Genomic DNA, 72,089 nt, shown 5'->3' on the forward strand with positions numbered 1-72,089 from the left:
TGCAGGGGCACGTCTCTGCTGGACGTGCACATGCCAGACAGAGCACCCTAAGCTCTGTTGGCCATGGAGGCAGAAATTTGAAGCCTCAGAAGCCAAGAGCATAGTCCTCTGGCAGAACCAAAGTCCGACTAAAGAGAGAGGTGCAGCATAAAGAAGTAATCAAAGTTACCAAGCTCGCTTGTCAGCACAGCAGAGAGAAAGAGATAAAGCAGAGTTGAGTTTGCCTGCCAGTTCATGCTAAAGGTTGCCTGCCAGAACCAAGACAAAGCTTAAAAACAGTTTGGAGAAATGTTTATTTAAGAAAAGCTGCCATTGAACTTCATCTCAAGGTCTGGACTCAAGTTATTCTTTCAAATCCCTCAATTATTCCCCATTTTTATTGCTTTGGAGCCAAATCCTGGGGTCCAGCAGTATCCAGGTAGGAGCACCGTGACACACTTAAAGAGACATTTAGGCTGCACTACACCACTCGGCATTTCTACTATACCAAGAGATCGCGATATAGGGGCCCGGGGGGGTGCACGTTGCAATTGGCGTCGCTAACAGGATTTACTTTTGTGCCTTTATGCTACAGGCCTACAGAATTGACAGAAACCGCAATGAAAAATGACTTTGCTACATTTATTCTGGATAACCGGGTGCTGGATGGTTCACTCCAGCTACCGAGGGGTTAATCAGCCATCTTTAGCAGTGGTGGCGTATGTTCTTTTTGCCCATCAAGAGCAGGAAAACAGGGAACCGCCCAGCCCAAGAGTGCGAAACAGTGACTCTGCCCAGTCCAAGGGCAGGAAGTGAAGACTCCGCCCTCAAGGACCCGCCCCCCCCCCCCCCCCCCCCCCCCCCACCAGGTTGTTCCAGCCAGCCAGGGGAAGACAAAATTGCGCTCAGGCCGAACCGGGGAGAGATGGTATGGGGCGATGAGCCCGAAGTGAAAGCCGCCGTGAAAGAAGTACAAGTCTATCAAGTGCAGCTGAACCCGGAGAGAAAGCCCGGAGCGTCCACTCCGCCGCCCAGAAATATCCATCCATCTGCTTGCTTCAACCCGATGGTCCTACTGGGGGTCGTGGCCCACACTCAGACGACGTGGGATTATAAAAAAGCCATAGAGGAATGTATAATCCAAGTATTGGACCACCCGCGGCCAGGGGATCCGCAGCTGGAGAGATGCATGGGGACTATCCTGTGGTTTTCCATTGAACGTGGCAGTGGCTTCCTGGCAGACGACGAAAGTGATGAGGAACTCTTTGTGGGTCATCGTTCTGTGAAATGCCCCTAACACCCTCAGGCCTGCCATAGCTTATATGCAGGGGACCTCGTAGAGTAAACCCCTATGGGATCCACTATGGCACACTTTGCCACTGGGGTAATTCTTCTGAACAAGCCCCTTGACCTTACTCTGGAACCTGAGCGCTGGCAGGAGGATCTGGCAGCCGCCTCCCATGTGAGCTGCCTCCCAGAGACCATGGAGGGAGTCCTCCGCTTCTAAGAAAAGCCGCAGCCCCAGCCCGAGCCACTGATCCTGGGACTGCCGCCATCTCCAACCTTACTGATGGGATAGCAGGCCACGACAACCTTGTCATATAACCCCATGGTAGTCAACTACCAGCCTCCCTGGAAGATGGCGTCAGCAGCAGCCAAAGGTCCTCGATTTCCTTCTCTACCAGCTGAGACCCAGCTACCACAGCCCCTGCAGTCGGAGATCCTGAGTTCCCCTGCCCCGGCGGGAGGTTCGGGTGACCTAAAGCAACAAGTGGCGGCAGCCATTGCTAATTTGACCACCCGGTCATTACCTGTTATCTCCACAAGAGAGCAGTGGAGTACCACAACAACAACGTGGCTCACTGACAAAGGACAGGAGCGACCCCTAATGTCCTTCAGCAGCTCAAGCAGCGAGGAGGATTTCAAGTTCCTCCTCTAAGGAGCTGCCTTTTAGTCAAGATACAGAAAGAAAAGTTATAGACTGTGGGAGCCACAACATGGACTGGACTTGTAGAGTGAGAACTTGTTGGCCCATTTTCTGTTTTTGTTGCCCTGTTTGGTCCTCACTCATATGGACATGATTTGTTAGGACTCCCCACATTTGCAAAATACCTCCAAGTTGCGCTCAAGAGAGCCAATTCCCCTTTTTCCCCGATTAAGTGGGATCCCCACCTGTCTTAAAGGGTTATCATTAAAATTGCTGCTATTTGATACCATACCTTATGTGGATTACAAATTACTTTTATCTTTCTGCACTATTTTTGCATTAATGTTTTTACAGGTTCTGCAACGTTTAAGCACTTTTAGCCCATTGTATGGACTCTTTTATGGGTACAACAATGTGACCTCTTATGCATTTTTTGAATGGACTTTGGATTTTATGTTGTTAGACAGATAGTTAGCATCCTTGCTTCATCTCTCATATGGACTGCCTCTGAGGACTCAAAAGTACTAATGGTTCCACTTTGCCTTGTGTTAGTTCAGAAAGCCTAGGTATTGTACCGTATTTGTATATTCCCTTAACATTTTTCTCTCCACAGAATTGGGAGGGGAAGGAGCCAGTATGTCCTGTGTCTTTGGATTCATGTGCTGTTGCTACACAGGGAGGACCAACTGGTAAAGTCACAAGCAGTCTTAAAATATTTAAAGGGTAACCCTGCTGCTATATTTATGATTCTAAGTGAAAAGCTACCAGTTTAGTCATCAAGGTCACAAAGCGTAAAGCAGGCATCCTCAAACTGCGGTCCTCCAGCTGTTGCAAAACTACAACTCCCAGCATGCCCGAACAGCCTACAGGTATCAGCCTACAGCAGGGCATTGTGGGAGTTATAGTTTTACAACAGCTGAAGGGCCGCAGTTTGAGTATGCCTGGCGTAAAGCATGATTAAACCTTGGTGCTGGAAAGGATTACAGGATGAAGCCACCCTTCTATTGCACGCTTCCGGTGGTACTAGAGCTTAATAGTCACACAAAATGGGAGTATTTGAGCGCTTGGTGCAGGCTTTTTGGTTCTCTGGTTATACCGAGAGGGAGAACAGTGAATAGACACCCTACTCATATGGGCAGAGACCTAGTGGTAGCTGTTGTTATATTAGTCTACGTATGTCATAATAATAAATAGTCTCATGCAGCACTTTACCTTTTCCTTGGGTACCATTAGAGCACACCCTAAGCACAAGCCGAGGGTGGCTTGGTTTTAAGTAAGGTGGTATGTAACACCCCAGAGTGGTGTTACCACTCCTGCACCCTGCTACTGTCTTTGATGATCTAACTGTCTAACACAATGTCATCCCATGTATTTTTGTCTAGGTCCTCCACAATGTGCATTCCTAATTTTGTTATGCAACTGTTCATAACAGCAGGTGGCAGGAAAACTGGCAGAGCTATAGTTAGAGAGAATGGAACTTGCCATTCCATTCTAGCCCCTCTCTGGAGAGAAGTGTGCTAGCCCTACTTCCTGAAGGAAATGTGGGGACTAGTTAGAGTTAGTCTAGTTTGATGTAAGCCTAGATGTTGCACCCTTACCATGTGTACTAGGATATTTTGAGATCTTGCCGGGCATGGCGAAAAAGAAGCTGGCTATTGGACGGATCCTATATCAAGCTAGGAAAACGATTGTATTCCACTGGATAGACACACCACCACCGACGATACATGAGCTGGTGGCTAGGGTACATAATCTGGTTCAAATGGAGAAATATGTTTATCACAAGAAAGGTTCCATAAAAAAATTTGAGACAGTCTGGTTTTCCTGGATGCAGCATTACAGAGATATATATAGCCCCTAGGCCAAACACAATGTGTTGTTTTACTATTGCTAGAGCTGGCGCGCTTGAAAGATATGTATGTAGAGTGATTGGATGTCATGTGTTACCGGGATGAGTGTGTTTGTGAGACAGACATATGGGATGTGAATTGGGATATAGGGCACAATGTGCGTATGTTAGTACATGTTGATCTACTGCCGGACTCATTACTGGATCCATGGACTTTGGACTTTATTGGTCACGGGACTTTGGGATTGGGAGGGGGGGGAGTTGGGAGGTGGGGGGGGGTTCACCCTTGTTCTTAATATATTATTGGAAAAAAATATATATATATCTGAAAAAGAGTTAGTCTAGTTTACCCCCAGCAAGGGGAAGGGTGTGCAGGGGCACGTCTCTGCTGGACGTGCCCATGACAGCCAGAGCACCCTAAGCTCTGCTGGCCATGGGGGCAGAAGATTGAAGCCTTAGAAGCCAAGAGCATAGTCCTCTGGCAGAACCAAAGTCCGACTAAGGAGAGAGGTGCAACATACAGAAGGAATCAAAGTTACTACTTTCACACTAGCGTTCGGGGTTCCGCTTGTGAGTTCCGTTTGAAGGCTCTCACAAGCGGCCCCGAACGGATCCGTAGAGCCCCAATGCATTCTGAGTGGATGCGGATCTGCTCAGAATGCATCGGGATGGCTCCGCTTGGCCTCCGTTCCGCTCAGCAGGCGGACATCCGAACGCAGCTTGCAGCGTTCGGGTGTCCGCCTGGCCGTGCGGAGCCAAACGGATCCGTCCAGACTTACAATGTAAGTCAATGGGGACGGATCCGTTTGAAGTTGACACAATATGGTGCAATTTCAAACGGATCCGTCCCCCATTGACTTTCAATGTAAAGTCTGGACAGATCCGTCTGAATAACTTTCACACTTAGAAATTTTTCTGAACTATAATGCAGACGGATCCGTTCTGAACGGATCTCAACGTCTGCATTATAGGAGCGGATCCGTCTGTGCAGACACCAGACGGATCCGCTCTGAACGCAAGTGTGAAAGTTGCCTTCTAGCTAGTCAGCATGGCAGAGAGAAAGAGATAAAGCAGGGTTGAGTTTGCCTGCCAGTTCATGATAAAGCCTTCCAGAACCAAGACAAAGCTTAAAAACTGTTTGGAGAAACGTTTATTCAAATAAAGCTGCCATCGAACTTCATCTCAAGGTCTGGACTCAAGTTATTCTTTCAAATCCCTCAATTATTCCCCATTTGTATTGCTTCAGAGCCAAAGCCTGGGGTCCATCGGTATCCTTTTAGGAGCAACGGGACACAGATAGACATTTAGATAAAGAGACATTTAGGCCGCACTATACCACTCGTCGTTCCTACTATACCAAGAGATTGCGATATAGGGGCCCTGGGGGGAGGCGCACGTTGCACAATTCCCACCTCTCCCCTGCGGGAACAGCATCAAACTCCACTGGGCCTGGCTTTTTTATCATTCTCTGGAGGCTTTCCCTCTCCGAGCTTCTTCCCTAACTAATGGTTAAAAGGATTGTTAAAAGATCCAAACATTTTTTGGTTATGGCTGGGAAAGTGACAGGAAAAAGGGCACTCACCTATTCACTGCCACTTTCTTTCCAGTGCCGAAGCTCCAGCCCACGCTCCTTCTGGTCCCCAGTGATCTGGCAGTGTGACTTCCTGCCCATGGTCACATGCACCTCTGCAACCATTCACTGGCCTCAGTGGTGACGTGCCCCCTCAGCGGTCACATGCCATTTGAGGACATGTCAGCACTGAGGCAGACAAATGGCTGCAGAGGTGCATGTAACCATTGATGATACTTCACATTTCTAGTCCACTGGGGACCGGAAGAATCAGGAACAGAAACCTCGGAGTCCCCTTTTGCAATGTTATTGCACGTAGGGAATGTAAACTGCAATAAAATTTGTTACAATTTGGCACAATTTACAGCATATAGTTTTATATCAATCTCTGAGCTTGAAAAAGGGGCGTTTTAGTGAGAAGGGGGGTGGTCTAAAATGTGACATTTTGCACCACAATTCCGGCATAAAATTCTGTCAGAAAGTAAGCCAACCATTATTTGCTATAAAGTTAGACAAGAGTGTCTAGCCCTGAGACAGATTTATCATCCACCAGGAGCCACTGTGATATATTTTGTGCAGGTCTAGACAGTCTGTTTTTACACAGTCTACAGGATTAGTACCGTATTTTTCGCCCTATAAGACGCACCGGCCCATAAGAAGCACCTAGGTTTTTGATGAGGAAAATAAGAAAAATATTTTGAACCAAAAGATGTGCTTTTGGTGGGTTTTGAACTAATGGTGGTCTGTGGATGACACTATTATGGGGGATCTGTTGAGGACACTGTTATGGGGGATCTGTGGGTGACACTGTTATGGGGGATCTGTGGGTGACACTGTTATGGGGGATCTGTGGGTGACACTGTTATGGGGGATCTGTGGGTGACACTGTTATGGGGGATCTCTGGATGGCTCTTATTGGGGTCGCTGGATGGCACTGTTATAGGGGATCTGTGGATGACACTGTTATGGGGATCTCTGGATGGCTCTTATTGGGGTCTCTGGATGGCACTGTTATGGGGATCTGTGGATGACACTGTTATGGGGGGGATCTGTGGATGACACATATATAGCATCTTATGCTATGTGTCATCCACAGATCCCCCCCATAATAGTGTCCCTGCGGTGTGAATGACTCCCAATACAGGGTTGCATCTGGTTTTATAATGATAGCGGGGCCCGTGCAGTGACTGTATTCTACTACACGGGCCCCGCTCACAGTATATAATCTTATCTATAATTGTAGGCATTGTTAATATATAAAAGTTCAGGGTAATCAGCGCCTGTATACCATACTTACAAGAGCTCGTAGCAGAGAGGAGGGCGGAGGCAGGCCGGGAGGACGGGCGCTGGCAGCATGAGTCACTACGTCATGCGTCCACGCCGCCTGCTTCATTCATAAAGTAGGTGGTGCAGGCGCGTGATGTAGTGACTCATGGTGCCAGCGCCCGTCCTCCCGGCCTGCCTCCTCCCTCTTCTCTGCTACGAACGCTTGTAAGTATGGTATACAGGCGCTGATTACCCTGAACTTTTATATATTAACAATGCCTACAATTATAGATAAGATGATATACAGTGAGCGGGGCCCGTGTAGTAGAATACAGTCACTGCAAGGGCCCCACTGTCATTATAAAAGCAGATGCCGGCCCCCAGCCCCTCCTCCCTCTCAGCTTATACACCCGCCTCGCGGCGCGGCGTATCATTGAAAATTCTGAAAAATGCAGCATTCGCCCCATAAGATGCACTGCTATTTTCCCCCCACTTTTAGGGGAAAAAGTGCGTCTTATAGGGCGAAAAATACGGTAAATATTCCCCATAGTTACACAGACAGTAAGTGCTCCATTACAGTCATTTCCCTCCTCAGCCCAGCACATAGAGGATCTGACTGGTATTATTGCAGGCAGTTATTGATCAATTAAATTACAGATAGCTTTTGTTATAGTAGGGGCTCCCGACTCCATAGTGCGGCAGGCACCAGAGCTCCCTCCACAACAGTGATATCCTTATCTGCATACATCAGATGTTGGAAGGAACTGCAACGCAACCTCTTCTTTTGCCAATGATGTCACTTCCATTGGTCACATGACCTTTGTGCATTTAGTTGCAATAGCCAGCACAACAACTATACAATACTTCGAGCTGGCCTATGTATACTGTGATGCACATGACTATATAAAGTAGGACCCCATAGAAAACTTTTGAATGCCCACCACCACCATGTAGCATAAATGTTGTGTCGTTATTTAAGTGATCATGGTGAAACCAAATAGTTTATTATGTGTTAAAAGTTTTTTCTATGTTTTACAACTTTTGTACAAAAATAGCACAAAGCATGGAAAAAGGACAAGATAGGAGCAGATCTAATTTCCAACTGGGTTACTATTTCTGGCTGTATGGTGGCTAACACGGTGATCACAGTTGTTTGAAACTTATAGTGTTAGCTTAAAAACAAAATATAGCTCATATCTCTAGCTGCTATGCAGACTGAGATAGATCAGGTTAAAGAAGCCCCCCTTTAGTAAGCTTTGGTGTCAGCTAATGTAAGGAAAATTACTGTCTGGATGCCCCCTTGATATTGCAGTCCCTCTAGCAGGTAATATGGCCGCTACAGTGGTAGTTCCACCGCTGGGCATTGAGATCCTTTCAAATAGTTGATCGGCTGGGGTTCTGGATGTGGGTCTCCACTAATCAGATATTGATGATCTATACTGAAGATAGGTAATTAATATTTATTTCCTGGAAAACCCCCATTATGTAACAATATTGTCAGGCAGATCTGTGGTGTAGAAATATGAACTGCAATGACGGAAGATCAGGAGATTTCACACTGAATCACAGCACACAGAAAAGAAGACACAGACACGGTGAATTAAAGTAAAATAATAATTTTATTCCTATCTGTTATTAAATTTGGACTAATTAACCATCCAGTACTCTTTATAGAATTTACTGCGTAAGAAGATATGAACCAGAGGAAGGCAAAACATAACCCCCTGTGGGGGAAAAAATTCCTTCCTGACCCCATCAACTGGTGATCGGCTACTCCCTGGTTCTCTGCAGTGTCAGCACTGGATGGGGCCCTGTCACCCCTTATATGTAATATTATTCTAAACCTAATATATATTTCTATCTTATCTCTATATTTATCTTAGTTACGGCTTATTTCTAACTAATACTTATCTTATATCTTACAATATCTATTTAAGGCTACTTTCACATCAGTGTTTTTGCTGGATCCGTCATGGGTTCAGCAAAAACACACCCGGTATATAATACAACCATCTGCATCCGTTCAGAACGGATCTGGTTGTATTATATCCCAAATGAACAAGACAGATCCGTCACTGAATCCATTGTAAGTCAGAAAAAACTGATCCGTCACTAAATCCATTGTAAGTCAATGAGCGCTGGATCTGTTTTTTTCGTGTCAGAAAAAACGGATCCGTCACCATTGACTTACATTGTGTTTTATGACGGATCCGTCTTGATCAGGATCCCATGACGCACTCTAAAACGCTGCTTGCAGAGCTTCTGTGTGCGTCATGGGAACGCAACGGAACAGAATGCATTCTGGTGCACACCGTTCAGTTCAGTTTTGTCCCCATTGACAATGAATGGGGACAAAAGTGAAGCGTTTTCCTCCGCTTTTGAGATCCTATGATCTAAATAGTGAAAAGAAAAAGTGCAGATGTGAAAGTAGCCTAATAGATAGTTTATACATCCCTAAATCTTACCTTTTACAACCCCTTATAGCTAAATTACTCTTTAACGGGTCATAGACATAAAAAGCAACTGATGGGCGACTGATGGATGACTTATTAGTTACTCACTCATGTTATTGGGCCGATAACATTATAAACCCAAATAACCCGGCACAGACGAGGAATATCAGATATCATTATAACCCCCCTGTGCTCTTCTGTAAGGTCTGATCGGCCCCTATAAGCCTGACAACATCAATGATAGGTTATATCCAACACATGAAGAAGCATGGCGGATCATGTTGTCATGTTGACTGAATGTCAGCAGTGGAGGGAATGTTAGATTGTAAAACATTCAGAATCCTGTGTTTAGGTGACAACTTATGTCTATGGCCATTTTTACCTATTGCTTAACTTATATCTTATCTCTAACTTATTTTCTATTATACTTATCTTATATCTTACATAACTGATCTCTATATTATATATCAGGTCCTGTCACACTGGCAGATATTCTGTCCGGTAAAGATCGGTTACACCATGTTGTTTGGCGCTCATTACCTACATTTATGTGCAGCAATGATCATTAGTATGGGGATAAATGATCGGTAATAGGATCATTCATCCCCATACAGTGTTCATTTGTCGGCAGCATATGCCGTTTACACAGGGTGATGTGCTGCCAACAAACGAGCATTTCTAATGCCACATAAACGATCTGATCACCGATGAGCGAGGATTTTGTACACACAACAATGATCATGAGCAGGAACAGCGGAGCTAACGCTTGTTCTTTATCATCCGTCTGTGGAACAGGACCTGATTATGGCTCCCCTTTATCTAATCTCTAATATATCTTCTATCTTTCTTATCTTTCTACCTTATCATTAAGTGACAATTCCTATCTTAAACATTTATGGCATACCTACAGCCTGATATGTGCTGTTCTCACCTCTGAGAATCTCATCTATGGAGAGAATGAGGGTCCCTTGTCCCATTAGGAGTCAATGAAGAGGTTTGGAAATACCATAAATGTATAAGGTGGGAATACCCCTTTACTTTATACTTATACCCATCTGATAACTATGGCTACTTTCACATCTGAGCTTTCCCTTTCCTCTATTGAGATCCGTCATAGGATCTCAATAGCGGGGGGAAAACGCTTCCGTTTTGTCCCCATTCATTGTCAATGGGGACAAAACTGAACTGAACGAAACGGAGTGCACCAGAATGCATTCCTTTCCGTTTGGTTGCGTCGCCATCGCGGACAGAATTACGCTACAAGCAGCATTTTTCCGTCCGTGATTTGGTTTGGAGCAAGACGGATCCATCATGACTCAGAATGTAAGTCAATGGGGACGGATCAGTTTTCTCGGACACAATAGAAAACGGATCCGTCCCCCATTGACTTTCAATGGTGTTCATGATGGATCCGTCATGGCAATTTTAAAGATAATACAACCGGATCCGTTCATAACGGATGAAGATGGTTGTATTATCATGACAGAAGTTTTTTTTCTGATCCATGTCGGATTCAGCAAAAATGCTGGTGTGAAAGTAGCCTAAGTTATATTAAACCTACACTTATCAGTTTCCTATCTCATATGTAAGTTACTACTCTCTTATATCTGCTAACTTATTCTTATCCTATCCCTATCCTATAATTGTGCTATATTTTGTATTTTTATTTTTTTTTTTTGCACTTATTATATGTATCTAATGACCATTTTGTCTTAAAAAATAAATGCACTTTTTCAGAACTTTTAATGTGTCACAGTTTCATATCAAAGGTTTTGATCATGGGGGTCTGAGTGCTGAGATCCTCCACTGATGGTTAAAACGAGGAGTTAGCGCTATTTCTCCTCACTGCTGTACACGGAAATCAAGATGGCGTCAGTAGAAATTCAATGAGGCCGTCTTCATTTCTGTCCTCAGCAGTGAGGAGAAACAATGATAACTACTCGTCCTAGTGATCGGTGGGGGTCTCAGCACTCAGACCCCAGCGATCACTATGTCACTATGACATATCAAAAGTTTTGAAAACCTGCAGGTACACATTATATCTAACTTATTCATCTAATATCTATCTAATGTCTAACCCATGTTTATATGTAGGCTGTTCAGACCTCCTTTATCTACCTTCTCTCTGTCTTGTGCAGTATGGCGCCAAATTATCAAAGTCTAAAATATTGTTAAGTGTAATATTCATTCAATTAGATTTTTCAACTACACTTAGTCTAAATCATAATAAAAAACTATAATACTCTATATTTTTTTGTTTTTTTGGTTTTTTTCAATTCTATTAACTATAAATATTTCTAAACTATACTTACCTATACTTACCTTACTTACCATAACTTATGTGATTATATTAAGGAGGCGATCCTTGTCTTTGTTCTTCTTTCTTCTGGAATGTGGGGCCAGACGCAGCAAGGTGCTTCATTCTCCTCCTCTTCATTCCTGCAGGACTTGCTTGTAGATCACTGCAGTGGTGTCCAGTCTTCTCTTCACTTGATCTTCCTCTTCCAGAGGCTCAGGAGGGCAGCTTGCTCTGATGACTATGGAGCTGGTGTTTCATCAAGGGTTTCCAAGTTGACAAAAAGAAAATCCCTCGAACAAGGCCTGGTCCGCTGCTGAAATAGGTGTTCTGACCTCTGCTGCCTCCAGTTTGTCCAGATGGAATGGTTTAGGACGATGATGAGGTTCAGTTGGCTATAACAAGACAGAATTATAATATTAGGATTATGTCTTTCGATAACAGTCCTCTTTTAAAAATTAGGGCAGAATTATCATTGTCTTTTGCCTTTTTATGGTGTAAAAATGGAGCAAATAATGAGGCACCTTTTGCACCACTTATTTTCTCTATAAAATGCAACTTTCTACACTAAACTGGTGTATGAGTAGGCATAGGTTTGATTTTTCTGTCACACAAATTTTGAGTTTATGAAAAGTTAAGAAATGTTTTAAAAAATAAAAAACAACTGCACTTCATCTACTTTACCTGACTACTATGCCACAAAAAAGTGGAACATGTACTTCATAAAAATGGTGCTCTTTTTAAACAAAATGGAGAGAATTTATTAGACCCTGCACTCCAAAATTCGAGCTTGCAATTTTTTGGGGCTTTTGTGAACATAAATTGTGGCTTTTTGCGTCTTTACACTGCTCACTCCAGTTTTGAAAAGGGGTTAGGACAGTGGTTAGTTATGTGGAATAGTTTTACTCCATACTTTGAACTTTAGAAAGTCGCAAAAGTAATCTCAAACTCACACCTATAGCAGGGTGGCGTATAAAATCGGGAGCAGCATTTCTGCACAACAGTGTTAGGTTTAAAAACTTACCAAATTTATCAAACAATATGTGACATTTGACTTATTTGGCGAAAAATATGCTAGTGTAGACTCAAGGTAAACTGACTTCAAATATTAGCCTCATGATCAATGATCTCCTTCCTCTCTTCACATGGTACATGATAAAAGTGGATGCCTGCAGCAACAGAAACTGTAAAAAATCTATTTTAACCCCTTAGTGGTAACTGCAGGGAAATGCAGTGGTTTTATGTTGGCAGCAAAAGAGCCCCCCACTACTAGTCCTATAGCACTGGTGTGGTCTGCCTCCATGTAGAGTACACCTTGGGTGGGACAGCAGCTCTAGATGTTATTATCTTTCCAGTATTAGTGCCACCAGTAATACTCAACAACTTCAAGATTACAATGAATATCCTCTTCCTATCAGTGCTTCTCTTATAAAGAATCAGTTCTGTAACCTGTAATAGAAGAGGTGCTGGAACAACATTTGGTTATGTACTTACCTCAGGTGTGTATGGTGGAGGCAACTCTAGGGCTTCCACAGAGACCCAGTCCATACGCTGAAAGAATCGGTGCTTTCTGATGTTACCATTCACTCCTAAGCGTCTGGCAGGATCTTTCCGAAGGAGCTAAAAATGATCAAATAAAAACCCGTAAATAGAAGAGATACAGCCAATAAACCATGCTCACAGCCATCACTGTATAAACCGTAGTACTAATACCTTGTATGACTACTGACCTTTCTAATGATGTTCTTAATGCCGGAGGATGCATCATCGATTGTCTGATGGTACGCACAATCACTGGTAACCATTTCTTTCAAGATGACACCGAAAGAATACCAGTCTACTCCGGCGTTATACTCCTTCCTAGCCAGCATCTATCAGGAGGAAGAGAGTAGATACTGAATTGGTCAACATGTTCTACAACTGACGTCACCATACTGAGTTATCACTATAATAATCTGGGTGATTATGTAATACACTGAGATTTGATGATCTCTAGTTATGGCTGCATGCAGCCTAAATTTGAGATGATGTTAAGCTTTACATATCTTTATGACCTATAACGGGTGAGGGTCTCTACCCTGTGACTACCACCAATCCCTCTCTGAGACTGTGTTTCTTTGTTTCTGACTCTTGGATCTCTAACTCTGTTGTCAGAATGTCTCATTCCCTGAAGAAGAACTGTAATGGGCATATGTCGGGCCATGTGTAGGATCCATGATGACTTATACAATTACAATATGGAAAGTCTCTATTCTGCTCACCTCAGGAGCTATGTAGCCGATTGTTCCAGCGTATGAAGTGGCTGTTCGGTCTCCATGCATGTTGACAAGTGCAAGACCAAAATCAGTGATCTTTACATGGCCCGTTTCAGCCACCAAGATGTTCTCGGGCTTCAGGTCTCTGTTTAATATAAAAAAAAATATTTGTTGGAGAGTTGATCCTACAATTTGATATATTTGATAAAAAATGGCTGATTAGACTTTACGGTGAACCCTGGAACAGACAATTAAAGTGTAATTACCTGTGGATGACGCCCTTTGAGTGCAGGAATTGGATTCCACAGACGAGTTCAGCGGCATAGAATCTGACAGAAAGACAATGAACGAGTGTAACATCCTGGGATAACATAAGAAGTGCTAAGATATTTCTTCTGCTCCATAGATGATTGTCCACAGAACACACAACAAATCCTGTCAGACCCCAGTGACCAATAATGGGTCAGTCAGGCTTCTGATGAGGTTCTGGTGACTAGAATATGGCCGCAGTCTACACTATTGTTACCACAGAAAATACTAGAACCCTAAATGCACATAAAACAGCACAGATATAAAGAGAGCCGATCTTATATCTCATATACAGTTCTGATCAGATTTGTAGTTAATAGAAACCTTTACCTTGCACTGGGGATGTCAAGCTGGTCCTTCATCAGTAGGTAGGTGTAAAAGTCCCCGCAGCTCATGTACTCCAGGCCGAGCAGAACATGCAGCTGTTACACAGAACAGACATACAGGTATATTGCTATACATGGTACTATAGGGCAGTATAACTGTACTCTTTTTATTAGTTAAGTTCTAGTTGGTGACCATACGAGACATTGGACTTGAAAGCGATGCCCTTCTGTATGATCATTTACATATATGATTACATATAACACTTAACCACATAAATATGTATATATAAATATAACTTCACATACTGATGTCAAAACTGACCATTATACAGAGATCAGTGGAGCTCTATAGTCACCACATATATCTTCCTATAGAAGTCTCCTGCCATAAGTTATTTTTGCAGGAAGTATAAGGCTACATTCACACAACCATATGTATTTTGTGGTTTGCAAATTGTAGATCCACAAAATATAAATAGTGTCCGTGTTGCTGTTCACATTTTTTCACAGACTCATTGACCCATTTTTCCATGCACCATGTTTTATTAATACAAAGAAACAAATTGATCTTTGCCCTCACTTCAGAAATAAGGGAAGCGGTTCTTCATAAATACGGTGCTCATTCTGAATACCATATTTCTCAAGTATCGTGACATAAATACAGTGATCTTCTTTACCCCAAACTGTTCTGTCCAGTTTCCCTTCATACAGTGAATATAATTCAAAACTGTAATCTTGCAACCACCACTAGGGGGAGCTCATTGCTGCATAGGAATTTCTACAGTTCATGCACTTTCTGGTAGTTTTATAATGTTGATACTGAATTCCTGTTTTAAAATGTTTTTATAGTCCTAGAATCAAAGCCCGATGTTATTCACCAAAGTCTCACGCAACTTTGGACTTAACCATCTTTGCCTCATCAAATCACATACATTTTTATGCTGTACGGAGACAGGTCCCGGTACAGCATTAAAACGAAGTGGATCCAAAGCTTGATTCACTCACCCCTAACTGACACCACAAATTCTTCAACTTCTTTTCAAAAGGGGTTACTTGGTGTGAAAAGGTTGAGAACCACTGCTATAGGTGGCAAGGCCAATTTTTGTATTAGACATTTTGGTAAAAGAGGACCAATGTGGCCCCGACTATATTAATAATATCAGTAGTCACTTTAGGCCATGGCACACCTTAGGTGACTGGTAATATTTTTTTACAGTAGGGGTACATTATCCCATTTACATGACATGTACGTAATAGACTGAGGTACCCGTATGATATGTTGTCAGAAGATGAGATCAGTGGGGCCCATGAGGCTGTGAAGGTTGTGATAAATATAATGGCATTTCCTAATATCCTGTAGTCCATACTCTACCTTGGTCTGAAATGCAAAGTCTGCGTGGACAAGGAAGGGACTCCCAGATGCCAGCTGGAAAACTCGTCGCTCCACCATCACAGACTCATCATAACTTTCAGCAAGCAGGGCTCTTTTGCTGATGATCTTAACAGCAAAGTTTTTGCGGGTAGATGGATCTTCCGCCAGCAGGACCGTTCCAAAACTTCCCCGGCCGAGCACATGATGGAATAATAATCTCCTTTTGATGTTATCGGAGACTGTGCTGCTGGAGCTGGTTGGCCGAACACCGCTGCTTCCTAGGAGGAGAATAAATAGAGGAATTACACGGGGCAGATTTACTAATCCTGGCTCTAATGTGGACAGATTAAGGCAATCTGAAGATGCGCCAAATTAATCACAGTGATTCAGACTGGATGATATCTCAGTTGCATGGCTAGACACCTTGGTCTCATTTTAAACCACCTATTAGTTGGCTTACTTGAGGCATTGGTGTCATATTGCTAGGGTATGCCCCTAATGTCTGATAGGTGCAGATCTCAACTATGGGACCTGTATCTATCTCTAGAATGGGGCCCCTAAAGTGAACAAGAGCCACTGCACATGCACGGTGTGCTCTGCATTGTCCGGTGTGTTTTCCATAAAACCGCGCTCTGCTTTTTTCGGATCCCCATAGAAGGGAATGGGGGGTGTCCTCTAGTGATGAGCGGCAGGGGTCATATTCGAATTCGCAATATTTCACGAATATTCGTTAGGAGTAGTGTTGATTGCGAATTTTCGTAATGCAACTTTTTATAATAAGAATATTCGTAATGCGAATTTTCCGAATGAGAATCAGTGAGATCGTGAAAACTCAGATCTGATAGTATATTCTAACCCCCAGGCATTCCCTTGGTGACGGGGACGCTTGTCGGGGAGGAGTATGCCAAAGTGGAACAACTGTACAGATTTAAAAAAAAAAAAAAAGAATATTCTAAAAAACAAATACTGTATATAAGTTTCTTAGAATATTCGTAATATTCTAAAACAAGTATATATAGCAATATAGCGAATATTCGTAAAAAAAATATGAATGTAGAACAATTTAGCTAATATAGTGCTATAATCTTTTTTTTTTTAATAGTTGTAATTTTTTTCCAATCTGAACTTCAGATGAGAAAAAAATTACAACTATTAGACAAAGAAGATTATAGCACTATATTAGCTAAATTGCTCTATATTTGTTTTTTTTTTTTCGAATATTCGCTATATTGCTATATATTCATTTTTAGAATATTCGTAATATTGTAAAACAAGAACATATAGCAATATAGCGATTATTAAAATTCGCATTACGAAAATTCGCAAATGAACACTACTCCTAAAGTCAAAGATATTGCAGCCTTCTCATTGGCCCACAAGCTAGAAGCAGGGAGGGATCATGTGTACTGATTTAAAAAAAATCTCGAATATTTGCTATTTTGCTATATGTTCTTGTTTTAGAATATTACGAATATTCTAAAAATTGAATATATCCGTTTTTTAGAATATTCGTCTTTTTTTCCATCTGAAGTCATGATTCCTCCCTGCTTAACTTAAGCAGGGAGGAATCATGAGTGATGAAAAAAAAAGATAAATATTCTAAAAAATATTCTAAAAAACGAATATATTCGATATAGTGCTATATATTAGTTTTTTAGAATATTAGTAATATTCTAAAACAAGAATATATAGCAATCCACTGAGCTGCTATGAGCCCTTCCATCAATACAGATGCTCATTGCTGTCATTTCACTTACGCAGTACCCCTTTGATGGGCCCTCTGAGTCACATGAGGCCTGCTGCTGCAGAGACTCAGACACACCCCTTCAACACAGGACATGCTGCCTGAGGAGAGAGACCGGCAGGGCTGGAGCAGAAGTGTGAACACATGTTGTCACTGAGTCTGCACTGTGAAGGGCTGGAGCAGAAGTGTGAACACAGGTTATCAGTGAGTCTGCACTGTGAAGGGCTGGAGCAAGAGTGTGAACACAGGTTGTCAGTGAGTCTGCACTGTGACTGTCTCTTCTCTGTGGGACAGGAGGAGAGGGGGAGGAAGGGGGGGACTCTTCGATCTGCTGCTGGATGCTGCTTCATTCTATTTAGTTGTTTTACTGTTTCATTAAGCAGTTTGCCTCCATGACACCTGCCCCCCCCCCATATCCTGTCCTATCACATCCTCATGGAGCCCCTGCTGTCTCCTTTCCTCCCTCATGTATCCAGAGCTCCTGTTCCACCCTCCTATCTCCTATTGCTGCCCTGCACAGACCTCCTGCCACTACTTGTTGTATGAATCCCCCTCAGAGCCTTTTCCAACCTACTTGCTGTGTCCACCCCTCCTGTCCATCCAGGGCCCCGGGCCCCTGTCTCACTCCTCTGCCTCTCATTATGGTGGCATCTGAACCCCATTCATCATAAGAACCTTCTAACGTCACAGGGTCATGTAACTGTGCCGCCACCCTGTACTGTGCCCCCACCCAGTACTGTGGCCCTCACCCCGTACTGTGCCCCTTTATACCCTGCACTGTGCCCTCTTACCACACCCTGTGCAGTGCCCCTAGTCTTTCCCTGTACTGTGCCCTCTTATACCCTTTTATCTGGTCACTGTATGGTGGTTTTATCATTGTATGGCGGTGTTATCACTGTATGGCGGTGGTATCCAAAAACTGGCTGGCAATATCTGCAGGATACAAAAAAGGGGACTGCTGCACATTTGTATACATCAAACTGGTAGGAAAAACGTCATGTGAACCCACTGGGGGGTTGGGTACTAAAATTTGCTGTGGGGCCCAGTCAGTTCTAGCTAGATCCCTGCACATCTCCTTCTCTCCTCCATTCCTGGGCCAGGGGTGACGTGGGGGGGGGTACTAAAATTTGCTGTGGGGCCCAGTCAGTTCTAGCTACATCCCTGCACATCTCCTTCTCTCCTCCAGGCCTGGGCCAGGGGTGACGTCATGACGTGTGCGCAGGGAGCTGTGGTTAGTGAATGACAGGACCGCCAGCTCCCCTGCGCTCCAGCAATGATGGGTATGTGAGGGGGCCACTGGGGGGTCATTACACTGTGAGGACCCCTTACACAATATAATGACCCCTAGTGGGCCCCATTTAGTATAATGATCCCCATTGACCCTCCGTTTAGTATAATGAACACCAGAGCACCCATTCAATATAATGACCCCCAGTGCCCCCTCCATACAGTATAACCCCCAGTGTGGGGGCTACTGGGGGTCATTATTCTGAATGGGGGATGACTGGGGGTTATTCTTCTGAACGGAGAGCCACTGTGAGGTCATTATACTGTGTGTGGGGCCACTGAGCCACAGGGTGACATGTAAATGTAAAAATGCCTCAAGGGGGCCCACTGGGATTTATCACCCAAGGGCCCACATGAACCTGGAGCCGGCCCTGGGTAAGACCTACACCTATCTGACATTGGTGGTATATACTAGTGATATGCCACCAGTGTCTCAGATGACACAACCCCTTTAAGTAGATTGGAGATGGAGATTGACTGTGAAGTGCTCTCTGCATTAAGCCATTTTATAGCCCCTCCCCTCTGTTCTGAATGACAGCTGTAGCATCCAACCAGGAGACTACTACAGCTATTACTCAGAGAGGCTGTGAAGCAGCTAAATGCAGGGTGCACTTCATAGTTAGGCTTCGCCTCCAGTGCACTCTGCCTCCAGTGCTCATATTAACACTACTCCTGATGATAAAAGCTCCACAAAAGTTATGTTTATCCTGCTGTCCCCAGTGCTTTTTATTTATCTCGGTTAGGCTACTTTCACACTTGCGTTCGGAGCGGATCCGTCTGGTGTCTGTACAGATGGATCCGCTTCTATAATGCAAACGCTTGCATCCGTTCAGAACGGATCTGTTTGCATAACTGTTTTTTTCAGATCTGATTTTTCACTTCGTGAAAACTCAGATCCGACAGTATATTCTAACACAGAGGTGTTCCCATGGTGATGGGGACGCTTCAAGTTAGAATATACTAAAAGAACTGTGTACATGACTGCTGCCTGGCAGGTGCTGCCAGGCAGCAGAAGGCAGACCCCCCCTCCCTCCCCTACATTTAACTCAATGGTGGCCAGTGCGGCCGGACCCCCTTCCCCCCCTGTTTTTAACTCATTGGTGGCCAGTGTGGCCGGCCCCCCTCCCTCCCCCCTGTTTTTAACTCATTGGTGGCCAGTGCGGCCGGCCCCCCCTCCCCCCCTGTTTTTAACTCATTGGTGGCCAGTGCGGCCAGCCCCCCTCCCTCCCTCCCCCTGTTTTTAACTCATTGGTGGCCAGTGCGGCCGGCCCCCCCTCCCCCCCTAATTAAAATCGCTGGGACTCCGATCGGTAACCATGGCAACCAGGACGCTACTGCAGTCCTGGTTGCCATGGTTACTTAGAAATTTTAGAAGCATTATACTTACCTGTGATGTCTGGGACTCCTGACTTTACATTGAAAGTCAATGGGGGACGGATCCGTTTGAAATTGCACCATATTGTGTCAACGTCAAACGGATCCGTCCCCATTGATTTGCATTGTAAGTCTGGACGGATCCGTTTGGCTCCGCATGGCCAGGCGGACACCAAAGCGCTGCAAGTTTTGTTCGGGTGTCCGCCTGCTGAGCAGAATGGAGGCCAAACGGTGCCAAACTGATGCATTCTGAGCGGATCCGCATCCACTCAGAATGCATTGGGGCAGTACGGATCCGTTCGGGGACGCTTGTGAGAGCCTTCAAACGGAACTCACAAGCGGAACCCCGAACGCAAGTGTGAAAGTAGCCTTAACAGTTTAGCGTGGTGAAAACAGACTTAACAAATTCATATGGTGTTTCTTATTTTTGTAATAATGTTTTTTCACCCATTTTTTTGGGTTCAAAGACGTCTTTTTAACATTTTAGCATGCTCTGGGTCTCACGATTTTACTCCCAAAGACCTATACAAATAAATACAAAATAACTACTACTTGTTATTCCATCTGTTACTATATCTTACACTTCTCTCTAGATATACTTTATAATAACCACCACACAAAGAAAGAAAATCCTTTATTGTACGAGATCCAAAAACATACAATTTGTATTATATGTGACAAACTTACTTAATGTTTGTTACCCTAAAATATGAAAATACTCAATAAAAATTTACTATGAAAAAATTGGTGCAAAGGAAAACTGACTTGGTTGTCCATAGCAACCAATCAGTTTCCACTTTTCATTTTGCAGAGCCCCTTGTGAAAATGAAAGGATCAATCTGACTGGTTGCTATGGACAACTAAGACCATTGTCATTTGTACCAGTTTTGAAAAGTCTCCCTAAAGTGTGTTTGCAGGTAATGCAGCTGTAAAAACACATTGGGGAAGATTTATCAAATCTGGTGTAAAGGAAAACTGGCTTAGTTGCCCATAGCAACCAATCAGATTCCATCTTTCATTTTGCAGAGCTCCTTTGGAAAATGAAAGTTGGAATCTGATTAGTTGCTATTGGCAGCAAAGCCAGTTTTCCTTTACACCAGTTTGATAAATCTCCCCCATTCAGTTTTTCCAATATGCTTAAAAACACATGACTCCCGCCCCCCACCCCTGTGTATCCCCAGCTTTTTACAGGACAACATAAGAGGAGAAGACGTCATTTCCATCAGTGTTCGGCCATTTCCCATGATACAATCATTCCAGGTGACAGAGCAGCATTAGACATGAGCTGTGTGTCCAGTGGGTACCATTGTATGGCTCCCCATACTGATCACATGTACATTATCTACCTGAGCCTCCCTGCTCGTCCTCTGCATCTTCTTTCTTCTGGCCTTCTTCACCTTTCTTGTACTTCTTGGCCCCACTTCCTGAGCTGAAGATGGCTGCTCTCTTCTTGGCTCCCATCTTCTGGATCTCCTCTTCTTTCTTCTGGACCGGTCCTTTGGTCCTCTTGATTGAAGACTTCCTCCCATCAGCCGATGAGTCCATGGTCAGTCTTCTTCTCTTCACTCCCTTCTCTTCCTCCGCATCCATTTTGTCGCTCTGCTTACGTCCAGCAGACATATCCTCCTCCGTCGTCGGTCACTTTCAACTGTCACTTCTAACTGTCACTCACTGACATTCACATGTAATCATCACAATTGCCCTGGTCATGTGACCAGCAACTGACCAATCACATTCAAGAGAAAACTTTCATTTTGCCAAGATATAACACACAGACATTTACAATTCTGTCCAATATTGTTTAAAGGGCTTCTGTCACCCCACTAAAGTGTTTTTTTTTTTTTGGGCTAGTTAAATTAGTTATATTGCGATATATGAAAATATAATGGTGTTACTTACTTTGATCCAGCAGTTTCTTCCAAAAAAGAAGTTTTATAATATGTAAATTCGGTCTCTACCAGCAAGTAGGGCGGCTACTTGCTGGTAGCAGCTGCAGAAAACCGCCCCCTCGTCGTGTTGATTGACAGGGCCAGCCGGGATCTCCTCCTCCGGCCAGCCCTGTCGGCATTTCAAAAATCGCGCGCCTGTGTTCATTCAGCGCAGGCGCTCTGAGATGAGGAGGCTCGTCTCCTCAGAACTCCCTCAGTGCGCCTGCGCCGATGACATTACCGAAATAGAAGACTTCATCGGCGCAGGCGCACTGAGGGAGTTCTGAGGAGACGAGCCTCCTCATCTCAGAGCGCCTGCGCCGAATGAACACAGGCGCGCGATTTTTGAAATGCCGACAGGGCTGGCCGGAGGAGGAGATCCCGGCTGGCCCTGTCAATCAACACGACGAGGGGGCGGTTTTCTGCAGCTGCTACCAGCAAGTAGCCGCCCTACTTGCTGGTAGAGACCGAATTTACATATTATAAAACTTTGTTTTTGGAAGAAACTGCTGGATCAAAGTAAGTAACACCATTATATTTTCATATATCGCAATATAACTAATTTAACTAGCCCAAAAAAAAAAAATCACTTTAGTGGGGTGACAGAAGCCCTTTAAGATAAAAAGAGCAGTTTCTGCTTCTACAGAGCATCTTATGAGTGTGATTCAAGTAATCTCAGTGGCAGCGGTGTCCATATATGTGAGAGGGCCTCATGGCAAGGATGAACATTGGGCTCCTTCTGGTGGTGTATAACTCTGCCACACCCCATGGATGTACATAAAGATTATAAGGTCCCATGACAAAACTTAGTATATCTGTCCCTACCCGCAGTGGTCCAACAAAATAACACCCCTTTATGGGGAGCTCTGTTAATACTGACTCAGCATGCATGCGGAGTGCCGCTATCTCCTCCCTGCAGTGTATAACACCCTGGGGATGAATCTGGCTTAGACTTAGATGCAAGGTCAGAAAGCAGAGCTCTGTGCCTCACTGAAGCCTCACCCACACTGACGTCATAAATATGGCGCTTAGTTTGAACACCTTACTTTTTAATGCATTTACACCAGAAAACTGGTTTATAATTCTCATCTATACAATTTTAATCTCATTTCCCTTTATATTGTAGATGACAAAACTGGCCGCCTGCAGCCACCACTAGAGGGAGCTCAGTGCATAGGAATGCATATGGGTATCATTGAACCCAATCTCTATGCACTGACCTTCTCCAAGGAGTGGGACTTCATTGTCCTCTTTGATTGTGCGTCCTATAGTAGTGGTGTTATCTACCTTCGTGGTGACTATGACACTGCAAGACCCTTAGCCACCACCTTTCCATGATCCTTGACCCTTGTAGAGAAAAGAATCCTGCGCAGGTTCTCACCCATTACACTAAAACTGTGCTCACACCTTGCTTGTGAACCAAGTTCAGGGGTCTTGTGAGCATATGCCAGGCCAGTAAGTGTCAGCATATCTGTTTTTCCACTAAATCCTGACAGAATCCACGGTGTATGAACTTGGCCTTAGGATACATTCAGACAGCCATATTTTTTTCAGTCCACAAACCGCAGATCTGCAAAACATGGATACTGGCAGTGTGCAAGTTGCATCACGGTGCAGACCCATTGAATTCAATGCGTTTATTGTCTGCATGTTGCAGCAAAGTATAGGATATGTCCTACAGTATCTTTTGCAGCATGGCCGCATGGATTAAAAAAGCACAAGAAAGAGCTTATGTGTGCCCAAGACTGAATAACCTCAGCAGGTCCTGATGACGGCGTCTTCTTGGATGTACACATTTTTCTACTGCAAAACTGTGGACCACTAAAAAGGGGCTGCCTGTAAAAATTAAATAAAGAATTTAAAATGAAAAAATACACCACTTTTTAATAACAGTGTATTACAATGTGCCCAGGGTTGGACTGGCCCACCAGAGTATCAGAGGATACTCTGGTGGGCCCAACTTCCCAAGCTCTGACAATAATGGACCCCTAATAAAACAAGGCCCTTAAGCTCCTATATACAGTGGTCCCTCAAGTTACAATATTAATTGGTTCCAAGACGAGCATTGTAAGTTGAAACCACTGTAAGTTGAGTAATCGGTTCCAAAATACCAAAATGTCATCCAAGATAAGAGAAAATGAAGATTTAAGAAAAATAAGCAGATAACTAAGACAGATAAAACGAGTCCTTACATATAACAGTCAGGAATAGCTGCCAACTAGCAACTAATACAGCTATTTTACCAGAGAAGTGGCCTTGATTGGTTGGAGTCTGGGGCATTGTATGTGGAGTCTAGTTTCAACTTACCATGGGTCAGAAAAGACTATTGTATGTTGAAAATATTGTATCCTGAGGCCATTGTATCTTGAGGGATCAATGTACACAGAGAGTGGGCCCTCAGAATCGTTTCATATGCTGGGCCCAAGGGACTACAGTCCGATGCTGAGTCTGCCTGCACTTTTAACAAACTTTGACTGATTTGTCATGATATATCAAAAGTTTTGATCAGCACTCAGACCCCCACTAATCAACATCCTTGTTATGTCATTAATACATAAGTTTGTTAATAGAACACCACACTGTAAAGTGGTTTTCCCATGACAGCCACAGGATAGGGGACAAGTGGTCAGACCCCCGGTTTTTAGACAGTTATGTAGTGTTAATCGAGCACCAAAGTGCTCGGGTGCTCTGGTGCTCGAGTAGAACCCTTTGGGATGCTCGGGTGCTATACAAAGCACCAGAGCACAGTGGAAGTTAATAGGAGAACCAGAGCATTAAACCAGGCACCCCCTGCTCTGAAGAGGGGAGGGTGTCCGGTTCACAGGAAAAGGTCAGAAATTGATGGAAACACCACTGAAATGGTTCGGGAACAGCATGGGGAGGATGTCTGGATGCATCTTGGACTCCCAGGTCGCTGCTGGAAACTATGTTATCCGAGTAGTACGCCACTTTTACAGACTGACAATAATACGCACAAAACCGAAGATAAAATCGGAAATTTCTTTAGGAAACATTCTTTCCTGTACATTTACTTGTATATAAAGTGCAAGTGCTGCCAAAAATTACAAGGAAGAGGCACTCCGATACAACCTGTATATCACATAAAGGAGGGCCTCATTCACATTGTGGTACAATTGTTCAGGTAGTGGGACTCCTACACTCATAAAGCCTATGCACTAAGTGAAAGGGCTGCCAAAAATTACAAGGAATAAGCACTACAATACACTCTTTATTACACATAAAGGAGGGCATCATACACACCCTTGAAAAATTATGATGGGTGGCCTGCTGGTGACCCTCAAAAACTATTAAAGCAAGGGCCTGCTGATCTGACCCTCTAAAACATTAGGGGCGAGTGCCTGCTGCTGATCTGACCTTCTAAAACATTAGGGGCGACGGCCTGCTGCTGATGTGACCGGGGGCGTAGCGTGGGGGGGGCGGGGGGGCCGTTGCCCCGGGCGCCACACTGCAGGGGGGACGCTGTCCGCTGCAACAACAAAATCTTAAATGGCTGATGCTGTGTTTTTTTCTTCACACAGCACAGCAGAGCAGAGTGAGGAGGCGGGGCGCAGTACGATCACACTGATAGGCTCCGCCCACCTTCCAGGCAGGAAAGACAGTGCGGAGCCAGGAGCCAGAGGAAGAAGATAGAAGCAGAAGATGGCTGCCGCACTGTCCCTGCTTCAGTACTTGTAGCGGTCAGGTCAGAGAGTCTATCCAGAGTCCAGACAGGCAGCCTGAAAGCAACCCTGACAGAGTACGTGACACTGCAGTCAGTGTCATTCCCAGTCCCACCCTGAGTGAATTAGGTCAGTCACAGTGTGCATGTTGGCATGGGCGGAGGGTAGGCGTTAGGGGTAATATATGAGTGAACTAGTGAAGTGCCACTGTGCCAGTGCCATGAGAGCCAGGCCAAGGCTGCCAAGTAGATGGCATCATGGCAGTCAGGGTGCTGGTGAAGGATGACCAGCCCAGGGACACTGACTGAGAGAGACAGTATGCCTCTCTGGGATGCCATCTGCAGTTTCTGCCCATCTCTGCTGCCCATATACCAGGCCTACCCTGGTATATGGAGTGGACAGCAGAGATGGGCAGATGGCATCCCAGAGACAGTACTGTCTCTGGTCATCCTTCACCAGCACCGCCTGACTGCCATGGTCCTGCTTGGACTGGCTCTCATGGCACTTCAGCTTCCTCTTGGTCTTTTATATCCTGCTTTGGAATCAGGTTTTGATCTGGGTCCCTGGAAGCTTCAGGGCTGCAGCCAGGTCTGCCCTCCTCTCAGTCTCAGGTCCAGACAAGTATCTCTGCAGAGTCCAGACAGTCACTGACCAAGTTTAAGTCCCTCTGAGGCTCAGCCTAAGGGTCCATTCACACGTCTGCAACGTGTTTTGCGGATCCACATTGCCGACACTAATAGAATATGCCATGTTCCTAACGGAATTGCGGACCCGGAAATTAATGGGTCCGCAATTCCAATCCCGCAAAATGCGGAACAAAATTGCGACGTGTGAATGGACCCCAAGGCTACTTTCACACTAGCGGCAGGACGGATCCGACAGGCTGTTCACCCTGTCGGATATGTCCTGCCGCTATTTCGCCGGACCACCACTCCGTGCCCATTGAGCTCCGGCACAGCACGGCGAAAGGCCGCCGGACTGAAAGTACTGCATGTCTGACCTTTTAGTGCTGCGCCGGCGCTCCTCCCCCGTCCCCATATGGTCAATGGGGACGGAGCGGCGGCACTGCGAAATAGCGGCAGGATGGATCTGACAGGGTGAACAGCCTGTCGGATCCGTCCTGCCGCTAGTGTGAAAGTAGCCTTAGACCAGGGATGGTGAACCTTTTACAGGCCGAGTGCCCAAACTGCAACCCAAAACCCACTTATTTGTCGCAAAGTGCCAACACTGCAATTTATCCTGAATACTACAGTCCAATATAGTATATCATCCATGTACTTTATCATTTAGCTATAATAGCCTGCCTGAATTTAATGCGCTGCCTGTGCCATATATACCAGTGCTCCAGACAAAAAAAAATTACCAGGAGCCATTGGCTCCTAAACTAAAAAATTTAGGAGCCAAATTAAATTTTTTAGTCGCCAAATTTAAAATGCATATAATTTTAAAAAAAGGACTTTGAGAAGATGAGACGCAGGTGACAGTAGTGAGCCAGCACTACATATAGGAAAAAACAGCACCACATGCCTCTCACATCCAGGGACATCTTCTGGGGGACAAGGTGACTAATAATGGCGAATTGCGTGGTTTAGAGGTTTTTTTTCTGTTACGGCCTTCACCGAGCGGGAATATTTTTTAATATTTTAATAGCTCACATTTTTTGGGACATGGCGATATGTAATATGTTTATTCTTTATTGTTTGTAAATTTTATATGTAAAACTGGGAAGGGGGCCATTTAAACTTTTAGTATTTGTGTTTTTTTTTTTGTTTTTTTTACATTTTATTTAATAACCATTTCTTCCCTTAGGGACTAGAACCTGGATCTTTTCAGCCCTTGTGCTATTCACCCTGATAGAGCTCTATCAGGGTGAATAGGATCTCGCACATCTCCCTGCTGCCCTGTGCTCTGTGCACACAGCAGCAGGGAGCTGAACATGGCAGCCAGGGCTTCAGTAGCGTCCTGGCTGCCATGGTAACGATCTGAGCCCCAGCAGTGTAATCTGCCACTGCCACCACTGGAGGGGATGGGACCCTGTGGCCACCATATAACAATGGGGGGGGGATGACTTGTGGCAAGTGATAATGGGGGTGGGGGGGGGGAGCACTGCGCCACCAATGAATGGAATTAAAAAGAGGACCTTTCGTGGGTCCAAAGAATATGAACTTAGTAGCAGGCTGCATAGAGCGGCGCTCAGGTATCTAAGTGCACTTACTATTATTCCTGGGCGCCGCTCCATTCGCCCGCTGTGGCCCCCGGTATTTTCAGCATTTAGAGGAAGGAGGAGGAGACGCCAGTGTCTCTCCTTCTCCCTGACAGCAGCGCTGTCCAATCAGAGCGCAGAGCTCAGAGCCAGGGAGGTTTTTTTTCTCCCCGCTCCTACTATGGCAACCAGGACTTTAATAGCGTCCTGGGTGCCATAGTAACACTGAACGCATTTTGAAGACGGATCCGTCTTCAAATGCTTTCAGTTCACTTGCGTTTTTCCGGATCCGGCGTGTAATTCCGGCAAAAGGAGTACACGCCGGATCCGGACAACGCAAGTGTGAAAGAGCCCTTACTTGGAAGTGCCAAGCAGAGGGCCCACTAGAAACTGTAACCACCAACCTGTGTAACCATTAAAGACTGCAACCACCAAGCCATGTTCTCATCAAAGAATGCAACTGCAAAGCTGTGTGCCTAAGAGAAACTGTAATAGCCACATTTTGTGCCAATACTTGCAACCGTCAAACTGTGTGCCAAATTGTGTCTGTAACCGGCAAGGTCCAGGCCACTGTTCATTACCATGATACATGTTGCCCCAATCAGAGTAAAGTTCTGTCGCTCTGTAGTCTCATTTGTTGTGGCATTCTCAAGTGTCAAGTCAGGGTCAAAGGCCACACACATAAATTGACTCTTTTACATGTGCGTAAAGGTCACCTAAGACCAACCTTCACAACATCGATATAGTATTGATCTCATTGGGGTCCCACATCTGTATGTAACCCTTCTTTTATAGTCTACTAGCTTTAGGTGACTGCTCCTTTATATTCACTACCATTTTGCAGTGATTTACTCACTGGTCACCTATATATCATCCAGGACAAACAAATTCTTGTTAGCAGTATGGTTTTATTAAGATGAGCAGATTTTTATATTTTTTTATATGGATTTTAACAAGATGATGCCCTATTAACAGGCAACTGCAGCAACTTAGAAACCCACCATATTGGCTGCCCAAAAAGCTTAAAGGGAACCTGTTACCCCTAAAACCTCCACCAGCCTGTTATCTGTTATGGTGGCAGGCACATGCACAGTAAAGAAAGGTGTACCGGGCTCACCTTCAACTGCATATGCACCAAATGCCACTTTAGGAGGCCTGTGGGATGGGGATCGGCCACTATGACTCCTTGGGAGAGCGGCTCCTCCCCCATGACTCCTTACTGATATCTGAAAACATCCGTTAACATTAGTTTACATATACACATAGATGAAGACAATCTGATATATGAAACATGTTGGCTGGATCTGTAAACTATCTGTAACAGAATAAAATCATGGAAGCAATGTGTCCTTAACAAAAGGATGGAAATGTTATCTAGATGAAGCAGCCAGAGGTTTTATCTGTGTGAATTCACCCCAAAAAGTCAAGTTAGTTTTGCTTTGAAACATCGGTTTAATCGTAGAATCTTGTCCTCACAATCTCCCATGGGGTTTAAGTCTTTATCGTACGGATGTCCATTACTGAATTCTAGATTACTGGTCCTTCACTCTCTTCTGGCTGGTTGATTTAATCCATATTTGAAGGGAACCAATAAAGGAGTGAGCTGGCCATAAAGCTCCAACGGAGTCCATTTTATTAATCAGTCATCGAGTTGACATATTTTGCCCTTTCAGACACAACTGTAAAAAAAATCCTGTGGTTCATTGGCTATTCGTTATTAGAAAAATATATATTCTTCTCTCTGTCATCTCTGCTTCTCATTTCGGCCTCTAGGTGGCACTGGTGGGGCATTACTGTAGCCAGAGGTTCTTTAAGATCTAGAATGATGAAAAATAATAACAACTTAGTTAAACCAAAGAATAAAGGTTTTGTTATATAATATATGAAGACTCTGTTCACACTAGCATAATCTCTTATATGTATAACAAAAGTTATACTGCATCCATTTCCAAACAGATCCCAGTGAATCCTGACAACTTGTACTGACTTATAATGGGTCTGGACAGTTTCTATCAAGTATCTACTATTTTTGCTAAGACTATTGCTGGAAACTGTGCTACTATTGTCCTTAAAAATACTGGAACCTCTAATGGAATGGAAAAACTTCAGTGTGAACAGAGCCTTAAAGGGGTTGTCCAGGTTCAGAGCGGAACCCGGACATAAGCTCCCCTTCACACCTTCAGCCTGTATCAGTGGAGCATCTGTGCATTTCTAGCTCCGATGCTCCCCCTTGTCATGCTCTGCTTAGTGCCGGATAAGGGCTGTTTGTTTACTACCGGTGATGTACTTGACTTTTTTTCAGTATGCTAGGCAGAGGCTTCCACCTAGCAGTAAACCTGGTGATGTCACCGGCACTAATGGGTGGTCATTAGCGCTGCCCTAACCTGTAAAACAGTCTAGGGCAGCGCTAAAGCCCATCCATTTGTGTCAGTGACGTCACTGGGCTCACTGCTAGGTGGAAGCCTCTGCCTTGCATGCCCATGAGATGCCTGGTATGTCACCGGTAGTGAAGAAAAAGCCCTTGTCCTGCTCTAATCAGAGGGAGCATGGGAGCTAGAAATGCTGTAATCCGCCACAGATACAGGCCAAATGTGTGAAGGGGGTGTATGTCCGGGTTCAGCTCTGAGCCCGGACAACCACTTTAATGTTTCTTGTGTTCTTGTCAGCAAGAATAGTGTTATTCCTGCCATCAATAAGGCCTGATTCACAAGTCAGTGTTTCGGTCAGTGATTTCTATCAGTAATTGTGAGCCAAAACCACAAATGACAATACAGAGAGGTCTAATGGAAGGATCTGCACCCAGGGCCGGGCCGACACAGAGGCTGGGGAGGCTCCAGCCTCTGGGCGCTCCAGCCTCAGGGCGCAGCAGGGGCTGGAGACCGGTCACCGCCGGAGTCAAACACTTTAAGTCCCCCAGGCGGCAGGCCAGACAGTGGCGAGCCGGCGGCAGGCGAGCGCTTGCTGCCGCTTGAGTTGTGATATGACAGCAGTGCCCCGCGCGAGTGCCGACTCGCCGAGTGCGGTACTGCATCACAGCCGGTGATTCAAAGGACCCAGGAGGGAGCCGGCAGCGGCAGGAGAACGGTGGGCGGGCCCAGAGCGTGATGCGTCACACTGATGTCACGCTGCGCCAGGCAGAGCCCGCCCACTGACTGAATTCTTCTCCCGACTCCTGCGCCTGCTGCCTTCTCCAAGTTCTCCCGCCTCAGCAGCCTGCCCACTGTGCCCAGCTGTCCTGGTGTGGACTGTAGTCTCAGAGTAGACTCAGTCTTGTCTTGCCTCCAGTAATAAAGTGCCCTGCCTCTGTATAACTTGTAAGTAGTAGGCGGCGCCAAAATCTCAGGGAGGGAGACAGTTTGAAAAATAAAAATGTGATTTTTACAGTGCCTGCTGGGAAGGGGGGGGGGGGTGGATGGATTCATATGAGGCATAAAAGCAAAGCTCTGCAGATGTGACTGTATTGGGTCAGTCAATCACTAAATGAACCCTGTTATGGGGAGAAACTGTGGATGACACTATTTGTCATAGACAGACCGTCTGTGTATGACAAATAGTGTCATCCACAGTTTCTCCCCATAACAGGGTTCATTTAGTGATTGACTGACCCAATACAGTCACATCTGCAGAGCTTTGCTTTTATAGTAGTAGAATACAGTCACATTGCACGGGCGACGGGCCCTGCTGTCATTATGAAAGCAAATGCGACCCCACACCTCTTTTATTGGTGGTCAGTAAATGGGTCTGTGACAGACCCATTTACTGACCACCAATAAAAGAGGTGTGGGGTCGCATTTGCTTTCATAATGACAGCAGGGCCCGTGCAATGTGACTGTATTCTACTACACCTCCCCGCTCACTGGATATAATCTTATTAACTATATAACCGGGCCCCGCTAGTGCTGTCATCATAAAAGCAGATACAGCACCACAGCCTCACCCCTTGTATTTGGGGGTCATTCCTACACGGACCCTGTTATGGGGGGGATTCCCCCCCATAACAGTGTCATCCTCAGATCCCCCCAATAGCAGTGTCATCCACCACAGATCCCCCCATAACAGTGTCATCCACCACAGATCCCCCCATAACAGTGTCAACCACTACAGATCCCCCCATAACAGTGTCATCCACCACAGATCCCCCCATAGCAGTGTCCTCCACCACAGATCCCCCATAGCAGTGTCATCCACCACAGATCCCCCCATAACAGTGTCAACCACTACAGATCCCCCCATAACAGTGTCATCCACCACAGATCCCCCATAATAGTGTCATCCACCACAGATCCCCCCATAGCAGTGTCATCCACCACAGATCCCCCATAGCAGTGTGTGTCATCCACCACATATCCCCCATAGCAGTGTCTTCCACCACAGATCCCCCCATAGCAGTGTCATCCACCACAGATCCCCCATAGCAGTGTCTTCCACCACAGATCCCCCCATAGCAATGTCATCCACCACAGATCCCCCATAGCAGTGTCTTCCACCACAGATCCCCCCATAGCAGTGTCATCCACCACAGATCCCCCATAGCAGTGTCATCCACCACAGATCCCCCCATAGCAGTGTCCTCCACCACAGATCCCCCCATAGCAGTGTCCTCCACCACAGATCCCCCATAGCAGTGTCCTCCACCACAGATCCCCCCATAGCAGTGTCATCCAATCCACCACAGTTCCCCCATAGCAGTGTCCTCCACCACAGATCCCCCCATAGCAGTGTCCTCCACCACAGATCCCCCATAGCAGTGTCCCCCACCACAGATCCCCCATAGCAGTGTCATCCACCACAGATCCCCCATAGCAGTGTCTTCCACCACAGATCCCCCATAGCAGTGTCATCCACCACAAATCCCCCATAGCAGTGTCATCCACCACAGATCCCCCATAGCAGTGTCATCCACCACAGATCCCCCATAGCAGTGTCATCCACCACAGATCCCCCATAGCAGTGTCATCCACCACAGATCCCCCATAGCAGTGTCATCCACACATCCTCCATAACAGTGTCATCGAAAGATCCCCCCATAATGGTGCCATCCACAGATCCCACATAACAGTGTTGTCATCCACAGACCTGCCCGATCTGGAGATCGCTCAGGGAGTCCCATCCTGTGGATGGGGGATACATTTTAAATAACAGGATAACCCCTTTAAAGTCATACAAGTCTGCATTTATTTTCATTTCCCTCCTCTGTGCCCCAATATAGTACAGCCCCCATATAGTACAGGCTCCCCCATCTGTGCTGTCATATAGTACAGATTCCTTTTCTCTGTGTTGCCATGTTTAGTGGGCTTTATTACTGTGTGGGGCAAGACGCATTGGGAGTTTGTACAGAGGTGGGGATGGTGCTGGAATCATGGAATGAGAAGCCTAAACTATTAGTTGTGCAGATTCTGCGGAGACGAGTGGTGGCCAGAAAAAGACTGATTCCAATCAAAGAAGACGTCGCCTTTGATTCACCCTTGAGTCGCCCTGTGAGTCAATATTTATGTACTTTTAATCACTTATGATTTGCAGAATCTGTGTAGTGCTAGTATTTTCCACTATATTGTCATATTGGTTTTAATTTAGTTACAGTGTGGTGTTAGTATCCAGTCACTATGCGGGGGTCATTCCTGTTAGATTCTATATTTATATGGATCTAAAGAGGTTGTGCATTTGTTTACAGCTATAGTTAATTGGTACATAATCATTAAACTGCGCATACTTATGTGTGATTACAACACTAAGTATTTAGTAAAGACTCCACAAGTTGATGGGGGGGGGGGCGCACTTGGGAAGCTCAGCCTCTGTTGGTGGTTGACCTTGTCCCAGCCCTGTCTGCACCAGTTCTGTGTTTAGATCTGCACCTGGTTATGACTCACAATCACTGATGGAAATCACTGATCAAACACTCAGGCCTCATGCACACGGCCGTTGTTTGGGTCCGCATCCGAGCCGCCATTTTGGCGGCTTGGATGCAGACCCATTCACTTCAATGAGGCCGCAAAAGATGCGGACCGCACTCTGTGTGCTGTACGCATCCGTTGCTCTGTTCCGCGGCCCCGCTAAAAAAATATAACCTGTCCTATTCTTGTCCGCGCTTTGCGGACAAGAATAGGCATTTATATTGATGGCCGCCCGTTCCTTTCCGCAAATTGCGGAAGGCACACGGGCTGCTTCCTTTTTTTGCGGATCCGCGGTTTGCGGACCACAAGAAACGGAACGGTCGTGCGCATGAAGCCTGACTGTGTGAATCAGGCATTATTCATTAGGTGAAATTCCCTCCTATTCTTCCAATGATAAAGTACTGACTTCATAATTAGAATACGTTCAGTAGGTTATGATCCATTTTATCTTGCCAATTTACCTTCTAGTGCTTCTGGTTTGTATCCTGGGTGGTCTTGGTGGAGGTGTTTCTTCTGGCAGGGAATGCCTAGGTTTGTATGGTGGAGGATGTTCTGAAACCTCATTATCCTATATCATTAACAAAACATATTTTTTACCCCGTATTTCTAATAAGCATTGAATTCCATACATATATTTATACTACAGTGTCTATTCAGCATTTGAGCTCTTTTCATATTTCCATCGGAGGCTCTGTTGGAAATTCCATCATATTGGATGGGGAATATAGCGCAGCATGCTTCGTTATTCTTAATGTCTAAATGACAGACCCATTATAAGTCTGTGGGGTCTGTCAAAATTCGATTCGGCTGCTTCACAAAGAAATTCAATTTGTGACGAATCTCATTCCATTGTATGTAGCGGGCACAATGACAGAGAATGGCAATTGTGCCGCGCCACGTCAATGAGCCCCTCAGATGCTGGATTCAACACTAATGGCGGCATCTGAGGGTCACATTCAGCCAATAAGGGGGTTAATCTGGGGTTAAAAAATAAATAAATATATATATAAAATGTACTCACCTCATCCATTTGCTTGCGGAGAGGCTGTCGCAGCCATCTTGATTGAAGAAAATGCGCCAAATCTCACCCGAGCTGACATGATGATGTCACCATGGTGGGCAGACGCAGTGACATCAATACTGAAGACGTCACCGCACCCGGCCAGCGTAGTGACGTCACACGGCAGCGCACATGAGATGTGACGCGTTTTCCTCAATCAAGATGGCCGCAGCGGCCTCTTCGCGAGTAAATGGATGAAATGAGTATGTATTTTCTGGAATTTAATTATTTCCACGAAGCGCGAGGAAATTCAACTTCGTGACAAATCGAATTTTTCCTGAAATTCAGATCGAAGTCCTCTTTGTTAACTTCGATTCGCTCAACACTACTGTCCATCATAGGATGGATGCAGGACTCCATTATTTTAGCTTTTCTGCTCCTGCGATGGAGCAGAAAAATATAAGTTTTAGCATAAGTGTGAACAGAGCATAAATTGTACTTCCATTTTTAATATCAGTGCTATTTCTTTATATTTTAGGTTCAGTGAAATTGCAAATACTAACCCACTGTAACAATGTCCTGCCACAATGGCAAGGTGTCCCGCAAGCGGCAGCACTAGCCTGGAGTAGATGATAGATAGATAGACAAATAGATAAATAGACAGATACAGTAGAGTGATAGAAAGATAGATACATATATATACTGTAGATCACGCTCTCTCCCTAGTATAAAACTGCAGTTCCATGCGCCATCTGCCATAGAAACACAAATTGCACCCTGGATTTTCTAACTACTCTTTTTACGCACTTCGTTCTCTATTTGAGCAGGATATCGCTCTGCACTCACGCGATTCCACTGTGAGCGCTAGCGCTGCTACATCTGTAGAATATGGAGCAGAATCTGTTCTTTCAGTAATATGAGCAATGCAATAATATAGCAGTGCAGCTCAAGGGCAGACTGTCTCATCACTGCATTCTGCTGATTTCTGGGGTAATAGAAGGAGCCCCAATGTGTGTGATCACCAGATATGAGGTCACCCTAGGCTCTATCTGTACCCCGCTTATATAAGTTATTAAATAGTAATTATTACCTGGCTTCTTCACTGCAACCATCTTTAAAAAAGCTTCCTCAAACATCTTTAGTTCCTTTAGATCCATTTCTTGCTTTTTGGCATGCCGACGCCAGGCCATATAACTGTGAGACAGAGAAAAGTCCTTACATGAGCCGTACAGATGACAATATTCAGTTCCCCATCAGAAAACACCCATGGACCCCTCCCCCACTACAGAGATTGGGATATAAAGGTGCAGTATAACAAGCAGGAAGGATCTGGTGTCTTAGTGTATATTATATCATAATATAGCAGCGGGAAAGGGAGGACAGCGACTACCTGATTATAGCACTGTCCGATCCAGCCCCTGTATTATAGACTGGCTGCTGTAGTTACTGCGCCACCTGTAGGTCAGACATTAAATCTTATACGAATAATGTGATGTGTAGAGTAGAAGAAAAAGGAAACTCACCAGCAAATTATGACGGCAATCACAGCGGCAAAAAGAAGAATTCCTAAAAGTGGCAGGACAACGCGCAATATGTCTGGTAATAAAGAAACGTGATGCTTGTTATTAATTCTTACTATAGAGAGAAAAAATTCTGCAAGACATTGTCCAACATCTCTAGATCCTCCTGATGCCAGCAGGGCCCTTCACGAGGACATCAGCTGGTAGGCACTGGCAGCTTGGCTGGGTATAGTGGTGGTGATTGCTAGACTGTGGACTGGTAACATCTGGATAAGGGGCACATCATTATAGGAAAGGAATTAAATGACTACTCACTGTTATTCGCACCTCCGCTGTCCGGACCGTGTGTTGTCCGCGGTGATCCATGGAAAGTCACTGTCCATAAAAGAATGAAGGAAAATAAAGACATGAAATCAATCAGCAGCTGAACCCCTAAACTGGACCATGAGGTGGAGATACTAACTGAACCCTAGAAACCTACACAACCCTCCCAGTGATAACGTCCATTACCGCCCGGTGTCTCTGGGACTTTCTGTTCAGCAAAACAAACAAAAAAATCACCAACAGATACAAGAGAAATCTGCTGAGCTCCATCTTCTCCAACTGCAAACCCTCAAAGATTCCCATGTACCCCAACACATAGACTGGACACAGCGGTGTGATGTCACCATCATCAGAGCTCTGGGGATGAGGCTGCTGCTACTGATGATGTCATCAGCGATAAAACCTAAAAGATGCACATTATATGAGAAGGGGATATTCTAAGTAAAAAAAAATCCCCCAATAGAAACTTTATTGACACTAAATATTGCAACTAACATGAGTTTAGACCGGGTGTTCATAATTTTGTGCTGATTAATTCCTTACTACTGTACATCTTCATAGCGATCAGTGCTACGTTTTTCAGATACAGAGCTCTAAATTCCCTGCATAGCCATAGATTTAATGATACCATTCTGGGAACCATCATTATAGGAAATGGGTGTCTACTACACATATGCATACATTGAACTCAATAGATCCCCTCTCTTGTCCATGGGTTGTGTACGGTATTGCAGTTCACTGCCATTCAAGTAAATGGGGCTCAGCTGCAATGTCACACACATTCCACTGTCTTATAACCTGAGCTCCAAGCCACAGAGACTACAAACGAGTTTCGCCTCTAGGACCCATAATTATGTCAGGAGAAAAACTATATTTAGTCCCCATTCAGTGAGATAAACCCCCGGAGATAATGTCCATTACCTGCAGGTGTTTTTGTGGGCTTTCCATCAACAGAAAATATAGCAAATAAAAGAAACAGAAGAGCAATTCTTCTCGCATCCATTTTCTCCAACAATTAACCCTCAAAAGAATCCGGTGCACCCCCAACACATGGAAGCCTGGACATAGCATTGTGATGTCACATAGTATCAGAATTCTAAGGGGGCGGGGCTTCTGGCTGCTGCTGATGTCATCAGAGATATAGTCTGAATAAAGAACTGTATATAGAGCAGTGATATTAAAAGGGGAATGCCACCTCTAATAAACCTGTGATAAAGTCATAGAGACATTGGGAGGAATTTATCCTAACCAGGGAGTATTTGAAGTCAGTTTTGTTGTGGTCTGTGTTGTTTTATTTTTTGCTAGATTTATCAAACTCATGTTGTTTGATAAATGTGTCTTATCCTTAAACCTAATTCTTTTGTCAAGAAAACTAGTCAAGTTTTTCTGCTCCATCCTCCTATAGGAGTAAATTTGTGACCTTTTTTGTGATTTTTTTTTAATAAAGTCTCAATTATAAATGTGGAGTGAAACTCAGTAGCATAGCTAACCACATCCACTTTTCCACCCACATTGCAAAACTGGAGTGAGTGGTATAAAAATGCAAAACGGCACAACATTTTTGCGCAAGCGAGCGCAAAAGCACTTAAAAGCCCTATTTTGAGGCCGTTTGAAGCCAGAATTCTGGAGTGAAAGCATATTAAACCTGCCCGTTCATATATTATATTAAGTGATGAGTGAAGTAATGAAAATTGGATTTGGTGCTTTTTCTAATTTCACTAAGAAATTTGATTTGTGAAGAATTACCTATTGCTCATTTGGGGGTCCTACCATTGTATATACTATGTATTATTTTATATTATTGTGGCAGTTTGATCTAACAAGGATGTGGAAGGCAAGTGTTAACAAGTAAGAGTGCTAACCACCCCGTTCCTCTCCTCTCTATAGGAGTGGGCTGGTCCTGCTTCCTGCCTGGAGGCGGAGTTTCTGTTAAACTACTGTGTGGAGAGGAAGCAAAGTTCAGAGCTCCAGCTCCTGGAAAAGGTTCTTCAAAGAGATCAGCTATATCTGGGACTTAAATTAATTCTTGACAATCAGCATTTCAAGACACTGCTAGGAGGTGAAGAACTATGGATAAGACACCCATCCCCCAGAACACTGCAAGGCCACTATGTCTTAGGTGCTTTTATTTTGTGGATTGGCAGGAAGAATGTACCAAAAATTCTTTACTTACACCAAATTCCACATATGGCTCCCACTTAAATTTTTTACCCAAATCTTTAGAATCTTTTCTGTGGTGTACAAGATCTCTTTGAATTGCTTACTATATTCCCACCAGAGAATGGTCTTCCAGATATGTTTCCAATGGCAGATTGGCCATAGATATAACAGAGAAATTTCCTGGTGGGTTGATGCCCAGGGGGCTGCCTAAGGCTTCCTCTATGCTGCTAGCCGGGTATATACCAAGCTCTCAGCAGTAATTAAAGCTGTGAGAATCAGATATTCATGTTCCCGGACAGTGGTTCTGATGGGATGGTATTTTGCGCTATGGTATTGTTGACCTACTTGTGTTTCCTCGCCTTCTCTCAATTTGGACCTATCTACTACATAGGGCTATTTTATTTTATTTTTTGCCAGGGCCACTTTAAGCTCCCAGTCCGCCCCTGATTGTAGCCCTTAAAGGGAGCAAAAACAACTCTATAAACGTTTTGTCTGCCCTTCAAATCATCTGCTGTGTGGTTAGCTCATGGAGGGTAGGTCACTAGCTGGCATTGTGGTGGGGCACTGACAGTGTGGTGGAAAATTGGCATTGTGGTTGGGCATTGAGAATGTGGTGGGCACTGGGACTGGCACTATGGAGGGGCATTGACATTGTGGTGGATCATTAGCTGGCACTGTGGTGTGGAACTGTCAGTGTGGTGGGACAGTGGCCTTATGGTGGGACACTGACAGTGTGGTGGGACATTGGCATTATAGTGGGTCAGTAGCTGGCATTATAGTTGGAAGCAGTGTGGCTTGTTCTGCTATACTGTTAGTGGAGCTCCTTCTCACTACAATGGCAGTTACAGAGCACCAGGCCACTCGGTTGTTTCCATAATACGGACACTTGTGCACTTTGTTCCAACAGCAGGATGGGACAGTGTAGCAGTATAAGGGCTTTCATTTGGAGGACAAGTTCAGGGTGGGTGACAGTCCAGAAATTTGTGGACAGGTACAAAATAAGGCAGTTTTTCCAGCAAGATGGTGCACCACCACATTATGGGTGTCAGGTCCGAGCATTCCTAGATGAACAGTTTCCTGGAAAGTGGATTGGTCGTCGTGGGCCAGTTGAATGGCCGTCCAGGTCTCCCGATCTGACCCCCTTAGACTTTTATCTTTGGGGTCATCTGAAGGCAATTGTCTATGCTGTGAAGATACGAGATGTGCAGCACCTGAAACTACGGATACTGGAAGCCTGTGCTAGCATTTCTCCTGTGGTGTTGCTATCAGTGTGTGAAGAGTGGAGAAGAGGGTTGCATTGACAATCCAACACAATGGGCAGCACATTGAACATATTTTATAAGTGGTCAGACACTTGTAAATAACTCATGAAAGAATAAAGTTACGTTAAAACCAAGCACACCATTGTTTTTCTTGTGAAATTCCCAATAAGTTTGATGCGTCACATGACCCTCTTCCTATTGGAAAAAAAAAAGTTGGATTCAAAATGGCCAACTTCAAAATGGCCGCCATGGTCACCACCCATCTTGAAAAGTTTCCCCCCTCACATATACTAATGTGCCACAAACAGGAAGTTAATATCACCAACCATTCCCATTTTATTAAGGTGTATCCATATAAATGGCCCACCCTGTAGTACTATTCCTATCAGTTTAATCCCTGTTACGTCCCATATCAGGGATTGCTTTTTGTGAAAAAAAATTTAGGCCGGGTACCTTTGACTGCCTTCACAGTGACAGACCAAACTCTGATACACCAAACTGAATTGATTTTAGGAACCGGGAGATGGAAAAAGCAGCTTGGTCGGTCCTCTTACTCCCAAGTTGGGGCACTGCGCGTGCACGGAGCAATGTGCTATGACACCCTATATGAGTGGTATCTTAACTAGTACTATTCCTATCAGTTTAATCCCTGTTACGTCCCCTATCCGGTGACGTGTGTCGAATTGATTAACCATTGTCGAATTAACGAACCATTACGACATCCTGAAATAATTTAGTTCTGAGCTCTGTACTTGCTTTGTAATGGAATTGATGGGGATTTTTTAAATTGTCTGCATTATTTCTAATAAACTATTAAGAGACTTTATTATGATTTTTTTTATTTTATGTATTAAAAACCCATACAACTTAAAAAAATAAATTAAAAATTAATGTTTTTTCTATGAAAAATTATCCTCCATCAACAACACATCAGTAAAGCGTCCTGTCCTTGCCACCGTGGTAGGAGGAGGATTACTTTCACCTCTTCCCCAGTTAGATTCCCGTTGTGCTGTGATATCCCCCTTATAAGCTGTGTAAAGCATATTTTTTAGTTTGGTTTTGAACTGCTGCATCCTTTCCGACTTTCGGTAATTAGATAACATTTCCGCCACTTTCTGCTTATACCGGGGGTCTAGTAGCGTGGCCACCCAGTACAGGTCGTTCTCCTTCATCCTTTTTATACGAGGGTCCCTCAACAGACATGACAGCATGAAAGACCCCATTTGCACAAAGTTGGATACCGAGCTACTCATTTCCCGTTCCTCGTCCTCGTTCTTCCCCCCAGCCACGTACAACACCACGGGTCCCAGATAGGTGACAACAACGAGCACCCTAGGATGCCTGCTGTGGTTGGTCTTCCTCCTCCTCAAAGCCACATTCCTCCTCTGACTCCTCTTCCTCATACTCCTTTTCCAGCGTTGCCGCAGGTCCGGCAAGCGATGATGACAAGGCTGATTCTGGTGGTGTTGGTGACCACAACTCTTCCTCTTAACGCTCATCTACAGCCTGATCCAGCACTCTTCGCAGGGCACGCTCCAGGAAGAAAACAAATGGGATTATGTCGCTGATGGTGCCTTCAGTGCGACTGACTAGGTTTGTCACCTCCTCAAAAGGACGCATGAGCCTACAGGCATTGCGCATGAGCGTCTAGTAACGTGGCAAAAAAATTACTAGCTCCGCAGAGGCTGTCCTAGCACCCCGGTCATACAAATACTCGTTGACGGCTTTTTCTTGTTGGAGCAGGCGGTCGAACATTAGGAGTGTTGAATTCCAATGTGTCGGGCTGTCGCAAATCAAGTGCCTCACTGGCATGTTGTTTCGCCACTGGATATCTGAAAAGTGCGCCATGGCCATGTAGGAACACCTGAAATGGCCACACACCTTCCTGGCCTGCTTGAGGACGTCCTGTAAGCCTGGGTACTTAGACACAAAGCGTTGTACGATGAGATTCAACACATGTGCCATGCACGGCACATGTGACAACTTGCCCAAATTCAATGCCGCCAACAAATTGCTTCCATTGTCACACACCACTTTGCCAATCTCCAGTTGGTGCGGGGTCAGCCACTGATCCACCTGTGCGTTCAGGGCGGACAGGAGTGCTGGTCCGGTGTGGCTCTCTGCTTTCAGGCAAGTCAACCCCAAGACAGCGTGACACTGTCGTATCTGGAATGTGGAATAGCCCCTGGGGAGCTGGGGTGATTTAGTTGATGTGCAGCCAGACTCCGCAGCAGAAGAGGACTCAGCCGATGAGGTTATCGAAGAGGATGGAGTAGGAGGAGTAGAGGAGGTGGCAGTAGGCTTGCCTGCAAGACGTGGCGGTGTCACCAACTCCGCTGCAGAGCCACGCATTCCATGCTTGGGGTGACTCGTGACATTGGCTTCTTACGCTCAAACATTTCCTTGACAGACACCTGACTGTGGGCAGATGAGATGGAACTGCTAAAGGTGAGAGGCGGAGTGGCGGATGGTTGAGAGGGGGCAAGGAGGACAGCAGTGGTTGACGTGGCTGAAGATGCTGGACCAGGAGGAGGATGTTGGCTTTGAGTTTGTGTGCTGCTTGTACTCATGTGTTGATCCCATTGGCGTTTGTGATGTGAGATCATGTGCCTTCTCAAAGCAGTTGTACCGAGGTGGGTGTTGGACTTCCCACGACTCAGTTTCTTTTGGCACAGGTTGCAAATTGCATTGCTGTTATCAGAGGCAGACACACAAAAAAAATGCCACACTGCTGAGCTTTGCAATGACGGCATTCTGGTGGTGGCAACAGCATGCGTTGATTGGCGTGCTGTTTGGCTGACCCCGGGTGCCGATACATGCTGTCTGACTGTGCCACTAGCTCCTTGCGACGACCTCCCCTAGCTTCCAACTCGTCTCCTCCTTCCCTCTGTCTCCCCTTCTGAACTTTCCCCCTCTTCTTCTTCTCTTCGAGCAGGCACCCACGTGGCATCCACGGACACATCGTCATCATCAACCACTTCACTTGTATCTGACACCTCAGCAAAGGAAGCAGCAGCGGGTACAACTTCATCATCATCACACTGGACGTCCATGTGTGTAATCCTGCCTGACTGAGACATATCCCTGTTATCTACATCCTCTGGCAATAATGGTTGCGCATCACTAATTTTATCCAACTGATGTGTAAATAACTCCTCTGACGGATCAAGTGAAGCGGCTGTGGTGGCTGTAATGGTAGTGGTGGTGGTGGCGGCGGGCGGGAGAGTGGTAACTTGAGAGCAGGTGACCGAAGCTGAGCTGGAGGAGGATGGTGCGTCAAGGTTCTTAGCGGAAGCTGTTAAAGATTGGGTGTCCTGTGTAAGCCAGTCAACTATGTCCTCAGAATTTTTCGGGTTCAGGGTATGTGGCCTCTGAACACTGGACATTATTCCAGGGCCAGTGGAAATCACAGCACCACGACGGCCTCTGCGGGGTGGCCTGCCTCTGCCTGTCATTTTTTTTTTTAGATAAGTGGTACTATGCGTGCAAGGTACTGTGTCACCCTATATAAGTGGTGGGCAGTGGGCACAGTACAGTCTGTGTGGGCCTGACACTCACTGGCTTGCAACTGCGATTATATTTATTACAGAGAAAAAAATAAATTGACTTTAGTTTTATCTGCAAGGTATTGTGACACCCTGTAACGGTATGAGTGGTGGCCTGGTCAGTGGCCACAGTACAGTCTGTGGGCCAGACTCTCACTGGCTTGCAACTGCGATTATATCACAGAGAAAAAATAAATTGACTTTAGTTTTATCTGCAAGGTATTGTGACACCCTGTAACGGTATGAGTGGTGGCCTGGCCAGTGGCCACAGTACAGTCTGTGTGGGCCAGACACTCACTGGCTTGCAACTGCGATTATATTTATTACAGAGAAAAAAATAAATTGACTTTAGTTTTATCTGCAAGGTATTGTGACACCCTGTATGAATGGTGTGCACACAGTACAGTCTGTGAGCCTGCAGCCACTCGCTGTCTGGCAACTGCGATTATATTTAAAAAATTATAATAAATTGACTTTTTTTTATCTGCAAGGTACTGTGACACCCTATATGAGTGGTGTGCACACAGTACAGTCTGTGGGCCTGCAGCCCCTCACACACGGGCAGGCAACTGAAATATATATATATATATATATATAAAAGCAGACTGATGTACCAGCCCTAAAAAGAGCTTTTTGGGGTGCTGTCAGGACGCTGTCCTTACAGCAGATGAGTCTGTGGATACAAAACACTGCCCTAGCTAACGCTTTCCCTATTAAATCAGCAGCAGCAGCACTGTCCCTCCTCTCACTAAGAATGCAGCTTCCGAATGAATCTAAAATGGATGCTGTCCAGGAGGTGGGAGGGTCTGCGAGGGAGGGTCTGCTGCTGATTGGCTGGTCTGCTGACTGTGAGGTACAGGGTCAAAGTTTGCTCAATGATGATGTATAGGGGGCGGACAGAACATCGCATATGTTCGCCCGCCGCGGTGAACGCGAACAAGCCATGTTCGCAGTGAACTGTTCGCTGGTGAATAGTTCGGGACATCACTAATCGCGGCATCTAAGGCTATTTTTTAGGCTTTTAAATACTCACCCTATTCATTTGATTGTGTAGAGGCCGTCACGGCCATCTTGATTGAAGACATCGGGTGAGATGACGTCAATGACCATCAAATTAAAACATATTCACTTCGATCTGAATTTCAGGGAAAATTTGATTTCTAATAATGCCAAATATCCTCGCGCTTCGTGGTAACGAATCAACTTTTCATAAAATGGTGGTAAAAAAAACATACACATCATTATTTGTTAACGGAGTGGCCATTGCTGCCATCTTGAGTGAATAAAAAGCGTAACATTTTGCGCGCTGCCGTGTGACAAAAACACGTGATCACGCTGGGCATACACGGCGACATTATTTCATGCATTTTTCCAATCAGGATGGCCATGATGTCCTCTTCGCAAGTAAATAGATGAGACGAGTATGAATTTTTTTAAACCCCTGATTAACCCTTGAAAGGCCTTAATGTGACTGTCGCTGTTCCCCATCATTGTGCCTGCTACATACAATGAAGTGTGATTTGTGACAAAAGTATTTAATCACAAATTGAATTTCTTTGTGAACTTCTCTCATCTCTAGCCTCAGCACTCACACCCCCACTGATAAAAAACCTTTGACATGTCACCAGGGCCGTTTCTTGGATGGCTGGCCGCAGCAAGGAGGTTCCTTGGCTGGTGTAGCGACTGACACAAACTGTAACGACATGCAGGACGGTGGCAGCCTTCTCTCACCTCCCGGGAGCACCCTTACTACTTTATAGACACCCTTGCCTGTGTCACAACTTGCACGCTTCTCATGAGAGGGAGAGATGGGATTTGAATCCACAACCTTCTGTATCAGAGGCAAAGCACTTACCCACACAGCTATAGCCACTGACTGAAAAAATATGAGACTTCAACTGTAGACTCTGTTATAGCTGTTATAGCCAGTGTATATCTATACACATGACAGCTGCCCCAACACACCCAGCACTGCTATATCTCTATATGACAGCTTCCCCAGCACATTCAGCTCTGCTATATCTCTATATATGATAGCTGCCCCAGCACACACAGCTCTGCTACATCTAATACACATGACAGCTTCCCCAGCACACTCAGCTCTACTATATCTCTATATATGACAGCTACCCCAGCACACCCAGCTCTGCTACATCTATACACATGACAGCTGCCCCTGCACACTCAGCTCTGCTATATCTATATATCTCTAAGTATTACTATACAGTAGATAGATATATAGAGATATAGCAGAGCTGAGTGTCCTGGGGCAGCTGTCATGTGTATAGATGTAGTAGAGCTGGGTGTGCTGGGGCATCTGTTATGTGCAAAGATGTAGCAGAGCTGGGTGTGCTGGGGCAGCTATCATATATAGAGATATAGCAAAGCTGAGTGCGTTGGGGCAGCTGTCATGTGTATAGATGTAGCAGAGCTGGGTGTGCTGGGCAGCTTTCATATATAGAGATATAGCAGAGCTGAGTGCGCTGGGGCAGCTGTCATGTGTATAGATGTAGCAGAGCTGGGTGGGCTGGGGCAGATTTCATATATAGAGATATAGCAGAGCTGAGTGCGCTGGGAAGCTGTCATGTGTATGGATGTATACTGGCTATCAAAGGTATAAACGAGTCTACAGTACAAGTCTCATATTTTTTCTGCCAGTTGCTATTCAGCTCTTATAGCTGTGTGGTTAATACACAAGCACTGACTCCATATATGGACATACAGCACAGGACACAGGAAGAGGCTGCATCGCATCGCTGACATGGAGTAAGTATGTGTTTTTCTTTTTTTTAATTACCCGACTGTTACTGTCACATGGGGGGAGCGGGAGGCACTATGATACTGGCACATGGGGGGAAGGAGAGAGGCACTTGATACTGGCACATGGGGGGGTTGGCACTATGATACTGGCACATGGGGGGTGGGTGGGAAGGAGAGAGGCACTTGACACTGGCACATTGGGAGGGGGGTTGGCACTATGATACGAGCACATATGGGGGGTGGGAGGGAGAGAGGCACTTAATACTGGCACATTGGGAGGGGTGGCACTATGATACTGGCACATGGGGGGTTGGTGGGTTATGAGAGAGGCACTTAATACTGGCACATGGGGGGGGGGATGGCACTATGATACTGGCACATTGGGGGGGAGATGGCACTATGATACTGGCACATGAAGGGGAAGGAGAGAGGCACTTGATACTGGCACATGGGGGGGTTGGCATCTGATACTGGCACATGGGGGGGTTGGCACTATGATGCTGGCACATGGGGGAGAAGAGAGGTACTTGATACTGGCACATGGGGGGGTTGTCACTATGATACTGGCACATGGGGGGGTGGGGGGAAGGAGAGAGGCACTTGATACTGGCACATTGGGAGGGGGGGAGATTGCACTATGATACTGGCACATATGGGGGGGTGGGTGCGAAGGAGAGAGGCACTTGATACTGGCACATTGGGAGGGGGGGAGATGACACTATGATACTGGCACATATGGGGTGGTGGGAAGGAGAGAGGCACTTAATACTGGCACATTTGTGGGCAGAGATGGCACTATGAAACTGGCACATGGGGGGTGGGTGGGAAGGAGAGAGGAACTTAAAACTGCACATTAGGGGGGAGATGGCACTATGATACTGGCACATGGGGGGGCGCGAGATGGCACTATGATACTGGCACATTGGGGGGAGCGAGATGGCACTATGATACTGGGACATGGGGGGGAGAGAGGCACTTGATACTGGCACATTGAGGGGAGAGATGGCACTATTATACTGGGACATGGGGGGGAGGAGAGAGGCATTTGATACTGGCACATTGGGGGGGTTTGGCACTTGATATTGGCACATGGGGGAGTGGGAAGGAGAGAGGCACTTGATACTGGCACATGGGGGGTGGGAAGGAGAGAGGCACTTGATACTGGCACATTGGGGGGGGAGATGGCACTATGATACTGGCACATTGGGGGGAGAGATGGCACTATGATACTTGCACTTTGGGGGGGAGATGGCACTATGATACTGGGACATGATGGGGGGGGCATCTATGGGGACACTTACTGACACATTATTGGGGGGCATTATGGGGGTCCCTTTTTACTGGCACATTATTGGGGGGCACTATGGGGGCATCTACTGAGGCCACAAAGAAGGGGTATTTTATACGGGGGGCTCTGTGTGGTAGTCGTATTATCAGGGGTATTATCTGATTCTGCAGTATAGTATTGGGGGGCACAGCGGCACAGTATTGGGGGTAGTAGGATGGTTTAAAAGATGCGAGAATGATGGAAAAGTAGTAAACTAAGATATTTTTTAATCAAACTGCTGTACAGACGAAAAGTGGCTGAAAACTGATGGTCTGATCTGAAGGTCTGAAAGGAGAAGATGAGGAAAGAGAACATCTTTATCAAAGAGACGTCACTGGATGTAAGAGGTATGGGGCGCTGTATTACCCTGGATGTTAGAAGTATGTGGGCTGTATTACCCTGGATGTAAGAGGTATGGGGCACTGTATTACCCTGGATGTAAGAGGTATGGGGTGCTGTATTACCCTGGATGTATAAGGTATGAGGCGCTGTATTACCCTGGATGTAAGAGGTATGGGGCACTGTATTACCCTGTATGTAAGAGGTATGTGCGTTGTATTACCCTGTATGTAAGAGGTATGGGGCACTGTATTACCCTGGATGTAAGAGGTATGTGCACTGTATTACCCTAGATGTAAGAGGTATGTGCGCTGTATTGCCCTGGATGTAAGAGGTATGAGGCGTTGTATTACCCTTTATGTAAGAGGTATGGGGTGCTGTATTACCCTGTATGTAAGAGGAATGTGCGCTGTATTACCCTGTATGTAAGAGTTATGGGGTGCTGTATTACCCTGTATGAAAGAGGTATGTGCGCTTTATTACCCTGGATGTAAGAGGTATGTGCGCTGTATTACCCTGTATTTCCAATTTTTTTCAAATCCAAATCCGAATACTTTGTTAAAAAAGGACTCTTTATTTTTTCATATTAAAAGAATATTGAGTTTGGATCACTTTGTTTCTTACACCGTTCACACAATTCTTATGTACAGGATTCGAGATTCGAGAGATTCGAGAACCTTTTTGGATTCGAAAAAAATTGGATTCGTCTCACCTCTACTTTAAAGTAAAGATCTTTGATTATTCTTAGTTCTGACCCAATTGGATGGGATAATGGTCTACTGCAGTGTTTCTCTACCAGGATGCCTCCAGCTGTTGCAAAACTACATTTCTCAACATGCCCTGACAGCCAAACGCTGTCTGGGCATGCTGAGAGTTGTAGTTTTGCAACAGCTGGAGGCATCCTGGTAGGGAAAAGCTGGTCTACTGTGATAATATGAACAATGGGGGTTCTACAAAAGGGCTATTGTGGGGCTCTTATTCCTGTTTACACATGTGTTTTAAAATGAATGTTTCCCCTTTTATAAACAAGTAAATAATGACACAATGCTGTGGGGCTGGTATGCAACTTTTTCCAGGGCTGGTTTTTATCCCCAGTCAGGCCGTGTATGGAACGTCTTAGCAGAAGGCAGCATTTCACCAACATGGTGGAGCAGTATGTGTGCACACGCCTACACATACTGAATGACAGGTCTGCCCCCTTCAACTTCTGGGTCTCCAAATTGGGCACATGGCCTGAGCTTGCCCTTTACGCCTTGGAGGTGCTGGCCTGCCCTGCAGCCAGTGTATTATCTGAACGTGTGTTTAGCACGGCAGGGGGCGTCATCACAGACAAGCGCAGCCGCCTGTCCACAGCCAATGTGGACAAGTTCACGTTTTAATAAAATGAACCAGGCATGGATCCCTCAGGACTTGTCCGTACCTTGTGCAGAATAGACATGTATACTGGCACTAAGCAGCCATTGTTATACTGCAGCGCAATTACTCATGTTTGTATTTTGGATATTTCACACTCTTTTGGAGTGTACCTTAATTTTACAAAATTAATTAAAATTAAAACCAAAAACCTGTGTTGGCTATCTCATCCTCCTCCACCGCCGCTTCCACCTACTCCGCTACTTCCACCGTCTCCTCAAACTCCTACTCCATATAGAACTCCACCTCATAAATACATTTTTTTTTTTGTACATGTTTATATTTTATATAATTTCATTACTTTATAATTTACATTTTCTTTTTTTTACAATTTTTTTTTTTAATTGTCATTAACATTTTCTGGTGAAATTAACCAATTTTGGGTGTATAGTACCACTGCTATACCTAGTAGGCCGGTTAAAAAATAAATTGTCATTAACATTTTCTGGTGAAATTAACCAATTTTTGGCTGTATAGTACCACTGCTATACCTAGTAGGCCGGTAAAAAAAATATAAAAATTGTCACTAGGGATGAGCGAACCCAAACTGTATAACCGAATTTTGGGGTGTCCGTGACACGGACCCGAACCCGAACATTTTCGTAAAAGTCCAAAGCAGCCAATCAACAAGCGTCATACTACTTGCCCCAAGAGGCCATCACAACCATGCCTACTATTGGCATGGCTGTGATTGGCCAGTGCAGCATGTGACCCAGCCTCTATTTAAGCTGGAGTCACGTAGCGCCGCACGTCACTCTGCTATGATCAGTGTAGGGAGAGGTTGCAGCTGCTGCTGTTAGGGAGAGATTAGGCAGGGATTTACTCAGCAAAAACACTTAATTCAGTGATCGATCTACAGCTGTGGATTATTGAACTGCTGCTATTTAATTGCTCACTGTTTTTAGGCTGCCCAGAGCGTTTTTATGTCACTTTTTTCTTGGGTGATCGGCGGCCATTTTGTGTCTTGTGGTGCGCCAGCACAAGCTGCCACCAAGTCCATTTAAGCATCAATAGTGTGGTTATTTTTTTGCTATATCCTACATCAGGGGCTTGGCTGTGCTTGCTATTTTATTGAGGGGTAAAATACAATTGGCCAAAATAGCAGTACCCTAAATCTGGTGTTTCAGCTGTGGCTAGCCAATTGTAATACTGTCTGCTGTCTGCCGAAGCACAGTTTTTGTTATGGGTTGAATACAATTCCCAACTTAGCAATCCCCTAAATATTTTTTTTCTGCTGTATCAGGCCAAGTTTAAATTGATCCATAAAAGGGTATATTAGATTGAAGGTGCGGATAGTGTCATCCTCAATAACTTCACACGCTACCGTGCATTTCCAAGTTTAAATAATTCTGGCCGTAAACGTATACCTGTCACCCAGCGCCTAAATAAGAGGCCTAAAATTTATATTCAGCTAAATCTATGTTTATTGCTGAGGCTGGTCAATTTATTTAGTGTCCGCCAAAGCACAGTTTTTGTTCTGGGTTGAATACAATTCCCAACTTAGCAATCCCCTAAATATTTTTTTTCTGCTGTATCAGGCCAAGTTTAAATTGATCCATAAAAGGGTATATTAGATTGAAGGTGCGGATAGGGTCATCCTCAATAACTTCACATGCTACCGTGCATCTCCAAGTCTAATTCTGTCCGTAAACGTATACCGGTCATCCAGCGCCTAAATACTAGGCCTACAATTTATATTCAGCTAAATCTGTTGATACTGCTGTGGCTGGTCAATCTATTTAGTGTCTGCCAAAGCACAGTTTTTGTTCTGGGTTGAAATACAATTCCCAACTTACAGCAGAAACCACAAATTTAGGGAATTACTATCAGGCCAAGGTTAAATCTATCCATAAAAGGGTATATTAGATTGAAGGTGCGGATAGTGTCATCCTCAATGACTTCACACGCTACCGTGCATTTCCAAGTTTAAATAATTCTGTCCGTAAACGTATACCTGTCACCCAGCGCCTAAATAATAGGCCTAAAATTTATATTCAGCTAAATCTATGTTTATTGCTGAGGCTGGTCAATTTATTTAGTGTCCGCCAAAGCACAGTTTTTGTTCTGGGTTGAATACAATTCCCAACTTAGCAATCCCCTAAATATTTTTTTTCTGCTGTATCAGGCCAAGTTTAAATTGATCCATAAAAGGGTATATTAGATTGAAGGTGCGGATAGGGTCATCCTCAATAACTTCAGACGCTACCGTGCATTTCCAAGTCTAATTCTGTCCGTAAAAGGGATACCTGTCATCCAGCGCCTAAATACTAGGCCTACAATTTATATTCAGCTAAATCTGTCGTTACTGCTGTGCCTGTATTAGTGTAATAAGGTACCTAAATAGATACCCAGATAGTGTTAGGTGCCTGTAAAAAAAGGCCTGAATTTGAATTCAATACATTGGGCCAAATAATTTTTTTCTTATTGTGGTGAACGGTAACAATGAGGAAAACATCTGGTAAGGGACGCGGACATGGTCGTGGTGGTGTTAGTGGACCCTCTGATGCTGGGAGAGGACGTGGCCGTTCTGCCACAGCCACACGTCCTAGTGAACCAACTACCTCAGGTCCCAGTAGCCACCAGAATTTACAGCGATATTTGGTGGGGCCCAATGCCGTTCTAAGGATGGTAAGGCCTGAACAGGTACAGGCATTAGTCAATTGGGTGGCCGACAGTGGATCCAGCACGTTCACATTATCTCCCACCCAGTCTTCTGCAGAAAGCGCACAGATGGTGCCTGAAAACCAAGCCCATCAGTCTGTCACATCACCCCCATGCATATCAGGGAAACTGTCTGAACCTCAAGTTATGCAGCAGTCTCTTATGCTGTTTGAAGACTCTGCTGGCAGGGTTTCCCAAGGACAACCACCTAGCCCTTCCCCAGGGGTGGAAGAGATAGAATGCACTAACGCACAACCACTTATGTTTCCTGATGAGGACATAGGAATACCACCTCAGCACGTCTCTGATGATGACGAAACACAGGTGCCAACTGCTGCGTCTTTCTGCAGTGTGCAGACTGAACAGGAGGTCAGGGAGGAAGACTGGGTGGAAGACGATGCAGGGGATGATGAGGTCCTAGACCCCACATGGAATGAAGGTCGTGCCACTGACTTTCAGAATTCGGAGGAAGAGGCAGTGGTGAGACCGAGCCAACAGCGTAGCAAAAGAGGGAGCAGTGGGCAAAAGCAGAACACCCACGCCAAGAGAGTCCGTCTGCTACTGGCCACCGCCATCTGGGACCGAGCACCCCAAAGGCAGCTTCAAGGAGTTCCCTGGCGTGGCAGTTCTTCAAACAATGTGCTGACGACAAGACCCGAGTGGTTTGCACGCTGTGCCATCAGAGCCTGAAGCGAGGCATTAACGTTCTGAACCTTAGCACAACCTGCATGACCAGGCACCTGCATGCAAAGCATGAACTGCAGTGGAGTAAACACCTTTACCACCTCGGCCCCCATAGCTTAAACACCCTTAATGACCAGGCCACTTTTTACACTTCTGCACTACACTAATTTCACCGTTTATTGCTCGGTCATGCAACTTACCACCCAAATGAATTTTACCTCCTTTTCTTCTCACTAATAGAGCTTTTATTTGGTGGTATTTCATTGCTGCTGACATTTTAATTTTTTTTGTTATTAATCGAAATTTAACGATTTTTTTGCAAAAAAATGACATTTTTCACTTTCAGTTGTAAAATTTTGCAAAAAAAACGACATCCATATATAAATTTTTCTCTAAATTTACTGTTCTACATGTCTTTGATAAAAAAAAAATGTTTGGGTAAAAAAAAAATGGTTTGGGTAAAAGTTATAGCGTTTACAAACTATGGTACAAAAATGTGATTTTCCGCTTTTTGAAGCAGCTCTGACTTTCTGAGCACCTGTCATGTTTCCTGAGGTTCTACAATGGCCAGACAGTACAAACACCCCACAAATGACCCCATTTCGGAATGTAGACACCCTAAGGTATTCGCTGATGGGCATAGTGAGTTCATAGAACTTTTTATTTTTTGTCACAAGTTAGCGGAAAATGATGATTTTTATTTATTTTTTCTTACAAAGTCTCATATTCCACTAACTTGTGACAAAAAATAAAAACTTCCATGAACTCACTATGCCCATCACGAAATACCTGGGGGTGTCTTCTTTCCAAAATGGGGTCACTTGTGGGGTAGTTATACTGCCCTGGCATTTTAGGGGCCCGAATGCGTGAGAAGTAGTTTGAAATCAAAATCTGTAAAAAATGGCCGGTGAAATCCGAAAGGTGCTCTTTGGAATGTGGGCCCCTTTGCCCACCTAGGCTTGCCCACCTTTGGGGTGTCATTTTACATATACCCATGCTGGGTGAGATAAATATCTTGGTCAAATGCCAACTTTGTATAAAAAAATGGGAAAAGTTTTCTTTTGCCAAGATATTTCTCTCACCCAGCATGGGTACATGTAAAAAGACACCCCAAAACCTTTAATAATTTGAGACGCAGGTTCAACGGTACAAACAATTTCTCTGAGGGGCAAGAGACCGGGGCATCCCCCTGGGCCTCTAACACCTTCCCCTCCAGAACAGAGTGTACCGCAGAGACAACCACTCCTCTTTGTAGAATGGGTACCGGATCACTCACATTACCCCCTCCAGGGAAACAACAAGATAATGCATCTGCCTTGGTATTTTTTGCCCCAGGACGATAGGTAATAACAAAGTTAAACCTGGTAAAAAATAGCGACCACCTAGCTTGTCTAGGGGTGAGACGCTTAGCTGATTTGAGGTACAGAAGGTTTTTGTGGTCCGTAATCACAGTGGTAATCACAGCCCCCTCTAAAAAGTGATGCCATTCTTCAAACGCTAGTTTAATAGCTAATAGTTCCCTATTGCCAATATCATAGTTTTTCTCTGCTGCAGATAGTTTTTTAGAAAAGAAAGCACAAGGACGCCATTTGCCAGGAGACGGACCCTGAGACAGCACAGCCCCCACTCCCACCTCTGACGCATCTACTTCAACAATAAAAGGCTGGGAGACATCAGGTTGGATTAGTACAGGTGCCGAGGTAAACCTCTCTTTTAGAGAGGAAAAAGCAATTTTAGCGGCGTCAGACTATTTAGAAAAATCTGTTCCCTTCCTAGTCATGTCAGTAAGGGGTTTTACAATCACCGAATAATTTTTTATGAATTTTCTATAGAAATTTGCAAAGCCCAAGAACAGTTGCAGTGCTTTGAGGTTCTCAGGAAGATCCCAATCTAAAATTGCCTGGACCTTCCCAGGATCCATACGGAAACCTGAAGCAGATAATAAATACCCTAGGAACTGTATTTCCTGAACGGCGAAAACACACTTTTCAATTTTAGCATATAATTTATTCGTCCGTAGGACCTGCAGTACCTGTCTGACATGCACCTCATGTGTTTTCAGATCCGACGAATAAATTAAAATATCATCTAGGTATATCACCACAAACCTGCCGATAAGATGACTAAAAATTTCATTAACGAAATGTTGGAAGACAGCAGGAGCATTGGTCAGACCGAAAGGCATGACTAGATTTTCATAATGCCCCTCAGGGGTGTTAAAAGCTGTCTTCCACTCATCCCCTTCCTTGATACGAATCAGATTGTAGGCCCCCCTAAGATCAAGTTTGGAGAACCACCTAGCACCCGCAATCTGATTAAACAGGTCAGGAATGAGAGGAAGAGGGTATGGGTCTCGGATGGTTATCCGGTTTAATTCGCGAAAATCTAGGCAAGGACGCAGGCCCCCATCTTTCTTTTTAACGAAGAAAAACCCTGCAGCCACGGGTGAAGAAGAGGGTCTGATGTGTCCCTTAGCCAAGCTCTCGGAGATATAATCTTTCATGGCTTGTCTCTCTGGACCCGAAAGATTATATAACCTGGTCTTGGGTAATTTTGCACCGGGAATCAGGTTAACCGGGCAATCATAAGGACGGTGAGGTGGTAACTTCTGACAACCCTTTTCAGAAAAGACGTTCTCAAAGTCTGAAACAAATGTGAGTAGGGTAGCTATGGAGGCGACTAAGCAATTGCTATTTAAGCAATTTTCTCTGCACTGCTCACTCCACTCCAATATTTCCCTGGCCTGCCAATCCACCACTGGATTGTGCGCTACCAACCAGGGAAGACCCAACACCACCGGAGTGGGAAGCCCCTCCAGAACATAACATGAAAGCAACTCGTTATGGTGGTCCCCTACTCGAAGGTGTAAGTTATGGACAATGTGAGTGAGGTTTCTCTGAGACAGAGGAGCAGAATCAATAGCGAATATGGGAATAGGTCTCTGTAGCGTACAGAGAGACAAACCCATAGTGTGGGCAAAATGGGCATCTATCAAATTTATTCCTGCTCCACTGTCTAGAAAAAAAGAAATAGTCTCCGTCTTAACGCCAAAAACAACCACCGCTGGCAACACAAATTGCGATGTTCGTATGGAGGAAACGTATACCCCCCGGCTGACATCCTCCACACAGCCTGGGGTTAGTAGTTTTCCGACGGTCTTTTGTTTTTGAGGAAGGAAGGACAGACATTAATAAAATGACCCCTCTCCCCACAGAAAAAGCAAACCCCACGCCTACGGCGAGCCTCAGGAGGATGGACCTGACGAATAGTTCCTCCTAGCTGCATAGGCTCGTCTAAGTCCGTACAGACTAACTGCTGCTTGAGAGGGGTTACCAATTGCTCAGGATTTTTCAATCTGTCCCTAAGACGTCTATCTATTCAGATAGAAAGGGACATCACCGCATCAAGGGAAAAGGGAGTCTCATATAGCGCAAGCGTATTCTTAATCCTTTCAGATAACCCGGAGCAGAACTGACTCCTGAGAGCCGGGTTGTTCCACTGGGTATCCGTAGCCCACCTACGGAACTCTGCGCAATACTCCTCTACTGGCCGCTCTCCCTGTAGGAGTCTCAGTAATTTTGATTCAGCCAGTGCGACTCGGTCAGGGTCGTCATATATGAGACCCAAGGCCCCAAAAAATTCATCCACTGACCGGAGAGCCTGGGAATCAGTGGGTAGAGAGAACGCCCAGGATTGCGGGTCCCCCTGCAGCAGGGAAATAACAACCCCCACCCGCTGTTCTTCATTACCAGAGGAGTAAGGGCGCAGTTTAAAATATAATTTACAGGCCTCACGGAACGTCACAAATTTGTCCCTTCCCCCAGAAAATCTGTCAGGAAGAGCAACCTTGGGTTCCGCAACAACCTGGTTACCTGTAGCAACCGCTGGGCTTGAGGTCTGTTGCAATTGCTGCTGTTGCTGGACGACCGACGCCTTCAATCCTGCCACCTCCAAAGACAGGCCTTGAAGTTGCTTTGACAAAGCAGCAATTGGATCCATACTGGATTCTAAGTAGGTAGAAAGAAAATTATTATTATTTTTTTTACCTACACAAAATAAGGGCCAGATATAATGTAATGACCGGCGTCACACAAAGGGAGGGAAATGGGAAGGCCCTGTCCAAGGGAGAGGGAAAGGTGGTGACCCCTGACTCACCTTGCAGCTGGCACTGACTGCCCTGACGTCCCTAGACGGGTTCCTCACCCGTACGCCGATCACGTGCCTAAACCCTGGCTTTCCCTAGGATGAGCCCTGAGTAGTGAACGGGGCGGTGGGATCACTAGTCCGCACCACTGACACTAAGAGGAAAACACCAAGGAGAGGACAGACAATACAGACAAACATATAATCCCAGGTGGGCGACAACAACAGACCACCAAGGCCCAACAGGGATCTGGAGGGTAATGTTCTGGAACAATAACTAGGGAACACAACTTACACAGCTCCAGTGGGTCAGTATAGAAGTCCAGGCAGGAAGCTCTATATCTGGCAACCAGAGAAGTGGGAGATGGGAATATAAGGAGGTTGGGATTGCTGGACAAGAAACAGCTGAGGAGGAGAAGCTACGGATCCCTGAGTGAGCCAAAAAGGGTTGCAAGGCAAACCCAGAAAGCTACCATTACGAAACAGCACTGTCTTTGTACATCGAGCGCGCAGACACCCGCTGCGACTTCCTGACCCCGGGTATAACGGAGTCAGGCGTGGCTCTTGACACCCTCGTGACATTTGGATCCCAGACTTCTTCTCACGCTTTAGGGCCCCTAAAATGCCAGGGCAGTATAAATACCCCACATGTGACCCCATTTTGGAAAGAAGACACCCCAAGGTATTCAATGAGGGGCATGGCGAGTTCATAGAATTTTTTTTTTTTTGGCACAAGTTAGCGGAAATTTATTTATTTATTTTTCTCACAATGTCTCCCTTTCCGCTAACTTGGGACAAAAATTTCAATCTTTCATGGACTCAATATGCCCCTCACGGAATACCTTGGGGTGTCTTCTTTCCGAAATGGGGTCACATGTGGGGTATTTATACTGCCCTGGCATTCTAGGGGCCCTAAAGCGTGAGAAGAAGTCTGGAATATAAATGTCTAAAAATTTTGGAATTTGGATTCCTTGAGGGGTATGGTGAGTTCATGTTAGATTTTATTTTTTGACACAAGTTAGTGGAATATGAGACTTTGTAAGAATTTTTTTTTTTTTTTTTTCCGCTAACTTGGGCCAAAAAAATGTCTGAATGGAGCCTTACAGGGGGGTGATCAATGACAGGGGGGTGATCAATGACAGGGAGTCTATATGGGGTGATCACCCCCTTTCATTGATCACCCCCCTATAACGCTCCATTCAGATGTCCGTATGTGTTTTGCGGATCCGATCCATGTATCCGTGGATCCGTAAAAAACATACGGACATCTGAATGCAGCCTTACAGGGGTGTGATCAATGACAGGGGGGTGATCAATGACAGGGGGGTGATCAGGGAGTCTATATGGGGTGATCAGGGGTTAATAAGTGACAGGGAAGGGGTGTAGTGTAGTGGTGTTTGGTGCTACATATTACTGAGCTACCTGTGTCCTCTGGTGGTCGATCCAAACAAAAGGGACCACCAGAGGACCAGGTAGCAGGTATATTAGACGCTGTTATCAAAACAGCGTCTAATATACCTGTTAGGGGTTAAAAAAATCGCATCTCCAGCCTGCCAGCAAACGATCGCCGCTGGCAGGCTGGAGATCCACTCGCTTACCTTCCGATCCTGTGAACGCGCGCGCCTGTGTGCGCGCGTTCACAGGAAATCTTGCGTCTCGCGAGATGACGCATATATGCGTGACTGTGCGCAGGGCTGCCGCCTCCGGAACGCGATCCTGCGTTAGGCGGTCCGGAGGCGGTTATAAACAAGGAACTCACTCAGGCTCCCCCTGCTACCGCCTCGGCCTCTTCCTCCGCCTCTGGAGGAACGTTGGCACCTGCCGCCCAGCAAACAGAGGATGTACCACCAACACCACCACCTCCGTCACCAAGCATCTCAACCATGTCACACGGCAGCGTTCAGCTCTCCATCTCACAAACATTTGAGAGAAAGCGTAAATTCCCACCTAGCCACCCTCGATCCCTGGCCCTGAATGCCAGCATTTCTAAACTACTGGCCTATGAAATGCTGTCATTCAGGCTGGTGGACACAGACAGCTTCAAACAGCTCATGTCGCTTGCTGTCCCACAGTATGTTGTTCCCAGTCGCCACTACTTCTCCAAGAGAGCCGTGCCTTCCCTGCACAACCAAGTATCCGATAAAATCAAGTGTGCACTGCGCAACGCCATCTGTGGCAAGGTCCACCTAACCACAGATATGTGGACCAGTAAGCACGGCCAGGGACGCTATATCTCCCTAACTGCACACTGGGTAAATGTAGTGGCAGCTGGGCCCCAGGCGAAGAGCTGTTTGGCGCACGTCCTTCCACCTCCAAGGATCGCAGGGCAACATTCTTTGCCTCCTGTTGCCTCCTCCTCCTACTCGGCTTCCTCCTCCTCTTCTTCCACCTGCTCATCCAGTCAGCCACACACCTTCACCACCAACTTCAGCACAGCCCGGGGTAAACGTCAGCAGGCCATTCTGAAACTCATATGTTTGGGGGACAGGCCCCACAGCGCACAGGAGTTGTGGCGGGGTATAGAACAACAGACCGACTAGTGGTTGCTGCCGGTGAGCCTCAAGCCCGGCCTGGTGGTGTGCGATAATGGGCGAAATCTCGTTGCAGCTCTGGGACTAGCCGGTTTGATGCACATCCCTTGCCTGGCGCATGTGCTGAATTTGGTGGTGCAGAAGTTCATTCACAACTACCCCGACATGTCAGAGCTGCTGCATAAAGTGCGGGCCGTCTGTGCGCGCTTCCGGCGTTCACATCCTGCCGCTGCTCGCCTGTCTGCGCTACAGCGTAACTTCGGCCTTCCCGCTCACCGCCTCATATGCGACGTGCCCACCAGGTGGAACTCCACCTTGCACATGCTGGACAGACGAGCAGCAAGAGGCCATAGTGGAGTTTCAGCTGCAGCACGCACGGGTCAGTCGCACTGCGGAACAGCACCACTTCACCACCAATGACTGGGCCTTCATGCGAGACGCTGTTATCAAAACAGCGTCTAATATACCTGTTAGGGGTTAAAAAAATCGCATCTCCAGCCTGCCAGCGAACGATCGCCGCTGGCAGGCTGGAGATCCGCTCGCTTACCTTCCGATCCTGTGAACGCGCGCGTTCACAGGAAATCTTGCGTCTCGCGAGATGACGCATATATGCGTGACTGTGCGCAGGGCTGCCGCCTCCGGAACGCGATCCTGCGTTAGGCGGTCCGGAGGCGGTTATAAACAAGAAACTCACTCAGGCTCCCCCTGCTACCGCCTCGGCCTCTTCCTCCGCCTCTGGAGGAACGTTGGCACCTGCCGCCCAGCAAACAGAGGATGTACCACCAACACCACCACCTCCGTCACCAAGCATCTCAACCATGTCACACGGCAGCGTTCAGCTCTCCATCTCACAAACATTTGAGAGAAAGCGTAAATTCCCATCTAGCCACCCTCGATCCCTGGCCCTGAATGCCAGCATTTCTAAACTACTGGCCTATGAAATGCTGTCATTCAGGCTGGTGGACACAGACAGCTTCAAACAGCTTATGTCGCTTGCTGTCCCACAGTATGTTGTTCCCAGTCGCCACTACTTCTCCAAGAGAGCTGTGCCTTCCCTGCACAACCAAGTATCCGATAAAATCAAGTGTGCACTGCGCAACGCCATCTGTGGCAAGGTCCACCTAACCACAGATACGTAACTTCGGCCTTCCCGCTCACCGCCTCATATGCGACGTGCCCACCAGGTGGAACTCCACCTTGCACATGCTGGACAGACGAGCAGCAGCAGGCCATAGTGGAGTTTCAGCTGCAGCACGCACGGGTCAGTCGCACTGCGGAACAGCACCACTTCACCACCAATGACTGGGCCTCCATGCGAGACCTGTGTGCCCTGTTGCGCTGTTTCGAGTACTCCACCAACATGGCCAGTGGCGATGACGCCGTTATCAGCGTTACAATACCACTTCTACGTCTCCTTGAGAAAACACTTAGGGCGATGATGGAAGAGGAGGTGGCCCAGGAGGAGGAGGAGGAGGAATTGGGGTCATTTTTAGCACTTTCAGGCCAGTCTCTTCGAAGTGACTTTTTTGCAACAGCAGAGGCCAGGTACAAATGTGGCCAGACAGGGCCCACTACTGGAGGACGAGGAGGATGAGGATGAAGCATGTTCACAGCGGGGTGGCACCCAATGCAGCTCGGGCCCATCACTGGTGCGTGGCTGGGGGGAAACGCAGGACGATGACGATACGCCTCCCACAGAGGACAGCTTGTCCTTACCTCTGGGCAGCCTGGCACACATGAGCGACTACATGCTGCAGTGCCTGCGCAACGACAGCAGAGTTGCCCACATTTTAACGTGTGCGGACTACTGGGTTGCCACCCTGCTGGATCCCCGGTACAAAGACAATGTGCCCACCTTACTTCCTGCACTGGAGCGTGATAGGAAGATGCGCGAGTACAAGCGCACGTTGGTAGACGCGCTACTGAGAGCATTCCCAAATGTCACAGGGGAACAAGTGGAAGCCCAAGGCGAAGGCAGAGGAGGAGCAAGAGGTCGCCAACGCAGCTGTGTCACGGCCAGCTCCTCTGAGGGCAGGGTTAGCATGGCAGAGATGTGGAAAAGTTTTGTCACCACGACACAGCTAACTGCACCACCACCTGATACGGAACGTGTTAGCAGGAGGCAACATTTCACTAACATGGTGGAACAGTACGTGTGCACACCCCTCCACGTACTGACTGATGGTTCGGCCCCATTCAACTTCTGGGTCTCCAAATTGTCCACGTGGCCAGAGCTAGCCTTTTATGCCTTGGAGGTGCTGGCCTGCCCGGCGGCCAGCGTTTTGTCTGAACGTGTATTCAGCATGGCAGGGGGCGTCATTACAGACAAACGCAGCCGCCTGTCTACAGCCAATGTGGACAAGCTGACGTTCATAAAAATGAACCAAGCATGGATCCCACAGGACCTGTCCATCCCTTGTGCAGATTAGACATTTATAACTACCTCCCCTTAACCATATATTATTGTACTCCAGGGCACTTCCTCATTCAATCCTTTTTTTATTTTCATTTTACCATTATATTGCGGGGCAACCCAAAGTTGAATGAACCTCTCCTCTGTCTGGGTGCCGGGGCCTAAAAATATCTGACAGTGGCCTGTTCCAGTGTTGGGTGACATGAAGCCTGATTCTCTGCTATGACATGAAGCCTGAATCTCTGCTATGAGACCTCTCTCCTCTGTCTGGGTGCTGGGGCCTAAAAATATCTGACAGTGGCCTGTTCCAGTGTTGGGTGATATGAAGCATGATTCTCTGCTGTGACATGAAGCCTGATTCTCTGCTATGGGACCTCTCTCCTCTGTCTGGGTGCCGGGGCCTAAAAATATCTGACAATGGCCTGTTCCAGTGTTGGGTGACATGAAGCCTGATTCTCTGCTATGACATGAAGCCTGATTCTCTGCTATGGGACCTCGCTCCTCTGTCTGGGTGCCGGGGCCTAAAAATATCTGACAATGACCTGTTCCAGTGGTGGGTGACATGAAGCCTGATTCTCTGCTATGACATGAATCCTGGTTCTCTGCTATGGGACCTCTCTCCTCTGTCTGGGTGCCGGGGCCTAAATATCTGACAATGGCCTGTTCCAGTGGTGGGTGACGTGAAGCCTGATTCTCTGCTATGCCATGAAGCCTGATTCTCTGCTATGACTTGAAGCCTGATTCTCTGCTATGACATGAAGCCTGATTCTCTGCTATGGGACCTCTCTCCTCTGTCTGGGTGCCGGGGCCTAAATATCTGACAATGGCCTGTTCCAGTGGTGGGTGACGTGAAGCCTGATTCTCTGCTATCCCATGAAGCCTGATTCTCTGCTATCACTTGAAGCCTGATTCTCTGCTATGACATGAAGCCTGATTCTCTGCTATGGGACCTCTCTCCTCTGTCTGGGTGCCGGGGCCTAAATATCTGACAATGGCCTGTTCCAGTGGTGGGTGACGTGAAGCCTGATTCTCTGCTATGCCATGAAGCCTGATTCTCTGCTATGACTTGAAGCCTGATTCTCTGCTATGACATGAAGCCTGATTCTCTGCTATGGGACCTCTCTCCTCTGTCTGGGTGCCGGGGCCTAAATATCTGACAATGGCCTGTTCCAGTGGTGGGTGACGTGAAGCCTGATTCTCTGCTATCCCATGAAGCCTGATTCTCTGCTATCACTTGAAGCCTGATTCTCTGCTATGACATGAAGCCTGATTCTCTGCTATGGGACCTCTCTCCTCTGTCTGGGTGCCGGGGCCTAAAAATATCTGACAATGGCCTGTTCCAGTGGTGGGTGACATGAAGCCTGATTCTCTGCTATGACATGAAGCCTGATTCTCTGCTATGGGACCTCTCTCCTCTGTCTGGGTGCAGGGGCCTAAATATCTGACAATGGCCTGTTCCAGTGTTGGGTGACGTGAAGCCTGATTCTCTGCTATGACCTGAAGCCTGATTCTCTGCTATGACTTGAAGCCTGATTCTCTGCTATGACATGAAGCCTGATTCTCTGCTATGGGACCTCTCTCCTCTGTCTGGGTGCCGGGGCCTAAATATCTGACAATGGCCTGTTCCAGTGGTGGGTGACGTGAAGCCTGATTCTCTGCTATGCCATGAAGCCTGATTCTCTGCTATGACTTGAAGCCTGATTCTCTGCTATGGGACCTCTCTCCTCTGTCTGGGTGCCGGGGCCTAAATATCTGACAATGGCCTGTTCCAGTGGTGGGTGACGTGAAGCCTGATTCTCTGCTATGACATGAAGCCTGATTCTCTGCCATGAGACCTCTCTCCAATTGATATTGTTTAATTTTAATTTATTTTATTTTTATTCATTTCCCTATCCACATTTGTTTGCAGGGGATTTACCTACATTTTGCTGCCTTTTGCAGCCCTCTCGCCCTTTCCTGGGCTATTTTATAGCCTTTTTAGTGCCGAAAAGTTCGGGTCCCCATTGACTTCAATGGGGTTCGGGGCGAAGTTCGGGTCGAGTTCGGATTCCGAACCCGAACATTTCTGGGACGTTCGGCCGAACTTCTCGAACCCGAACATCCAGGTGTTCGCTCAACTCTATACAGCACTACTTTACAAATTCATTTTCATGTAACTATATAATTTACAGGGTGACAGAGGCTTTTAATATAATTGGGGGAAAAAGTGTCTTATTCTTTTGGTTGGAAAAGTGTAGTGCCCTGGAGCAGGGGTACTTTGAAGTCTGGACATTTGCCTATTTCCCTTATACAAAGTTATAAGCTTCTTGCTTTATTTCACTTTAAAGGGTCAACTTGCAATGACATATTGTTTATGACCGTGTAACTGCATTTCATATGCTTGGTGTGATATATACCCTGTTCATTTGTACAGCACTGTGGAAAGGGTTAATGGACAATGAGAGACTTTTGGGACTGATAATTTTCTAAAGCTACCATTAGGTTTTAAGGGGTTGTCTGGGTTCAGAGTTGAACCTAGACACACCCAGAATTTCACCCAGGAAGGCCCCCTGGTATTCGCATCGGAGCATTTTATGCTCCGATGCTCTCACTTGCCCTGCACTGAATCGCGCAGGCAAGGGCTTTTTTGTTTATAATAACACACTACTGGGAGAAGGCTTCTGCCCAGCAGTGTTCCCGGTCACATCACCGGCTCTGATAGGCAGGCTTTAGCGCTGCCCTAGCTATTTTACAGGCTAGGGCAAAAGCCTGCTCATTAGTGCCGCTGACCTCACCAGGCTCACTACTGGGCGGAAGCCTCCGCCTAGGAGTCCTTATGGAGAGCCCGGTATATCACCGGGACTTCATAAAATGCCGCGATCCAGCACAGGGATCATAACAGGGTGCTGCCTGGGTGAAATACTGGGTACAGTATGTCCAGGTTCAGCTCTGATACCAGAGAACCCCTTTAAAGGAGAGCATGTTTTGGAGGAAAAAAGTCAGACGCTGGTTAACACCATAACCAGACAGCCTGACCTTTTGAATGCCAGGTGCTTTGTTATCATGTCTGAAAACCTGTTTTTGTCTGAAAAATCTGCTGTGTCATTGACATTTAGGTATCATTGAAACTCTAATGTAGACTATGAGAGACAGGAGTTTTAACATTGTAGTTGTTGTGCTGAGATTCTTCACTCCACCACTCCCACTAGAAGGTTCTAGTTCAGCTAGAAATGGTATATAAGGAGAGCAGTCAACCCCTAGTGTTCTGCAGTTAGGGAACAGGGGATTACTCTGGCAGACTACTTAAGTGACCAGAAGAAGACACTGAGACAGGGATACTCTGCCACAGACCCTGGACTTCAAGCCTTTGGCCAGGGTACCAGCCTTCTGAAGAGAGAGGGGCAACTAGCTCAGGCCTTTCCTTAATATCAAACCCTTCTTCTGCCAGGGTGGAGACTGGAGAAGCCAGTCCTATGCCTTGCCTATTTTGTTTTGCACCTGAATTCCTCCAGTAAAGAAGCACACTGGTTTACTGCAGACCCTGACCTAGCGTTGGGGCCACCCTAAACCTGGCTACTGCAAAATAAAATTGTAAGCTCAACTAGGCCAGGTTCGGACAGGACTTAAAGGGGTTCTGCAGTTTGTTTAAACTGATGATCTATCCTCTGGATAGATCATCAGCATCTGATCGGCGGGGGTCCGACACCCGGGACTCCCGCCGATCAGCTGTTTGTGAAGGCAGCGGCGCTCCAGCAGCGCCGTGGCCTTCTCACTGTTTACCGCTGGCCCAGTGACATCACGACTAGTATCAACTTGCCTGGGCGGGGCTAAGCTCCGTTCACTTGAATGGAGCTTAGCCCCGCCCAGGCAAGTTGATACTAGTCGTGATGCCACTGGGCCAGCGGTAAACAGTGAGAAGGCCGCGGCGCTCCTGGAGCGCCACTGCCTTCTCAAACAGCTGATCGGCGGGGGTCCCGGGTGTCGGACCCCCGCCGATCAGATGATGATGATCTATCTAGAGAATAGATCATCAGTTTAAACAAACTGCAGAACCCCTTTAAGTTATTTTCTGAGCAGTTTTTTTAGAGAGAAAGAAAGTGGCACAGGACTCCACAGTGCACAGTATATTGTAAAGAAGCCAGTATGTGTATGTTTACGTTGATACACTTACCTGATTGCATTGTGCAGTACGAGCACAATACCCCTGAACTGGAAATATCAATTGCACTACCTCTGTCCATGCTGTCCCTTCCTTCTTCCTAATAATTAAATTCAAAGTAACGTAATGCAGTCCTCGGCTATCTCCAGCAGTCTCACAGGGATGAATTAGCAGGAATGTGCATGCTCGACCTGCAGATCCATCTATATGGCAGCACATAAATGACTGTGAGATTGTTTGATCAATTCAATAATATGCTAGAATACGTACATATTATATCATCTTATGCTTGACGAGATCTAAATAGGTTCTTTAGAGGTTTATGAGGTTAGAGGTACTTTGAGATTTATGCTGTCGAATACATAAACAAACTTAGTCAGAATATTCTGACATGGAGAACTTGCAAAAGCCAGTAAAAGCTATATAATCTTACCCCACTGTTAAGGTTGTTTGTCAAAAGTATGCTTACATAGACTCTATCAGCAGTAATGTAGGAGTTATAATATGTCATGAGGTGTCTCAGATAGGCCATAGGACTGTGACTTTTGAATCTGCTGAAGTCTACTTAACAGATTTTAGAAAAGCCATGGAGTAGAACTATATGGCACAAAAGAAAGCACTAAATATCGCCCTAACATTCATTGAGGGTTATGAAAAAATGTTGTACAAAAAAACATCATGGTAAAAGGCCTTCCTCAGTCCACAGTACATGAAGCATTACTGCAGCGGGACTAGGAAGAAAGAGGACAGGAGTAGTGGTTGTGGCATGAATGGTACAACCTGGTTTGGCGTCCCGTGCCTGGGGGAAGTTGTGGTGCTCAAACTTTTGTAAAGTTCAATGATTTTTTCCCTAAGAGCAAGCACTGGTTTCAGCCACTTTTTTGGTTTAGCTCACAGGGCTGGTGTATCCCTGTTGGCTGTTTCTTTATCAGACACCAGCTACACACTCTCTTCCCATTACTACTCCCAGCTCAGATGGGTAGGGCCAGTCAACATCTAGCAACGGAATCAAGGGCCAGAAAAATAACCCTTACACCCATTTAAGCCTGTGGGACATCACATACATTGTAAAGTCACAGAAACCCATTTAGCAGTGAACCACTGGGTTACTGCATTACCATCTGCTGCCACATCTGGGTATACACCACTTTCTGAGACCCAACAAGATAACATGCTGCCCATTAGTGGACTTCTCAGCTACATTGACACTGCAGATATTCTAAAAGAGGTTGTTACAGATCAGTGAGTGTGGACCCACTATGCTACTAACCGATCTGGTGTAGGGCTAACCCTAAGGGGGTTATAAGGGGGTTGGTGTGGGGCTTCCAATCTATTTACACTTTAAAGGGGTTTTCCAAAACTTATTTATTGATGACTTATCCTCTGGAAAAGTCATTAGTATCTGATCAGTGGGGGTCCAACAACCAGGCCCCCCCCCCCCCCATCAGCTGTTTTGAGAACGCACCAGTGCTCACAGTAGCGTTGTGGCCTTCTCTAGCTTTTCATAAGGATAGGTCATTAGTACTAAAGTCTTGGAAAAACCCTTTAACCCCTACACAGGGATCTGGACTATGTGCGGGTTAGCAACCAGACCGATACCTGCTGGGATGGCCCAGGTGTAGATTGCAGCTGGTCCAAGGACACCGGGGCAAGTATATGGAGCTCAGGATATAGAAAATGCAACAGAAACACAGGAAAACCACAGGTACAGGCTGAACATTCATTAAGGCTTGAAAGCTGGCTTTAGAGATCCAGGCAGAGCACAGTTAACGTAGTTGAGGTTAGACACAGAATAGACTTGCAGGTGGGGTAGTGATGAAGGACACACAAGGCAGGCAAGTTGGAAACTTGACTGGAACACAGACTGATTAGACAGAACTGAAACACGAACAGAACATATAAATTGCACTAGACTATCAAACACCTCTGCCTGGAGAGGGTGACTTAAATACCCAGGGACCTTCAGCCTCCTCTCTATGTTGGGTGATTCAGCAGAGGATTCTTCAATCTATATACAATATCAAGGAAAGACCGCGGCACTCCCATTTAGGTGCAAAAGATAGTAACAAGCTTTATTCGCTCATTGAGATTATATATGTATGTCATCCATAATTCATATTTCAGATAATGTAAACCCAGATCTACTGTATCATAGATGCACAACGCTTTGGTCGTATCTGGAAGTTGTACACAGGAAATATCAATTATATTGATATATTGATTGATAATTATGGATGAAGTACATAATATTGCCTCAACAAACAAATAAAGCATGTTAATATCTTTGAGCCTAAATTGGAGTGCTGGAGGTAACTGGTGAGTTGTTTGTGAGTCGGCCTCATGCTCCTGTAATTTGCCCACTGGCTCCTGGTAGTGCCCATACGGCGCAGGTAAGTGAGTGTTAGGTTCCCGAGCTACTTGAGAAACCTTGGCGTGGTGCTCGGGCTCAGACATGTCCTACACCTCGAGAAAGAAATGAAAACTAAACAGAGACTGGAAATGTGTGTAAAATAATAAAAAAGTCAATCACCTCATAATGATAATTAATCTAGTGTTGTGAATCCCATCCCAGCTGGTTTCGGTCCCCTGCAGTCTGAATGGCTTGTCACTACAGGAAGTCAGCTGCAACCTGCCGTTTTTGCACAAATGAGTACTGACACCAGTGATTGACTACAGAGGTGACATGAGTGGGAACGGCATGCCATCCCTTCTGGGATTGGTCCCGTGGTGGGAAACTAAATGCAATGCTAGATGGTGTGACCTTAATAAGGTCAGTGACTTTCTTAATATTTACATCCCTAGATTAGCTTTCATATTTGGGCTGAACAACACCTTTAATGAAAGGTCTCCATTTTTCAATCTGATGTGTCAATACACTGACGAGCAAAAGGGTAACAATGTTTTGAACTTTTGACTTTCAGGCTCCATATCTGACCATCCACTACAGCTTCGAATGTGAGACTACCATCATTTTTTGCTTGTCAATGTATATGAGAAAATTACTTTTTAATGCCTTTACTCATCCAATGTTAGTGATAATTTTTTATTGATACAATAGGGGTCATTTACCATAACTCTACGCCAATTTTTCTGGTGCATATAAGTCACAAATTTTGTCACAAGTGCTGTTTTGCAGAAACGTGCGACTTTTTAGATGTTTCTAACAACTTTTAACAAAAAGTGGGCACTGTGTGGGCAGAAGAAGGTGGGCCTCAGGTGGGCGCTCTGTGGCCCGACTTATTTAATACACGAGGGTGAGAACACTTTCGCACATTCACTAGAAATCTACTCCAACAACTGGCTTGAGTAGCTTTCAGTTCTGATGCCCCTCTAAATAAATTGGTCAGATCTTCCTGCTTCTGGGTTTTTACTAAGACCAACATATGAAATGACGGTCTTAGTAAATTACCCTCATTGTGCTTTGTGAAAAACACCAACATTTATTGAGAATGTGGAAAAAAGGGAGAGTTTTTGTGTACTCACCTGTAAAATCTTTCTCGACAAATTAATTGGGAAACACAGGACTCTGAGTATAGCTCCTGCCAACAGACACTAAGCCAAAAGAGTATTAGCTCCTCCTGCAAGCTATACCCCCTCCTGCAGGGAGAGAGCTAATCAGTTTATACAGTAGCACCGGGATGGCCAACCTGCGGGTCTCCAGCTGTTGTAAAACTACAACTCCCAGCATGCAAAGACAGCCTACAGTTATCAGCCTACAGCAGGGCATGGTGAGAATTGTAGTTTTACAACAGCTGGCGAGCCGCAGCTTGGCCATCCATGCACTAGCAGTAGGGGTAGTAAAGAGATGCTAAATAGGAAAAAAATTGTAGAGAGGTCAAAACCTAGGAACTGATGATCCAGCAAACGGCAAAGGAAAAATCATATAAAAGCAGAACAAATAATGCAAGAAAAGTGTGAGGGTACTGTGTAACGTAGGACATTAAAAAGCAGCCCACAGGGCAGGGAAAGAAGAAGAGTCCCCTGGAGTCAGGCCACACCAACAGAAGGCTAGAGCATAGCAGCTTGCAACACCTTACAACCCAGAGAAGTATCTGTGGATGCAAAGGTATGCTCCCAGTAACATTTTGTAAATGATTGCAGAAAAGACCACATAGCCGGGTGGCAGATCTGGAGAGCTGATGCACGATGGCATACTGTTATGCATCTATACCCGGGGGAGAAAATCCTGCACATGTGGTCCATTGCTAATGGCGATCCCCAGCAAAAAATTCATACAATGGAGAATGCCCGCAGCGGACCACAAGTGCCACAAAAGCATCCTACACCAGATACCAAAAGGTGTGGATGTAATTGACTATATGAAATAAACTTTTACACAAATAGGTGCACTACTGTGGTGGATGCAATCAACAAAATCTGACTAAACCCTGACACTGATGTTAAAATGAGACTTTAGCCAATATATATATACATACCGGAGCCCGCGCGGTAGGTTAGCATTAGGTCCTGTGTCACCTAAGATACCTTGACGTTGTGCACGGGCTCCAGTATGTCCTTCATATAAGTATATATTGGCTAAAGTCTGATTTTAACATCAGTAGTGTGAGGGTTTAGTCAGATTTTGTTGATTGCATCCCCAGTTGGTCCTTGATTCCCTTCGAGCCCATCCAGGAGATTTCCTTTGTCTTCTTTCATGGAAGGTAGCCTTTTTGGTTGCCATCACCTCCATTAGACGAGCGTGAGAATTGGTGGCTCTTTCTTGCAAAGTCCCCTTCCAAGTCCTTTAAAAGGATAAAGTAGTTCTTCACCTAGTGCTTTCCCTTCTTCCAAAGGTTGTTTCTCCCTTCCATCTCCATGAGGACATTGTACTGCCTTCCGTTCTCTTTATCATCTGGATGTTGCCTGGGCACTCTGAGTTTACTTCTCCTTTTGCCTGAGTTTACTTCTCCTTCTCCTTTAACCCTCCTTTTGCCACACAGACTTCCTGTTCGTTCATTCTGACGGCCCATTGTCACCTAGTGGATTCCCCTGGCTATGAGACTTTAGCCAATATATAATTATATGAAGGACATACCGGAGCTCGTGCACAATGTCAAGGTATCTCAGGTGGCACGGGACCTAACGCTAACCTACCGCGCGGGCTCCGGTATGTACTTCATATAAGGATATATTGGCTAAAGTCTCATTTTAACATCAGTGTCAGGGTTTAGTCAGATTTTGTTGATTGCATCCACCACAGTAGTGCACCTATTCGTGTAAAAGTTTATTTCACGATGGCATACTGCCCAAGAAGCACCAACCACCCTGGTCAAATGAGCTATGACTTCAGGAAGGGGTGCCTTGTTTTGGCACGATAGGCCTCAACAATAGCCAGGGGAATCCACTAGGTGACAATGGGCTGTCAGAATAAACGAACAGGAAGTCTGTGTGGCAAAAGGAGGGTTAAAGAGAAGTAAACTCAGTGCCCAGGCAACATCCAGATGATAAAGAGAACGGAAGGCAGTACAATGTCCTCATGGAGATGGAAGGGAGAAACAACCTTTGGAAGAAGGGAAAGCACTAGGTGAAGAACTACTTTATCCTTTTAAAGGACTTGGAAGGGGGCTTTGCAAGAAAGAGCCACCAATTCTCACGCTCGTCTAATGGAGGTGAGGCAACCAAAAAGGCTACCTTCCATGAAAGAACACAAAGGGAAATCTTCTGGATGGGCTCGAAGGGAATCAAGGACCAACTGGGCATGATAGGGGGGAACAGAATGGGTTAGCCCTTAGAAAAAAGTCTTAACTTCTGCCTTTGAGGCTAATGGCCGTTGAAAAAGAATAGAAAGGGCTGACACTGGCTTTTAATGGTAATGTAGGAGATGAGAACAAGGAGCCCATGATTGATGAGAACAACTGAACCTATATGGTAAACTGAGGATTCTTACGTTCTATATTGCTAATATACATAGAAGAGTATTCTATATTGCTCCCAGTTGGTGCCATCAGAGACACACACCCCTTAAATTGTTAAGTAGAACAACTATAGAAATGCCATACCAAATATGGATGTAAACTACTGTTGTGGCACATCACAGGGCTCAGAAGGGAAAGACCATCTTTTGGAGAATGGATTTTGATGGATTGGTTTATGGACACCATGTGGATTTTGCAACACCTCAGAAGTACCAGTACAATGAAACTCCTTGAGAAGTGATGCC

General features: G+C 45.7%; 1 protein-coding gene and 1 long non-coding RNA gene across 2 annotated transcripts; both read right to left on the reverse strand.

The window, feature by feature from the left end:
- Positions 1 to 11,580: 11,580 nt before the first annotated feature.
- Positions 11,581 to 14,307, reverse strand: LOC121003061 (protein kinase C delta type-like). The gene is made up of 6 exons (XM_040434617.1): positions 14,235 to 14,307; positions 13,862 to 13,924; positions 13,602 to 13,740; positions 13,071 to 13,211; positions 12,835 to 12,960; positions 11,581 to 11,735 (listed from the first exon to the last, which is right to left on the reverse strand). Exons 1-6 carry the CDS (start codon positions 14,297 to 14,299, stop codon positions 11,601 to 11,603), a joined length of 669 nt encoding a protein of 222 aa, XP_040290551.1. The 5' UTR covers positions 14,300 to 14,307; the 3' UTR covers positions 11,581 to 11,600.
- Positions 14,308 to 35,283: 20,976 nt separating this feature from the next.
- Positions 35,284 to 36,733, reverse strand: LOC121005873. Its single transcript, XR_005779969.1, has 3 exons — positions 36,545 to 36,733; positions 35,800 to 35,903; positions 35,284 to 35,329 (listed from the first exon to the last, which is right to left on the reverse strand). It is a non-coding gene; the product is annotated as an uncharacterized LOC121005873 (long non-coding RNA).
- Positions 36,734 to 72,089: the final 35,356 nt, after the last annotated feature.

This window comes from Bufo bufo, chromosome 6 (genome assembly GCF_905171765.1).
Source record: "Bufo bufo chromosome 6, aBufBuf1.1, whole genome shotgun sequence".
NCBI classification, from domain to species: domain Eukaryota; kingdom Metazoa; phylum Chordata; class Amphibia; order Anura; family Bufonidae; genus Bufo; species Bufo bufo.

Bases quoted from the DNA above. Each gene is read 5' to 3' on its own strand.
- LOC121003061 (XM_040434617.1), bottom strand. From the start codon at position 14,299: ATGAGCTGCGGGGACTTTTACACCTACCTACTGATGAAGGACCAGCTT. The intron at 13,212-13,601 runs GTGAGCAGAATA...TCCTCCTGATAG, and splicing joins TCGGCTACATAGCTCCTGAG to ATGCTGGCTAGGAAGGAGTA. The intron at 12,961-13,070 runs GTCAGTAGTCAT...GATCATTTTTAG, and splicing joins TTAAGAACATCATTAGAAAG to CTCCTTCGGAAAGATCCTGC.